This window comes from Agelaius tricolor, unplaced genomic scaffold (assembly GCF_023055355.1).
Source record: "Agelaius tricolor isolate 1412-34295 unplaced genomic scaffold, bAgeTri1.0.p SCAF_2, whole genome shotgun sequence".
Taxonomy (NCBI): Eukaryota; Metazoa; Chordata; class Aves; order Passeriformes; family Icteridae; genus Agelaius; species Agelaius tricolor.
The window spans coordinates 54245437-54317525 of NW_027269262.1; the positions used below are offsets into that span (position 1 = coordinate 54245437).

The 72089-nt window shown below is 39.3% G+C and overlaps 1 protein-coding gene across 1 annotated transcript; it reads right to left on the bottom strand.

Moving 5' to 3' along the window:
• Positions 1–47332: 47332 nt before the first annotated feature.
• On the bottom strand, positions 47333–50994 carry SNAI2 (snail family transcriptional repressor 2). Its single transcript, XM_071419230.1, has 3 exons — positions 50683–50994; positions 49571–50116; positions 47333–48611 (listed from the first exon to the last, which is right to left on the bottom strand). The coding sequence occupies exons 1-3, from the start codon at positions 50759–50761 to the stop codon at positions 48430–48432; spliced, it is 807 nt and encodes a 268-aa protein (XP_071275331.1). The 5' UTR covers positions 50762–50994; the 3' UTR covers positions 47333–48429.
• Between the last annotated feature and the right edge of the window lie 21095 nt (positions 50995–72089).

Below are 72089 nucleotides of genomic sequence, written 5' to 3' on the forward strand. Positions count from 1 at the left end.
TTCATTTCCTTGTTACAATTCTTTCCATAGTTGAACTACAGTGATATACTTTACTATTCACCATTATGTTTTGCTGTATCATCAATGTTTTTCTATCACAAGTGTCCCCTAGAACTGACAGTAGAGGTAAGTGAAATATTTTTTCTCTTGCAAGAAAAGTCTTGGTTTTGTAAGCGATCTTATACAGAGCCTATTCTTACATTTCTGATTACTTTCCAGAATTTCTGATTACTTTCTCTGTTTTATAAATAGATGAAAATGGTCAGGCCAAGTCTGCACAACACATTTGAAAAGGGTTGGCCAGTATCTGTTAGAATAAACAAAAGTGAAATTGTATTTAAACTCCTCAAAGGAAAAGATGTCTAATAAGCATGATATTTTTATTTGGGGAATAGAAATGGTGAAGATTTTAAAAATCAGTGAAGTTAGAGCCAAAATATATCCAGAAACAGCATCCTGAAAAATCTGAAATATCTGTTTGGAAAATGACATGCAATCTTGTGTTAGAACTTTGTTGCCAAAGTTGTCTGGCTGCTTCCTGGGGATTATTGACTGCAAATCTCCAGTGTCTCACAGTGACATGATTGCCACTTCTCTGTTTAGTTAATTGAAGATTTGAGTAATTCATGGTAAAGAGAGACAAACAGAAAGAGCAATAGTCTTGTGGTTGTTTTGTGGTGCAAACTTGAAGAGCCATACCCTTCCAATGAGTTAACACCTTGTCCCCAGAGTAAAGAAGGATAAAAATAAAGATCTGTACAGTATTGTTCCAGTTGAGTAAAATTAGAAGCCGTTTTTAACAGCCCTGGCTCTGCCATGCTATTGTTAGAACTTGTTCACTCGCTGAAGTGTTCTGCGTGACGCTACAGTGTGCGCTCCCTCCTCAGAGTGAGAGCTCTTCTCTGATCGCCTTCAGGAGCCAAGAATGTGCCGTATTAAATGGAGCAGCTATTAAAATGTGCATGAAAAAACAATTTGCTTTGTGCCTAGTTATACCTTCAAGGGTGATCGTTATCAATGTATTTAATCTGAGTCTCTGTGTATAATCAAGCACCAGAACACAAAATGATTGTAAGCACAATAAAACCACGGCAGTAGGAAAGACAGTGGAGACAATTCAGTGATTTGCTGAAAAGTGTGTGGAGATTGAAAGAGGGGAGGAGAAGGAGGAGGAAGGAGAAGAGGAACCCTATGAATGACAGGGTTATCCTGTCATTCATTCTGTTTGAGTGTGGCTTTTTGCACAATTTAAGCTAGCTGGTTGAGTGATCATCCTGAATGCTTTATAATGAGGAAGGATTTTTGTACAAAATTTACATGAACTGTAACCTGGACACTATATGGATAGCCAAAAAGACCCTAAATCAAAAGCACAACAAAGACCCTGCCTCTTTTAAATTATTGGAATAGATTCCTTCTTCCACTAATTTTTGTTGAAATCTTCATTTGCATGTCTTAATAAACTAGTCATGCCAGAATGACCCCAAAAGCATAAATTTCATAATAATATTCTTACTCTTCTGGGCCTCAGTTCAACAATTGCTAGCATATTTATGGCATTAGCAGACATGAATATTTTGTTAATAGAAGTGTATTATTATAAATACATGCTTTTGTTACCCTCTTCCTTGCAAAAGGGTATACCATGCCATGTGTTAGCAAGTGATGAAGTGTAAGGGAAAGAGTTAGGAAGGTAAAAGGGAACATGCACTCTTGGAAACACAGACAGACATTCTAGGTATGGAAAAAATGCACATCCTGCCAGGAATTCTTTCTCATTTCAGCATAAATGGAATTTTCATGTCAGTGATTCTATATTGCTGCATGTGCAGGGAAAAACCTGTGGATTTAAATAGGCCTCTAGAATCTTGAGACAAGAAAGAGTAAATATTTGGTGGGCGTCCATGGAGGTAAACTTCACAGTGACATCTGAAAGTAGAAGGAAAACATCCTTGCAACACCAACCCTTCCTTTCTCTGATCCTTTTTCTTTCTGTGAACACTCCAAGTAATAGTTTGTGGCAGTATGAGGAAGTACCAGCGACACAATCTACCTGCAAATTCCACAGAAACTCAAAACTGCAGACGTCTAAGATTCATTTGGATCTAAAAACATGCCTAAATGGCTTTAAATGTCCATTCTAGAGTCTGGCTTCAAGATCATGATCTGCCTTGTAGAAAACCCCCAACAAAAAAGTGGGATAAATGAGGCACTGATAAAATCATATTCCTCTGCAACCTAGCCTGAATGTAATCTTGACTTCAAGGATTGTGCAAGACTGGGGATCTGGAAGCCCTCATAGGTGTCCTGAATCACTCTTTGCTTTCTGACATCCAGGCGCAGGAGTCTGCTGAAGGGTGCACTATGTCACGGTGCTGCCTCAGAACTGAAGCCAGGCCTTGATCCTCTGGACTGTTGAAAAGTTAGTGGAAAAGATGCAGGTAGACAATCGTTCCCACATAGCTCATTGCTTCACACATTTCTAACTGAACAACCAGGATCTAATCATATGTGTTTCTTACGTGAATAATATATCTGTTTCCGCCCCGTAAGAGCCTTTATTTTACTTTGAACTTTCATTATATCAGATTTTTTTGCAAGTGATAATTAAAACAGTAAGTACCTTTGTCTGGATTCAACTTTAGTAGAATTCTTTTCAGAAAGATACAAATTACATTCCCCTTTTCTAAAAATAACATTGGTGCAGGGAGACCTGGTGAAGTCTCTGTCAAGTATTAGAAGGTCTATACAACAAGCTTTGATTTCCTCTACATAGAAGAATAACCTGGCAAAATTCAAGAGAACTGCAGACGTTGACTGGAAGAATTTCTAAGGCATTTGCCTCTCACTTACTGAAATGTGTTAGTCCTTGGACATGGTTCCTTCTTTGAATGTGGTAGTACTTAGAGCCTTGTGTTGCCTTTGATCACATGCTTTAATCATAGAAATTAGAGATGGAACAGACATATTCATTGATCTAGTCCATTTCCTGCTGCAGGATTGGTCTGCAGTTTATTTTTGAGGGCTTTCTAGTTCTTGCATTTCTCCCTGAGATCAATGGGAGTTCCTCACCCAAATCAAGGGCCGTGAATGGCTCATAACCTGTGAAACTCATACTGAATTGTATTTTTTACCATGTTGGGTGGCACAAATGGTGGAAATAATGGAGTGCTCTTCTCATACAGGTCAAAGCGAAGTATCTGATGGAGAAATGGTTCATTTGTGAAGGTATTAGCTGAGTAAAAGGAAAGGATATCTCAATTAGTTTTCAGTATATTCAGCTTTCTAAACAAGAGTACCTTCCTGTGCATATCCTCTATCTTGTCTGTGCAATGTTTTCAGTCAGCTCTTCATTCTTCCTCATTGCTTTTCTCTACATGGAAGTGGTCAAGATTTTTCTCACTGTGTTTTACAAATGCTAAATTAGTGTTTTGCTGAGTGAAAAAGGTATCAATTTGTAACTGACCAGATGTGGTATATTATACAAATATTCAACAATTTTCCTTGAAATGCAACATTTAGCATTTAAGAGAGGAGAGTCATAAAGTTTTTCATCTCTTATGGTGAATTTTTAAGTTTTGTTCTTTGGAGAAATTGCTAGCAATTTGTCTAATCATTTATACTATGGAAATTATGATAGAAATTTTGCCTCAGGATTTCTGGTAAAACAATATTGTCTAATGCAATGATCATGCAGTAGGGGCTGTTTACACTTTTTTTTTTATTACTGAATTTGTTATAATCCCTGACCCTTTCCTCCACCCAGCATTCCCCACATTAATTGTTGTTTCACCTCAGAAGGTTCTGATGCTTTGCAATATTCCCCTGGCTGCCATGATACAGTCTATCTGGCATTTCCTTTTCAGTACAGTATTCTTCAAAGTAATTAAAAAATAAGCCACAACATGAAAAAGCTTGAATTCAGCTGTCAGGCATGTCTGCATATCATGGCACTGGTCCGACAGTAAGCTTCTTAAACGATGCCCTGCCACAGCGTTCCACACAATGGAAGATTGCCAAACAGTTTTTAATTCATATAATTTAAGCTTGGTGGCATGAATGACTAAGTGTGAAATACAGAAAACTGTCAAAAGAAGTCCAAATGCTTGCTGAACTACAGAATCTGATGTGACTTTTCAGCTTTCTCTGTGGTTTGGAGTCAGTGCTCATTATCCTACAACAAAACATAGCATCTCTAGTACCTGCTGCTTATTTAATACAGATAGAAATTCAGCCCTTTCCCTGAACTACGGCAGTGGAAAAAAGCAGCAGAAGAAAATGCATCATACGTGGTAGCAAACATGGAACTGCCCTTGCCCTAAATATATTTTAAGTGGGCATCTAATGAGCAGGACCAAAGGAATTCTATGGAGGAGGAAGTCTTAAAATAGTATGGCTGTGAGCTGAGCTGTGCGAGGTTTTTGGCTGTCTCTCAACCCACAGAAGGCAAAGTGTCACACAACAGCCTAGTGTTGCTGGGTGCAGGTCATTGTTAGTCCCCGCAGGAAAGGGATTAACTAGACAATTGCCTTTCTGCAGAGCAGAAACAAACTTCCCCATTAATTGCTACCAGCCTCTTCCTGTTCCAGTAGGTTACTCTGGCTTCTTTCACTGCAAAGCCTTTGCTATCAGAGCAGACAGCATCTGTGGGCACAGGAGGCACTTCCCAATTAACTCTTTCTGTATTTGCTCTTCTGCATTGCAACCTGATGTGACAAAACTTGCCTTTTAGGGATAAAAAAAAATCTTAAAATTTACCAAGGAAAATTGATTATTACTATTATACACAGCCCGTAACTACAGCATAAACTCCTGTTCACTTTCAGTGTAATGAAAAACCCATGTTTTATCACTCCATTTTCAGAAGAAAAATTTATTTGTATGCTACTTGGTTTATATTTTTTTACCTTAGCTTGAATTGCAGTTGCATGAATTGTCATCCTGAAGCAGAGCAATAAACTAGCTGAAGTGTATTATCTTCCTTCCCTCCAGCTATAGTCCAGGCTAGATGCCTCTCAGAAAAGTGAGGCTGCATGGCTGCAGAAATGTGTATTTTCTACCTCTTAGCTCATTGACTACCTACAAACAGAGCCTTTGTTTTATGCATATACCAAGGTACAAGAATCTTGTACTTTAGGTAAATACTACATTACTGCTGCTGAAGGACTGGCATCTTGTTCCTGTGTTAAAAAAAACAAATAATGCTTCACTTTTATCTTTATCTGAGGTTTGGAGAGGGGCATAATACAGTCTGATCTTGTTTCTTTTTTTTGTTGTTTTATTGTGTGTTCACTTTCATGTGGCTGAATATGTCAGAAACCATTCATAGAATTGACATATTTTCTTTTGCTATCACTTCTAGAAAAACTTCTAGTTACTCATAGTGGTAAATGGACTCTTTGAATATTTACCTCTTCTGTCTACTCTCCTGCCTCCTTCATGTACATCTATAGCTATTTTTTTTTTTTTTTTGCAAATATTAAGATTCCTTCTAATGTAGATATATTAAAAAAACAAATTTCCCCACTATCCTGCTATTAAAATTTGCCTCTTTGTGGATCCTGGAATTTCCTGCATTTTCTGGATTTTTGCTGTCACTGAGCGGGGTTTTGCTGACAATGCCACTCTACTCTCTTGCAAGGCTACACTTCCTGCCTTCACATATTCTAATAGCTTTTTTCATCTTCCAGTTTTTTCACTGGTGCTTATGCTCTTTTACTAATGTTTATTCCCCTTCCTCAGCCTGCATCAGACTTCACTCCTTACTTTATACTGGTCTGTATGTCCTCTCTGCTCATACACAGCCGGGGGGAATATGCCTTCTTATTTCCAAGGGTTTAAATGTTGTAATCACAATTACACATTTGGGGAAACACTCCTTGTTTTATATGTCAAGCACCTTTCCTCCTTTCTCAGAGAAACATGCGACCCTGCCGGGCTCCCAACTTGCACTTCTCTTCCTACTGGGAAAGACAACAAAACTCAGGAAAAACTAAAAACCCATAGAAAGTTCCTCACTGAAACTCTTTGCATACCACACTCAGGCGCTGTAAAACATGAACTTTTTACCTGAAATACTATTATTAAGTTCAGTAAAGAGCACAAAAACTTGATTGTTTCCCAAAAGTGTTTTTCATGTGTTGCCTGAAATGTGTACGTTGAACCTGACACTTCAGAGGAAGAAAAGTATCCCATTTTGGTCATATGATCAGCTGTATGATGCTGAAAACATTAGGATATATTTCCTGTTACATTATTATTGATTATTACTTTGCAGTTCTCACTGGTAGCACTGTATATTCTGATTTTAAACTAGATAGCTTGAAAGTATATGCTAACCACTGTTTAGGAAATTGAATTAATGACTGAAAATGTAAATGACTACATATCTGATAAAGTTTGACTCTGCTATGATTTTTTTCCTCAGAAATGTAAGCCTTTTCTTTACCTACATAAAAAGGTAGCACTTTTAGTTCTTTGACTACTTGTGATCACATGATCTTCTGAATGCCCTATTTTCTAAGTGCAAAATTGATTTTCTGCATGTATGCTGCCATGAAGCCTTAGATCCTAGGCAGACAGGGTCTGAACCAGTGACTTGTGACACAATTAAAGACTTCAGTTTCTGTATCATAAGAGCTTGGTAAGTTTTGGAAACATTATTAATGGATGAGAGACCCATGCATGATTAGGGAACTGTGTTTCTGAATATTATAACTGCCATAACTTTATATTATCACATATAGAATAAAGAGCCCAAATATCTTTTTTCCAGATATTTTTTCTTGAAAGATGGAAGGGTTTCCAGGACTACCTCTGAGCAATGATGTTGTTGCTTAATAAAGTATATCTTTGTTTTCTACTTTGACTTCTCCTCCAGCCATGAATTAATTGATTCTACAATTTTAAACATTATAGAACATTTTATTATGAATACAGTGTTGCAGTTTCTTATAGGATCTTCAGTGCCAGACTCTACTGCAGCAGAAACACAATGGTGATGTAGATGTGTCAAGGGGCTGTCAATGGCCCCAAGCAGAGACTTTATTTCTTGCTTGTCCTGAGAAAACTTCCAATCTCATTCCTTTAACAATGGGCAAAATTCTGTGATATCCTTTTGTTTATTGAATAGGACAACCTGGTTTTGAAGTCTAATAGATATATATATGCATAGATGTACATACATATATGTATATATGTACATTCATATATGTGAATGTCTGTATATGGATATATTGCTCCTGCTGCTGGAGCAGTAGAAATGTGAAATAGCCTGTACTTCTGAAATGTTTCTTAGAAAATATCTTTGGATGAGCAATTGGGAAGAACCAAACACCTTGCACAGTTAAAGAAGGGCACAAAAAAGAGTACTTGGCAAAAGTGAATGCAGTAGGCCATTTTCCCCAGAATCCTGGCTGTCGTCTGTGGGACTGTGGGAGACAGAAGGACTATTTAAGTGAATGATTTGAAGGGCAGAACCAGTCTTCAGACACACATGCAGCTGTGAAGAAGTCACTATCTGCTACTCACCTTCCCATTCCAGATGCTATACAGTATAAGAATTATTTTCCCTTTGGATCTCAAGAAATCCCTGTGGTCAGGTCTCTAACCTCTAACTTGACCATGGCCACCAAATAAATACTTTCCACTGAAGGGAAGTCTGCAGCAGAAACCAGTTGCCTGGACCTTTCTTCTGAGTTTTTATAAGACAGAACTGGTCTGTCTTAAGCAAGGGAGAGATCCTAGGAGTTACAAGTGAACTTTTGCTAAGGCATTTGCTTCGCTAGGTCATGAGCTTTTTCTGTAAAGATTGATTCATATTAAGTTGTATAAGAAAATTATTGTGTGGATAACAAACCAACAGAAAGCAAAATATGGCAGAGTTTCTAATTCTGGTTCTGAACAGTTGAAAGTCTGGTTTTCATTTGCAGCTTCATTAACAGATCAGTAAAGAGGCCAAAGAGAAACCCAATAAATGAATATATTAGAGAGAACTTTGTGAATGCTATTGAGGACAAAGATGGAAAAACCTCATAAACAACCAATGTTAAAAAATTTCCTTGAAATGCAACTGATTGTTGGGCTACTTAAATTGACTGCTAAAATGAGGTTAGGAAGGGTTTTGCTTTTTTTTTATTGTTATGTATCAGACTAAGGAAAAGCTGTGGGTGAGAGCTCCTGGTTTGCTCTCCTCTGTACTGTGGGTGTGGTCTGTTAGCTCCTAAGACACCTGAATTCTCTATCAAATTCACAGCTTTTGAAGGGGCCCTGGGCAGTACAAAACATTATTTTTCATCTTTACAACTGTTTTGATGTTGTTAGAGGGCAATGGAGTAATTTTATGGCTTGAAGAATAAGGGGAATTGGCTGAAGGATCAACGCTCTGTGGAGCTTTCTAAAGGGAACACCTCAAACTACAAGGGCAGAATTCTTTGTGCCTCGTGAGCCTAATGAGTCTTGCATTCTCATTGCCAGCCAAGGGTTATCAGAAAGAAGGCCTATTTGCTGTGTGTTAAAATGAAAGGGAGAGATTTCTGCTGAAGAGATCCCTTCTGTTTTTCTAAAAAATTGATTCTTTGTTTTGTCAAACCTTGAAGCATGTCACAATCTCCTGATGATCTAAGGCACGAGTCTCAAAATGAAATAATAGACTTTTGTTCTAACCCAGTCTCATGGAGAACAGTGCATGAGCATCAGGCAGACGTGATGTTTCATATTGCAGATCTGAGAGCACTCAAAAACCCCAGAACTAAAACCTGCCACATTTTACCTCTGATGCTGGAGGGCTGAGAGGGGGAGGAGGAGGCAAGGAGCCAGCAGAAGGAGCGTGTGGGCACCAGCCACTCACTGCCCGGCTGTCTTGTTGCCTTGAGAGCTGGAAGGGAAAAATTATCATTTGAATCTGCCTTTTGTCCCAGACATATGGCACCAGGAAATCACTAACTTGAGAGAAGGTGCTCTCAGCTTCTACTTACATCTCTTACTTGGCCCAGAAGACTGCTAAGAAAAGCACACTGAGCTCAGCTGGATGGAATGAGACTCAGTAGACGCCTGGTACTTATTGCTAACCATCATTTGTACAACCATAGTGACCTGCTCCCTCCCAGTATCACATGCTTTTTGGTGTTATAATTTCTGAGGCCTTGTCTCAGTAGTAACCATTGGAATCAAAAATTCCACTTAGAACAAACTTCAGTTAAATCAAATGAGGTTGCAGTCTGTTAGATCTGGGTAAATATTACAAATCTTAAATAGAAACAAACCTTTACCTTTTTTTTTTTTTTGTTATGTTATTTCAGTTCAAAGTAACCAGCTCTAGATTATTTCTCTAGAAATTTCTCCATGTAGGTTGCATGTGTTACTACTTAATAATCTGATGCCAAAGCATTGGAAGCTGGAAAAAGATGACTGCTTTTTCTGTGGTCTTGACTGTTACAAAGCCTGTAACGGGCTCAGTCTTAGCCCATTTTGTGCTGAGGTACTGAATTTAAACACTTGACATCAAAATTTTATCTTTAAGTACACTTCAGCATTATGCTCAAGGCTACCTTTTGTTCTTTATAAGTCCTATACATATGCCTTTGTAAGGAGAAAATCTTTAAAAATAAAATTTAAAATACCTAGAGGAATTTAAAATTATAACCCTCCTTCCTCCTTATTTTATATATATATATATATATATATATATATATATATATATACACACACACATTATATATATGTATATAATGTAAATAATATATATGTAATACATATGTATATAGGTATTATATATATACACATATATATATTATTTTGTATTACATACATAATACAATACATATAGTATTTTGACATGACTGATCTTGTAAATAAAGAATAGAAAGTTTTGATAGAGTAATTTTAAATTATTGTTCCTGTGTGCTGAAATAAACTGCTTATGCTAAGATGCAATGATTATTTTATGTTCTTTTTTTCTAGATAAAAGTCTAGCTAGAGTTTTCTCCCAGTAAAATTTCCTACAATTCACCCTTCAGTATTTTCCTCTCAGAAGCCACAACAGATATTTTAAAGCCTATGTGAAAGGTTAGATTATGACTCATAAAGACTGACTGACCAGTTTTTATTTCCAGATTCTAGTCTGAATCTATGTCCTGTATGTGTATGAAGAAGGGAGTTATTAAGTACAAATTAGGATTTTCCTAAATGAATTGGGCTTTACGGTAAATATGCCGTAAAGCCCAATTCAAAAATGCCAATTCAAGTAATTGAAATTCTTCAGCTTGGAACACTTGCAGTTCCCATTGTAGTAAAAAATACAATAAATAGCAAGACACAGCAGCATGCAAGTAGCTGTTCCATACTTGAAAAGTAGCAAGCTTTGAGGCACCATGCCAAAAGATCAAGGATGAGTGGGTTTTCTGAGTGTGAATTATTGTTCTGTAATTCATGCTCTGCTATAGAACACAGAACTGGTAAGATCATTAGGTGAATGAGCCTTAAATATTGCCAAATCAAATATTAGGTTGGTAACCCAGAAAGGTAGACTGGGGTTTCTACTCCCTTTGAATTTACAGAAAAAACAGAGGACAAATTAGCTTTATCAACAGTGAAGCTCTTGTGTGATCTTTTTGTGTCTAGATTTGCATGTTTTAACAGGAGATGAGTTTAGGCTAAACTCTCAGGCTGTAGACATTGCTGGAGGACAGAAACTTTGGAAGTTGAATATATATTCAGTAGTTTTACATTGTTAAGACACAAATACTATAGTCGTTCAGCATTACTTGTAAAGAAAAAGCATTGACAATATACAGCTGTCACAGAAGCTTTTAAATTTAGTCAAATATTATGATATCTGACCTATCTTTAAATGTTCCATTTGGGTTTTGGCTCAAGAGTTTGGAAGCTGTCTGGATGCCTGAGTTTTGTGACTTATAAAATTGGAAACATAACCAAGTGGTACCAAGCCCATGACTAGAGTCACATCTTCTGTTTACTTTGATAAAGAAGATCCACACTGTTGTCCTGCAGGCTTTCAGCTGGAAAGGAGAAAGTTGGCAATAGTGTCCCACCTAAACAGAGAAAACCTCCACTTACTGCATATTTTCTGTTTAGATGGCATATTTTATCTGTGTTTGGACATAAAGGCCTAGTTCCTTAAAGGTGTTTATGAAACTCATTTCTGGACAGGTACCTAATTTCTCATGAAATTAAGCACTGGTATTTAAGAATTTATGGTGTTTATCTTTTAAGTGCTCAAAAATGAGAAAACGGTAGTGAAATAAAGCTGTCTTAACATTTTTCTCCACTATAATAGCTCTGAAACTTTTTAAATGCAGCCTTTCTATTGTGGAGATAATTTCTGAGGTATGTTATAGAAGAACTTTAAAATCATGGTTCTTAGAGAGGTGGGTAGAAGTAATTTTTGACTGAAAAGATCCCTTGTCCTCTAGCTGATCATGATTTTATCCACATTTTTTAATATTAATATTTTTCATGGAAGCATCCTGCTGGGGATCTCTCTCTTCCCAGTAGAATTGGCAGCAAATAGGCCACTGTGAAAGGCAGTGTGTAGGATCACTGATGAAGACTCGTTTCTCAGGTCTCATAGGCCCCTGCCCAACTGAATGACTTTGACTAGAGTTTTGCATGCTCACAGGGCTCTCAGACCTGAGGCACCTCTGTTTATTGAATTTAAACTTTTGCATGTGGAGAATAAATGGATAAATGAATGAACATCTTTCATTGTCTCATTCACCTTCCAATTATCTTTTTGCAGAGTTTAAGAGACTGGCAGTAGTATTCATCTCCTCTGCCTTTTCAGAGCATTTGTGTTTGCCAGAAAAAACAGAATTTGACATTTTACCAATGTAACTGAGAGAGAAAATGGCAAAATTAAAACAAGACTAGGTTCACTCAGGGGCTACACTGATACTCGAGGGCAAAGAAAGGAGGTATTCAACAAGAACTTGAAGTACATACAATAATAAGCCTGAGGTCCTTAACAAAGGCTTCTGGCACTTACAGAGTGCAAGTAGTGAAGATTAATAAATGTGATTAAATTGAACCAGTTTTTGCTATAGGATGCTGAAGAGTTCAGAAACTTTCCACTGTCCCCTTGTCCCCTACAAAATTAAATTGTAGGAACTAAAACAGCTATATTGCTTCATTAACTAGAATACTAATACAGTTAATATACCACTGATTAAGTCATTTTTAGGGAAGCCTAGAGACTGGATGTTTAGACGTCATAGTCCAATTGTTAGTCTGGAGAACGTGATAAAATTCATAGTTCTGAGAAAGATCTGTTGTCATATCTTAAAGAAACATTTTTTTCCTTGTTTCACTTGGTATTGTTGTTCATAAAAGGGATGAAATACCTATATTTTATTGGTTGAAAACATGATTCAAAACACCTTAATGTAATATCTCTTCCTTTTTTTCTCACTTAGAAGGAACAAGTAACAGAACAAGTAAAGCAGCCATTGTAACATTACTGAGTACCTTTTGGGGGTACTAATTAACAAATGATGCTCTGAAGAAGCAGAGGAGAAAGAAATATAGTGTCTGCCTTTTAAACAGAGAGAGAAAGAAGACTTGAAAAATTAAGTCCAGCTGGCCTCATATCAATACTGGGAAAGACACAGAAACAATTTACTAAGCAGTCAATTTATAATTACTTAGGGATGATAAGAAAAAACCAATAAGAATTTATCAGGGAAAAGAATGTCAAGGCATTCTAATTATTTTCTTTGACAAGGTAGCTCTCCTTGTAAATATAGGGATGGAGTACATACGATATATGGGTTAATCTTGCATTTTGACTCATCCTCATACAGTTTTCTGACAAGCAAATAAAGGGAAAATGGCCTAAATGAAAGTATTACAAAGAGGCTGAAAGTCAGTGTTTGGAAACTGGTGTGAGTAGTCACTATTAAAATGGGTAGTTGGTAAATGCATTCTGGTCAGTATTTTGGGTGAGTGTACAGACTGTCATAACAAAATCTACAATATTCTGAGAATGAGGGAGATTGTAGGTGCTGCTTTCTAAGGCATAACAGACATTGAAAGTTATTGTGAAAAATTGGAAGAACGATCTGAAAGGAGTGTCAATAAATATTACAGTGAAGCACTGTTTCCAGGGAGGGACAATCACACACAAACACAGGGCAGGGAGTAACTGGCTACAGAGCAGAGCTGCAGAGAAGGGGCTGGGTGTGATTATCGATTGCAGAGCAAGGATAACTCAAGAGCATGTATTTTTTTGAACGGCCACTTCATTCTGTGGTGAATTAAAAGAAAAGCTGTGTGTCAGGCAGAGGTAGGGGTTCCAGCCTACTTGGTGCTTTGGGTTCTGAGCTAGGAACTCGACCCAGCTTTGGGCACCACTTTTTCAGGGAGTTGCAGACAAATTGGCGAGTGTCCAGAGGAGAGGAACGGGAATGATAAGCGGCTTAGAGAACATGACCTGTGAGGAAAGATTGAAGGAATTGGATTTGTTTAGTCTACAACAGAAGAGCCTGAGAGGGACATGATAACAGTCTTCAAGTATGTAGAAGGTTGTTGTAAAGTAGACAGTGATCAATTATACTCCAAGTCCACTGACAGAAAAAAATGATTGCTTTCATTTGAAATGAAGGAGGTTTAGGTTAGATATTGGAAAAATCCCACAAAAATAAAAATCTTTTCACCACACTGATTATACATAGGCATTTGAACAAGGTACCAAGGAAGTTTCAAGAGTTTTTAATGAATTTATTGATAAAATAAGTAAGGGTCAGAGAAAATGCAGGTATTTTCAGTGCAGGGATTCACTAAGTAAAGTACTAGGGTTCCTTTTTTGTCCTATATTCTCTGATTTCTAAAAAATAATCTGCTCTGTAAAAGTTACCTAAGCTTCAGTATAGCGAGAACTAATGAGTTTCCTAATTTATGCTAGGGTAATTTACTTTATTTGCATGTCTGAATTTGTCTTCTGGTTTTGTTTCTGAACAACAGGGGTACAGTTGTTCAAAAGAATTTCATGTAGTTACTTAAAAAAATCCAACAAAACACAAAAAATCAACTCTGTGTGTAGCAAGCCATTACTGCCGTTTTTATCTGAAGTTTTTGTAAAGCTAAGCAAATGAGGCATTTAAAGTTTTAAGTTTATCTCTTACAGCACAAAGGCCATCAGTGACCTAGTGGGTGCATTTATTTCCCAGACAGCATTAACTTATTTTTGTGTTTCTGATATACTTGTAACTATGGAATTTTCCCTATAGAACTGCAAATATGAAAACATCATTATCACCATCTGACCTTCCCAGCACATTAGCAATGAAGATATCAGGGAAGGTGAGGTAAACCTAGACTGTGTATTGCAGAGACTGATAGGCAGACATTCCCTTCTGCTGAATCTGCTTTGAGAGTGTTAAGTTCCAACAAAGGAATAACAAGACAGGTGAGAAAAGACAGCATCTAAAACCACCAGAGGAAGATCTGCCAGAGCCAAGTGCTTATGACTAAGCTCTTGCCCTGTGTTCAGAAGGCATAAAAACAAGGCATCTAACTCTCTTTTGTTGCTGTTTTTTGCCGTTCAGTGCAGTTATTTGTGATTTATTTGCAACACAGGTTACGGAAAGGAGATATTTGCTTGTTACAGGTTAATACCTACAGATGGAACCCAAAAGGACTTCCTGTGTCACAGAACCCAGACTGTTACTGCAAATTTTCAATCCATCTGTCCTAAAACTAACGATGAACAGCAGTAAGAAGCTCAGCCAAGTGCATGTCTAGCATTTCCCAGCTGGGACTGCAAGTCAAAAGCAGGGAAGGAATTGGTACATGAATTTTTCTCATTTCTAGGTTGTTGCATTAAACTGATTAATCTATTGGAAGGAGGCAAGTTAAAGGGATTAGGAATGCATTTCAATAAACAACAAATAAGAGGTGTGAGGAGAAAAGTTCTGTTTAAAGCTTAGAGTTGGCTGTCATCATTTGGTATCGATCCATTTATATGCTTAATTACATGTTTATGGATGAAATTGCAGATAAGACCAGGTAAATTTTTTGTTAAAAGTTCTTTTCAAATATGTTGGTATTAACTTTTCATCTGATCTGGATAGACTCCTCAATTATTTACCTTCTTTCACATTTTACCTACTTAAAATATTGTATCCTTTCCCCCTGAGCATTATGGAACCCTCAGGAAATATAGCCCCTATATAGCATATCAAAAGAGTCAGTAATCAAAAGGGGTTTCCAAGTTTGAACTAGCATAAGGCCTTCCTCCTTTCCATTTCCTTCAAATGGTCTACTTTTGTCATATGAGAAATCAGCCATTTATAAATGATAAGCAGGACAAAATTACAGTTTATGCAGAGCAAAGGAGCACAAAAATATTGCATCCTCAATTCAGCCTTAAACTTTGCCTTTTTTAACCTACAAGCTCCACAAAAGCTGCTCTTTTACCTAGTTTATTAGCAATATTTAAAAAATGCTAGACACAACACTGCTGGAGACTTGTCTTTTCAGTGATACCTAAATCATTGCACATACCCACCATAATCCTGAAAGAATCCCTAAGATACCTCACTGGAGTCCATGCCCAGGTGGATTTTCAGCTCTCACCTTTCTGACCCTGCTTGAAACTCCTCATTGACTCACATATTTCAACTCCTTTCATTGTCTTTTTCTTGGTCACTCTCTTAGGGCCACCTTTCTCTACATGTCTTAATCTATATTTTTTTTGTTCTTGATGTTCCTAGAGTGTACTTCACTCCCAGTTTAGCTGGCTATTCCTTCCCTCCACATGGACTACAAACTACTTATTTTTGTAAAGAGACAGCACCACATCCCACAGCAGGATCTGCTAGAGTTCATTAAACGACATTATTTTTTTTGTTTAGGCATCAGGGTTATTCATTACATTTTCCTTTCACATACTGTTCGACATAATCCCCTTCTCTCCAAATAGAGATGCCCAAAAGGTCTTCAAGAATCCAAGATATCATAGCTGTGTTTATGCTGATAAACCTCCATGGGCAGGGACTGTTCTCTTGTCCCTGTCACAGAGCATGTGGTGCTGTGTCTCCTCTGAGCATATGGTTTCTGGGTGGATCTAAGGTATAACTTTAAGTGGTTTTCTTCAGGTGTGCTCAGTAAGGTGAGGACTCTCGTTCTGCCAGTAAGAGCCAAGGTTTCATAGGTTATGTTGCATGCCTTGGTGCAAAGTTGTGGAGAGATCTTTGAATGCAGAAAGCCTGTTCAGGTAGTATCAGAGGACAGCACAGGCTCTAAATTGTTGTAGTCTCACCCATATTACTTGCTGGGAAGTGCTCCCTACCATGTGTGCTGTCCCATCAGTCATGTCTGGACATTATTACTGAAAAGTGGTAGTTGGCACAGGCAGCTCAGTGATCGAGTTCACTCTCTGGCCTTGATTTATTTAGTGATATAGATATAGTCTATGTTTTGGACATGCTGTACAGACCATTATCTGTTTTATTTTTGCTCTTATGTACTAAGGCAATGTGTAACATATCAGACACTAACAACTAACGTTTTTTAGGATATTTTCAACCACAAGATTTTTTTTATGACAATAATAGCAATAATTAAGAAATGAGTGCCAAAACGTAGCTCATGTTTTGCATGTTACAGCTATTCTCCAAATCAGAGAAATGTCCTGTGCTAGGAAATAAGAAGCAAAGGGTGGCAAAGTTCATGGACAGTAACTTTTTTTGAGCTGGAGACCTTTCTAGACATGTTTATTATCATTTTGTTCTGATTCAAATGCAGGTTTAACAGCAAAATAAAAAGATGTCTTGTTTAAAGGAAGATGTAACTCATTTTATGAACAAGAACAGCAAACAGCTGCTTCCATATGTTGCTAGTATCAGGAAAAATTCTTTTTTAAATGGCATCTTTAAGATTAAACTCTGTGCTGAAAATAAACACAACAAAAGCGTGAGATGATTGAGGAGAACAGTGACCCACTCCAGGAGAAAATACACTTTGTTTCAGCTGGTGATGAATCTGCATGACCCAGACAGAGAGTTCCAACATGGACTATCACTGTATTCTGCAGTATTTTGACATGTAATATAAATGTCTGTGATAAGGGATAAAAGGCACATTGGACCATCTGTGCTAGTTTTAAACCTGTTTGTCCAACTTTGGGATGTTGTAACCTTTTTTTATTTGTTGAAAGTGAATTTTTAACATAGTTTGGACCTAATTCTGCTTTCTGTAGTATGTCTATTAGAAAATGTTTTAAGTGCAGCCCTCTGTTAGCCAGATTGAAACACAGTTCACGAAGGTGTCATCATGCTCTCTTTGAAGTTGAAGGGAGACACATCTGCCTTGAATGAGAGCAGGATCAAATCACCTAAGCAAATGGTTGATTAATCAGATAGTGCCAAGGAAGCCAAGTATGGTTTGAGACCTTCTGTAAAGGAGACAAGGCTCTGGCTTCAGTTTAATGATGAAGTCTTTTCCTTCATAATGGCTAGAGTGTGAATCTCCTGCTGTCATTCTCATGCCTCCAGATTTGCGTTTAGTCTTATGGGTCTTTCTTCTCTAATAAATCCAAAGAGAGCAGTGAGATTTGCAAGCACAATTAGGACCGTCTAGTTCTTGTAGCCTGCTCCTGTAACCTCTGATCACCTGCTCCTTGCTATGCTTTCATACAATCACCTCTTTATGAGTTTTTTTGCATTACTTCAAAGGGTTTTGTAACACAATCTAAGGAACCATATATATTTGGTAACATGCTATCACTTTTTGATTGCAAAATAACTTTTAAGAGCTCATCTTTTACATGGGGGAAACTTTGCTTCAAAACTGCTGCTTGAAGATTAGTTGAAGAATGTGTGGAAGGCTTGTGTGGGTATGCTTGTCCAGAAACATACACACGCCAGTTAGATAAGCTTCATGATTTTTTTTCCAGACATCTTCAAAAGGGAATGAAATCTGCTTTTGCATTACTGGTTTGCAATATTTTCATTATATAAAGAATGATTTTGGGGTTTTGTTTTTTTTTTTTTTTACTTTGGTAGCCATATATTTACTTTTTATTATGGATGGATGGATGGATGGAAAATCTTGAAAAGATGAGCCACCTACTGACAGTGTAGAGAGCCTGAAATAGTAGCTCCGAGGCATTTGAGTTCTCATTTCAGCATCTCACTGACTCTGACTGCAGCACCCATCTCAGTACATCAAGCTGGATGGTTTATCCTGGTCCCTCCCACCCCTGTATTTCTATTGATCTGGGATTTCAGAAATTACTACAGTCCCAGGATTACAGAAAACCTCTTCCTGGGTGTGTGAAAGGCACCACTCTGCAGCCATTTAGCCTTCACTACAGTATTCTGTCGTTTTTAAGATGATCACAGCCAATGTATATTGCTGTGGGTTATATCATCTGCCTTCTCTGTTTTGCCAGAGTTTTGTTTTTAATCATGTCACTCTTGCTGTGTTTCATATCTCTGCAATCAGATGCATGTCCTTTACAGTGCTGCGGTCTGGACTGAGAACATGCATTTCAGGCTTGTACATATCCAGGCAAAGTGAGTGAAGGAGAACCCAAATAGCTAGCGACTATTGCTTTCTGTGTCTGCTGTGGAAGATTTATCTGGATATACAGTTGTATACTGGTTTAAACAGGGAAGTGACATTTAGAAAAAATCCACTTTGGGGGATGTTATTGAAAGAACTTAAATGCATGTTATGATTAACTTGCCAAAGCTACTAGGAGTAAACACATCCTTAACGTAGCCTAAGACGTCTTCACATAAAACTCTTTCCCACATCCCACTCCCTCCCCTTCACCTCCCAAGTTTCATCCTAGCCTAAGGCAGTAAAATCCGTAGGGTGGGGGTTTCCTTAAGCACATTGTATATGAGAGTATGTGACTTATCATCTCTGTGCCTCATTTACAGTGAGACTTAGCAGCTGCTTCGCAACCATGTGATACATTGAGCTTTGTATAATAGTTCACTTGAAGGTCTTTGCACAGTTCAGGCATGTCAGCTGAGTACCTTCAAGCAGTGCAGGGACTTGTAATTAGAGTGGCCCGAGGCTGCTTTCCTTTCTGAGGGGCTTTGTCTTCCCCGTGGATGCCAGTGGCATTCTGTATCCAGAGGCTTGCCATCGGAGTGCACCAGCGTGGGCTCAGCGGGCGGTAGGGGGGTTCCGAGGTATGTCAGGAACTGAAAACAGGTATGAGAGTTCAAGCCTAGACAAAGGTCTTGTTAGTCATCTGAGCACAAAGCATGCAGCACCTTGCCTCTCTGCTGGATCCCGCAGCAGGTAAAGAAAGAATCGCCCTGTGCTTCACTTCAGAGGAGTTATGCCCCAGTCCCTTTCCAAAATAAACAATCCACTGTGTTTATCTGTAATGACTTTTGCCACTTTAAGCAAGCTGGCTGATGCAGACATTCTTGGGAGGATGTCAAAGGAAGAAACACAGTTTTCTAAGCTGGCCTTTTAAATGACTGCATTGCTTCTGCAACACTCTGAAAGCTTTATATCCTGCCTGCAAGTTCCCATTCATTTTCCCTGAGCATTTTTGGAAGCACAGACTGAGCAATTTGGAAGGGATAGACCTGAACTTCCTATTTCTGTCATTCCATTTCTGTTATCTACTAAGTCAGAGGATGGAAAAAAATGAAGGAAAATAATGAAACATTTTTACATGGAAGACAAACTTTTGGCCACTCAAATTTGCAAAGGCATGTTAAATACCTTAACAAAGGAGAATATCAAACAGCAAATCGGCAAAGCATTGCTAAACCAGCTGCTCTAGGAAATGGAAGATATTTTTTTACCTCATGAAAGGGTTATTTTGAGGATTGGGTTAGGAGGAATGGTTCCTCACAACTATCAGCTGGCACACTCTTTTCATCTGTTGCTCTCCTGCATTGGTTCTGTAGAAACTATAAATCAGTATAAGAAATGTCAGGTCTGACTGAGTGTAAGAAAGCATGTTTACCTGCTCTTGTACCTCTGTCTCATAGCTCACTGAGCAAGAAATATTTCTTGCAGCCCACACTCGCTGCTACATGAGAATTTTCTTTTTCCCTGCAGAGCTGCAGAGAATCACCATTAATCTGGGGACAGCAGTTCTCCCTCCCTACCACCTCCCATGCCCACTTCCTGCTGCACCTGGCTGTGACATTCCATCACCTTTAGAAGGGCAAATTGTGGTGCCAAAGTGGATGAGGTGGCACACAGGTGACCCCCTATTCAAATAAATATTAACTGTTACTTTTATGAATGAAGACATGGATTCCCTGTCAGTACTGCTGGGAGGCACACGTCTCTGCTTCCTTGGAAAAGCAGGGCTTAAGGCAGCACATGCCCAAACCCACACAGCATGTAGCCCTTATGGCTATATTTATCCCTCTAAAAACAAAAGATGGCCATGGATTGTGCTCTGGCCCCCAGCCTGCTCAGGGCCAGCTGTCCTCAGGGCAGGAGGGTCTGGTGAACTATAGCTTTACTAGAAAATGAGATGTTTGGATTAAAAATAGTGGATTGGCGGCACTACTGCATTATGAGGCTGGTCCCTGCCTCTGAGCAATGCCCACCAGAACTGTCAGACATTTGCCAGAGATGGTCCAGAGGTCATCATGGTCCTGACACCATTCCCAGTTGGCCAGCTGGGCACAGCTTCCCTCTTCGAGTGGGACAGGGGTGCTCTTCCTTGCCAGTTGGCCTCAGAGCCAGAGGCCAGTCCCAGGCATGCTTAATTACCAGTATGAGTAGCTGGGCTTTGCACCTCTGCAACTCAGAGAGAAACCTTGGGTTTCCTCTGGGCTGTGGGGTATCTCTGTGACCCCAAGACATAATTACCATGTCAGCCTTGGTTATTCAGTTCAAAGTATTGGAAATAGCTGAGGGCTATGTTGCAAGAAGTGTTTCTATAGCAGAGATTGAATGTGCTGAATACACAGAGGTGTGCCAGGAGGACACAGAAGCTGTTTGAAGAGCAGTGTCTTCTGGGATAGTAGAAGATGGAGGGAGAAAAATGTGATACCATCTTAACCACAGTGCCCTTTGGAAGTGGTCCCTGGGGGGAACTAACCCATTACTTCCTCCAGCATGTTCACTACCATGTGCTGACACCTTTGCTGCACCAGTCTGCTGCTCTCTTTGCTTTTTCTGATGCTGCTTCTGCCCCCCCTGCCCTGCCTCTGCCACCCCCTCCAGTGAGCCAGGCAGCAGCAGACACACAGACACACTCCAGACATGCAGGGCTCCCCTCAGCTCTCTGTTGTGCAAGCTCGGGCCATGGGCTTGCTGGGCAATACAAACCTGACACCAAGGTTGTGTTGTTGGCACTCCGAGTAACAGCTGGGCTTGCTTCCAGCCCTGAGCTCCTTGCAGTTGTGGGTGAACTGCATGCTAGAATAAAGCTGGATAATTTAGCACTGATTTTTGAGTGTCTATGCTGTGTTTTTGTCATGGCAGTCTAAACAGACATGAGAAAAATTCAGCAAGATTGCTTGGGCTTTTCTTCTGTCTCTAGAAAGAGTAGACTAGAAACAGCTCAAACCACTGGGACTGTTTATCTAGATTTGGGGTTTGGATACTGTAGGTCACTCTTGCTAACATTATTATTTATACCCTCCAAAACTCCAAGAATACTTGATAATGTTGAATAGATTTTGGCCTGGTAGATTCCTTGTATATCCAAAAATAGGGTCCTGATGAAGGGAAGCCTGATGAAATGATTTCTGTGCTTGTCCTGGGTTTGTAACAAAAAGTTTTGACTTCAGGCCTTGGATTCTCTCTAGTATTTTGAAATCAGTATCTCCTTTTATTAACTTGAATGTTCTGAAGCTTACCTAATTAGCTATGACATAAGAATATTGTCACTTGGCCAGTTTTCCTCTAAGAGATAATTTTTTATGAAATTCTACATATGCATTGCTGAATTGCTTCTTGTTTTTAACTACTCTTGGAAATAATAATTTTATCAAACTCATCACAGAATTAAACTTGCAGATTCCCAGGCACAGGGCTCATCCAGCAAGCTTGTATTGAGCTCATGTTCTTTTAACACTGAACATGTTTGTGATGGTGTCAGTGACAAAATTCCATTGATTTAAAGGAAGTAGGATGGACCCCAAAATGCTAATTCTGTTGACTTTCTTGTTGGACTTCAGTTTAACCCTACAGCACTGAAGACTGTTTCATTTCCTATGGCTCAACTTTATCTGTTCATCTCAATACCCCAAGTTTACATGACTCCCTTTTTTCATCCCATCAACAAAGAATTATGCTGAATTACGTCTTTGTTACTAAAGGAGAATTGTGTGTTTGAGGGTATATTTTTCACGAGGCATTTTGGCCAAGTGGATGAGGTATTAATATGAGAAACTATAAACAAATCTTGGTTTTCTAAACTGCGGATAGAGTGATTGGCTTAATTTGTTTCTATACACTGCCATCTTGAAAACTAAACTGAAGCATCCAAATTAAACAGGAGATGTAAATATTAGCCAGATGTTCCCTGGTGTCAGAACTCTTTTTTGTTTCTTTTTTTTTTTTTTTCTGTTAAATGGGTATGCTTTTTTACATCTAACATAATGACCTATGTTTTAGATTTTGGTCCTGGCCTAATGGCTTTTTATCATATGATTATGATATCATCTAATCATGTAAGCGTCATGAGATGCTGTTCAGCTTTGCTGAAGCACATGAGTGTCAAACTGCTTAGTTTAGGCTGAACCATTTGTCTGACTGTCTTAATGTGGGGAGTGAATGTGCTGTTAATTTAGGAAATGCCAGCTGAGGCTGAGAGTTTAGTGAGCCAAGCAAAACAGAGCAGTGACCACAGATTGAAACATTACAGAGTTCCTTAATGGTTCTGTCAAAAAGAAATATAACCTTTTTTTCCCCTACAGAAGTTGCAATAGTCTTCTGGTGCAAGTAGCAACCAGTAGGGTTTTAGCATTGATAAACACGGATGGAAAAGACAGGCACTTGACTTAGCTTTTGGTTAATGCTTTTTCCTGAAGACATTTGTTTGAATTTGATGGTAGTGAAGCTTTTGGTTCCATTCCTCACTTTTAATATTACAAGGCAAATGACTGTAGCTACTAGTAAATCAGGATTTAGCAGATACAAAAGGAAGATTTTCAATTAATAATAATTGAAATCGTAAAGCTGACTTCATGAATTTAATGCAAATGAGGAAAGCAAAATGGCAAGTCTTTGTTGTTTTTCTTTTCCCTCGATAGTCTTGCTGAGAAGTATGGTCTTTTTAAGTTTCCTTTAATGCAGGTCTAGATTTGTGAGATACTGAGAAGCCTCAAGAGTCTTGAATCTTCTCCTAAGCACTGACAAAGCTCCATGAATTTGGCCATAGAGCTTGGACAGTTTGGGGTTCTTTTGAGGGGGTTTTCTGCAACAATCCTTACTATGAGACCCCTTTAATGGCATGTCTGAAAGGGCTCTTTTGCTTTAGTGTTGTTTTTCATTTACTGATCTCTTCAAAACTTTGCTGAGTTTGGTTGGGACAATAAATAATTTTGAGGTGTCTGCTTTGCACCCCAAGGACTTTGCTGGGTGAAAGAGAGAAAGATTAATAAATAGAAATACTATCATCATTCTTTATCTATCCAAAGCTTTGTTAGAGAAAAGAGGCTTGCCTGTGAACTCTCCTCTGCAGAAATTCTCATCACTTAGGCCATTTAAAAATAGACTGGACAAAGCACTAGGGAGCACGCTGCAGAGGGCAAGCCTGCACTGTCAGCAAGAGGGACTAGATGACTTTCCCATATCTGTGCTATTTTATTGTAGTGAGGTAATATGTTACCACTGTGTCCTCTAAGGCAACAAAAAGGAATAAATTAATCTCAAATGCACATCTGCCCTGAGAATTCCACCACAGTCAAGCATCTGGAAATGACCAACTAAGAATATTGCTATTAGTGAATTGCAAGATATCCTTCACAGTAAGGAACATCAGTGCCTCAAAGCAAGGCTTTGAAGGTCCTTCCAGCTTATGGGAAAGCATTTTCCAAACCATCCTTGTGAAAATGATGTAAATGGTCTCTTTTCGCCTTCTCTGACAAAAGGTGTGAATTGCCTCCAGTGACACTGCCTCCATCCATCTTGCGATATATGAAGTACGCAGCTGTGTGAAACAAAGGAGGTGGGTGCCACATCCACTCCCGGAAGGTTCTCATTGCATTGCAGTATCAGGCTTTATTTTGGTTTATTCCTTTATTGCATGGAGCATGTGAAAGAAATTAGGCTGTATTTCTTGTAGAGGAAAGTGGAAATGTATCTGTGGAAACAAGTGCACCAGAAGGAATGGATCAAAATCTAAAGAAACCTTTAATTTCAGTTGCTAAAGGCACTTTATATTCTGTAAAGCATGTTTTATAGCACTTAAAATAAGCAGAGTGAGCCTTTAAAATCATTGTGTTTGTTTGGCCTCATACATTAGGCAAAAGGTCATCACTGGGTTTGAATTTTGAGAGGCCCCCTATACAGCTGACTGAAAAGATAGGAATTCATAGTGGTAAATTAAACATTCTGAGCAATCCCAAACATGCAAACCACCACAGATTAATTAGCAAGATGTGCAGGTGCCACAGATGAGTAACTTGTTATACTTCCCACCACCTCCCTCTCTCCTTTCTCAGAATTTCTTTGTTTCATGCATAAAATGATGTTTTAAAAATCCCAGCAACCGGGCCCGTCTCTTTATATGCCCAGCAAGGTTGGTACTCCATTATCAGGGATTGTTAATTCATGGCTCCCAGTTCCTCAGTAGTCTTAAGGAAAAGCACCACCACTTACTAACAGATCAGAAATGTGTTCAATTCATATTTAATCTCTTTTTATGTTGCCTACCTAATGTTTTCTGAGACAATATATTTCAAATTCTACACCTGGAGTCCCCAAAACCCCAAAATATCACCTCCAGTCAAACTGTTTTTGCCCTGGTCTTTTTAAAAAATTACACTCTGAAGAAAATACTTAATTTCACCCTCCATATAGAGACAGAATGTTTGTTTTCCATTTAATATTTCGCAATGTCTATTCAATATAATTATTGTCATTAAATACTTTGGTTTTTTAGTAATTTGAACTGTAGTGATAGGTCAAGGAGTAATGGGTTCAAAGTGAAAGGGGCAATTTTAGATTAGATGCACAGAAGAAATTCTTTATTGTGAGGGTGGTGAGGCAGGCTGTCCAGAGAGGTTGTGGACACCCCATTTCTGGCAGTGTTCAAGGAAAAGTTGGATGGAGCTTTGAGCAACCTGGTGTAGTGGGAGATGTCTCTGCCAGTGACAGGAGGGTTCAAAATAGATGATCTTTAGGACTCCTTCCAACACAAACCATTCTATGATTCCATGATTCTATAATTCTATAGAAATACTTCAATAAGCTCCTTGTGATTAAAGTGTGATGAGACTGTCCCTTTAATTGCCTCTCAAATCTATCATTATTTATGCAATATTAATTTTTAAAATGATAGCACTTCTATTCTCCCAGGTTTGCAGTCACAGCAGCTGTATTATCAGTTTCACTTAGGTGTTATTAGTCACGAAATGCTGGTATCACCAAAGCCCTGTGATAAATGAAACTCTCTTACAGTATCACTAGTTTTACATTGGAGCATTTACAAATCAAAGATAAAACACTGCGTAAAAAAAAAAACCAAACCAAACAAAAACCAACAACAAACCAACCAAACTCTCCTCCTCCCTCCAAAATACAAAAATCTACTCTCAAAGGCCCAATAAACACCTAAATATATGAGGAATGAAGATCCTGCAAGAAGAATTGCATAGCTGCAAGATGGAACTAAGACTGACCTTCATCACAATGACATAACACTTGTGCCTATCACCTTGTGTGACTTCACAACTGCCCAGAGTGGAAGATGTAAAACAGTCTCTCTTGCATATCTCCCCAGAGTGCACTGCAGCTGAACTAAGTAATGTCTCAACTATTTTCAACCTACCCAAGATAGGAGTTGAAATCCATCCAGGTCCAAAAGGCTGTAGCCACTTCAATCAAGGTTTTTGTGTTCTCTTAGCAGCACCTTTCCCATGGACTCAGGGCAGTTCTGGGCATAAATTCTGCAAAGGAGACAAAGGCCATTATCTTACCTACATCTTCTGTTTTTAATATGCTGAACAAACAGTGTGAATTGCCTACAGGCCTTATTCTAGCTGTAAATCTGCATTGCTGCCCAATGCTGCAGCCAGGGCTTGGGGACTGGATTTCAGAGGTTCCTAAGTATTTTGGGGGAAATATCCTGGAAAGACCTTTCAAATGGGTAGTGAACAGAAAAGACTACAACATTGCTAAAAGAAGAGTTTTTCATGTTTACAAAAAATCCAAGGATTTAAAAGTGGAAGTTTGTAAGCGGTATTCCCAAGGGGATGTGTGATTTCTGTTTGTTGTGTGATTGTTTTATACCATATTTACATTGGCTGGGAAGGAATTCCCATTTCCTTTTCTCCCTTGATGTATATCTTGGCCTCTAAATTGTTTATTTATTTTCATTCCTTTGAAGCATTTAGTCACTGGCCATGGCTAGAGACAGGTGAATGGATGCACTAATAGCAGGTTCCAGGTGCTTGCATGGCTTGTGGTCCTCACACAGCATCAAACCCATATGCCATTTTGGCATCAAAATCCATTGCCCTCTTTCCCGTGGTTGCACTGGCAGAGATTTTTCAATGTTTATATTTTGCCCCCTTCTGCAGTGTATTTAACCCCACAAATCACCTGTTGTGACAAACACCATGGATGATGGCAATGCCTTTAGTTGACCTCTTCACTTTCTTGTCACATTAATCATCATGACTCAGTCTTTCTCTGTTGGCCCTAAGTTTACTGCGGAGTTATAAGGACTATTCAGAGTGGATCGAAATACAGAATGGCCTTTTGTTTGCCTGCAGTTTCTGAAACCACATCATGTTTTGACACCACAAAATCTGTACAAGAAACCCTTATAATTACACAACATTACTCCTAGAATCTAATTCACGGTATCCTCATGGAAAGTATAAAACTATTCTATTTTTAATAAAGGTGACTTAACTGTGTTTGAAAAACAAAAAAACTCTGAAAATATGGACTAGTCAAGTAAGGCAGAATTAATGTATTTGTTATTAATACTGTTTTGGCTGTCTTACAAAAATATAACAAACACCACTTAACAAAGACAACAGGACTTCAGTATGAGATACAGAAAATGATGAAAACCAGAAAATATTTTGTCACATTTTGCAAGGTAAAATATCATTAGACTCTTGTCCCTGCTATACGATATTAACTGTGGGCTCCTAATGTGCTCTAGCTGGAGCTGCAATAAACTCTGCTTATCTTTGTGACTGGAGGCTGCACAGTCCCCTTTAGAAACTGTGGGTAGAGTACATGTAATTGTCTCACAGAAGGGGATACATAGGCTCAGAAAGCTTACATTTACATTTGCCAAATTCACAAAGACTCCTGTAGCAAGGTTTCAAAAAGGTTCTCAGAGCTTCCAGATGCTATTTGACTACTGCAGACACAAAGCTACACTTCCTATGATTTAAGCCAATAATTACATCAAGGATATGTTTATCAGCAAGAATTAGTCAAGGTTTTTGTGAGTTTATGTCTCAGTAGATGCTAACTGACATTTAGAGACTTACTAGGGTAATTTGCCATTAGGATTTTACCGAAAAATACAACAAAGACTATAAAAAGCATGTACAAATAGGCACAAGTATGTACACTACAGTAAAAATTTCATGTTACAAGACAGAAGTGGGCAGATTTAATTTATGATAACTGAAGGAATCTGAGATTACTACTCACAGGATTTCCTTCTTTCATAAGATCACAGTAGTATAAATAGAGGTGACATATTGCTTCACTGAGAACTATAAAGTGCAGGTCTATCTTATTCAGTGGTTTGCAGATGGGAAAATGTAGGAATTAAGGCGAGGAGCTGCAGACAAATCTTAATGTCTGCACAAGGTTCCAGGCCTTAAGGTTTCGGAAGTCTATTTTTAAACTTGGTTTCTTTGAAAAATCGAGATCTGCGACTAATGCTTGTCGTTATGGTATAATGATCTATCTTCTTGCCAGAGTATTTGGGGATTACATTTCACAGAGAAGCAGAGCTATCTGCCAGAGATTGCTCTTCATGTTTATATCTGTTTTCTCTCTTTCCTAGTAAAGTCTATAGCCTTCCATAGTTCCTAGGGCATTAAAACCAACTGTGCAAATGTTTCCTCTTCCAGATTTCAACATATCTGTCTCTGCCCAAGCTGACTGTTCTGGCAGACTGCTCAGGGAGCTTGGACTGTCAGGAGCCAGCATCCTTCTGACACTGGCGTTCAAGCAGCTCCTTGCTGGGCAGCTTGCTTAAGTCTGCCCAAATGGTCTGGGTATCAGCAAAGATCACTGAAAGACTGAGCTAATGCAACCAACTTAAAAAAAAACTATAGGAAAAACAAGGAAAAATGCCCCCTGTTCAAGGATATTTGACCAGACATCATTCCACAGACAATGCCATCACCAAAGACCTCTGAACAAAGGAAATGAATTTTCACTGCCCTGATTTAATGATAAGCTTCCAATTTCATGTAGTTCTAGATAGGGAGGAGGTATTAGTGCATTAGTATTCAATATGTTCTTATAGACAATTTTATGCTCTGCAATTGTTTGGAGAGCATAAAATTGTGTGGCTTCTGAGACAGATGACAGCCCTCCAAACCCTCTGGAGTAGAGAGCCAAAGAGCTCTGTGAATGACAAAAGACCTCTGTGGGTAGCATATGATCCACATATTGTGTGTGTGATATGGCAAATGCATGAGCTGCCTACTGGCTATGAAAATACTTGGAAAATTTTTCACATATGGGGGCTTAGGCATATGATTGCACCATAACATGATAAGTTACACATGTCTGGGCACTGAACAATTTTGATTGTGATACTCAGGTGCATATTAGCCCTGAGGTCTCAAATCCTTTCCATGAGGTGATGCATTCCTCCAATCCCAAAGAGCTCTCCACTGTGAATCAAATACCTCACTGTGATGAGGACTATTTTTCCATGGGTTTATTTATAGAAAGGAATTCTTGTATCACATGTTTTATCTATCTGTTATACAGTCTGACTGAGAATGATGGTTCATGTATAAGACAAGTAGATGCACCAGTCGATGCTTGTTATTCCCTTTCAGAAGAGATGTAGACAAATGTGCTTCATAACTGTGACTATAAACCACTTGAAAGTAGGATTTGAAACAGCCAGGAGGAGTAATGTAACAGAATATAAATGAGAGAAGAAGAGATTGGTGAAAAGCACAACCAATATGTCCTTCCCATCTTGGCAGTTTTAGGGTCCCAAATACAAGTTTCTCTGGGTTTATTCTCTTCCTTGCTTGACACACAAAGGTTTGCAGCAGTAAAAGTAGAGCTAGGGAGAAAGAAACTGTATGCAGATAAGAAGACTTCTGTATGATAGAAGCATTGCAGACTTGATCTACTGCTTATCTGCTGGGAAATAAAATGAACAGGAGGATGTATGCTAAATTTGAAACAGGGTTCAGACTCCTTCAAATTTAAAAGAACTTTCCATATTAAATGGTCTGTTCAGACTTGGAGATTACTTTGTATGGAAAGAACTAGATAAGCACTCTTGCTATTTTTTAAAATACTCTTACTGCATTGGTTTCAAAACTCGGAAAGAAAACTGAAACTGTGTGTAAAATATCTTAACAAGCTAAGTGAGGTGGATTTAGCAGTGGCATAAAGTGATCAAAAATAGCAATTAAAAAACTGCAGGGAAGAGAAAGCATTAGTTTTTCTTCGTTTTTCAATACCTTGTTTTAACAATGTGATTAATAGTCTGCCTACATTTAGGCACGTAATTTAAGTAAATTGGGTCTAAATGAAATAGCTGGCAACAAACAGCAAAGTGTGTTTTCAGAAATACATCAACAGTTTTTTAAGATGGTTATTGTTAGTCACGGCAGAGTAGCTTACTGTACTTCTCAGTCTCCTCAGTTTATTCTGTATCACGATTTGATTCTGCAAAAGTCTTTGGGCTCCTCTACCTGCTTGCCTAAAGAAGAAATTCACATATATCTTCATGTTCCAAGTTTTGCTCTTGTTCAATGGAAGGCTGAAAACTCAAAATAACTACAATTTCACACAGTGTTAGTACAAAACTTTATGGTACTGGGACTAAATCTGCACTTCTGCAGTCAATTGTGTCCACATTAGGGCCATTATCAGCTCAGGCAGTCACTGAAAACACTAAAATAAAGTTTCACACTGCTTGCTCTGCTGATGTGTTTACCAGGCCATATTATCTCCTCCTCATGAATCCAGATATTGGGGATGCTGTTACATGGTCATAAAGAAGGAAAACCAAGAGAACAAGAACTACCTCCTTCCCCACTATCCCGCCCTCCCCCTAGCTCTCCCCCTCTGATCTTTAGTGAGCTGCTTTTAGACAGGGGTGTAAAACCAAATTTAGTTCTTGGTTACGCTGGTGTGTATCTGATTAAACCCACTGCCATCATGAGAGATATTCTGGTTTTACACTGTTATAGGAGATAGTAAGTTTTGGCAACAACCTTTATGTAGCACAGTGTAAACAGCTTGCTTTCGTGCAAACAAATTACAAAATTGTGTACAGAGTAAGAGAATCCCTGCTTTTAAGCTGTCGTTCTCAGGAAGAGGAATTAAGTCATCCAGCTTGGATGTGTGTAATCCTCTTGAATTCTTCAAATTTACAACTTTCTATTGCTGTGTAAACTTGCCTTGTAGAGATGCTGTTCTCTAATTGTTTGCTTTTTGAGGATATAATTTTAAAAGATCATACCGTATCTAGTCATCTTCACCATCTGATGCAATTTAAGGAAAAGAAAAAAGACCATTAAATATAGTTAACACAGCTTGGCTCTGTCTTCTTGTTACTCCCCTACAGGCAATGGAAAAGGAGCCCAGAAAACAATTTGTTTATTATAAGCAGGTCAGTCCTCGGGGGGATTCATGGAATCACGCAGTGGGAGAGGACAATCATGGCACTGAAATGGTGGGTAATTTTATTTGTTCCACTTGATGGTCACAGTGGCATCATGCTGGCCAATTACTCTTGAGTCAGCAGGTTTCAGAGGTTAAGACCCCCTTGTGGGTTGCAGCACTGCAGGCAAAGTATTCAGGCCAGATTGAAACCGTTTCAACAGCAGAGACGCCAGCCGCCTTCTCCCTTGGAGTTCTCCTTTTTCAACTGTGTACGAGACATACATGTGATAAAATAGGCATGTCTCTAGCATCGAGACAGCTTAATTATTGAGAGTGGAAAAAATGCCAACTTCAGATAAAGAAAGGAAGAAAATCAGCCAGAGAGACAGGCTATGCCGAGGAGGCATGAAGTGAACAAATATTGCAAACTTCGACACCAGGTTCCAAAGGAAAGATCATGTCTGGGAATAATCCTCATGCCAATAGTCTACTAGTGTTTCAAGGCTGCTGAACCTTTAACAATTTCATCACATTTTTCTCCAGTGGAAATGTTTCAAGCTACCTCTTCAGTGATCTGTAATTCTGAGGGGAAAAACAGCAGCAAAGCATTTGCTTTACCAGTAGAACCTGCCACAAGTGATTGGGCAGAGGCGGATATGAAAACCAAGAGAGCAGAAATAATGTGTGCGAGGGGATTGGGCAGGAGAGTTGTCCAGGACAGCCTGAAATTGTTCCATTAGGTTTAGATGAAATTCATTAAGTGACTCACATTTCATTTGGATTGGGGTATGGGAAGCAAGGAAGTGGCATTTTCTCCTCTTAATGATAATACTACTGTTATGATCTCAGAAACAGGGGAGGCTTCTCAGGCTTAAGCTCTGTTGTGTATGTGACATTTCAGGCTTAAAACATCTCAAGTGTATATTTCCTGTCAGAAATATTATGCTGTGAGAGCTATTTAATTTCTGAAGGATTCACTGGAGAATTAAGACCCATGCTTTAATGTTTTTTTGGCTAACATCATGCCAGTTTGCAGTTTCTGGAAAACATCTCAAGAATATCAGAACCAAGACATAGATGTATTATTATGATTAATAGTGGCGTTAATTTATCCAGAGCCTACTCTTGAGAGACAGAAATGATCAGTGGGCCTCTGATGTCTTGCTCCACAGAACTGGATCAATGACTTTTTGAGTTTAATGTAAATGTCAGGCTATTTGAATTTGCAGAAAACATTGGCATGTAGTGGAATGAGACCAAATGTATATAATCAGGGTTTTATTTTTTAATAATTTTATTATTAGGCTTCTTCAGCAATAGAAGGTTATGAGAAAACTTTGATTATGAAAAATCTTGCAATTAACTTTTTCAGAACAAAATACATTTTGATCTGTAAAATGCTGGTGCATTGCTTTTATTTGGAAGAGATTTCCCAGTGAAAGGAGGAATCCAAAGCGGGAAGTATTTCTAATCCTCTTTATTCCTCCAGCACCACTTTATACGACACAAACACTGGAAAAGTCTCACAATGGAAAGTCCTCACACTATGGCTGTAGAAAGCCATGTGTCTGGGCATCAAAAGTGAAGCAAAGCCCAGCTCAAACTCTTGTGAATCAGGTACTTTTTACACTGCAGTGATTTCAACAGTGGCAGAAAGTTAAACACATACTTGCTTAAGCTGCTTTCTAAGCTCTAGTGGCTCTGAGTGTTCAGTCATTGTTACAGATGTCTAATGAACAAAGGGCATGTGAGACTTCATTAAAAAAAATTAAGATAATAACTTTAACATCTTAATAATGATCTATTTAGCAGCCCAGTAATCTTTCTATTTGAAAGTTCAGAATGTGAAACAGAACCTATGAAAACGATCAGAACCAGTCTTTTCCAGTTGTGTTTAGCTGCTTGAGCTACACATTCACTTCTCCTGCCCAAACTGTTGTCAATTAACCCCTGCATGACACACGCAGGGGCAGAGTCTGTACAGTTCAGAGTTAGTCTTAATCTGAGCTGCATCTAAAACACTACTTCCAGATTTTGCTGCTGCCTATTTTACAACCTTGGATTCCAAACCAAAGAAGATGTTAGACAAAGAACAAATTGGCCCGAAGAAAGAGCTCTGGGAGGAGGGAAACTAGAGGAAATATATAGTTTCTCTTTCCACTGCCATTAAAAAAATACCAAATAGGATATATTCTTTTTACTCTTTACACTACTGGAACAAGTGGTATTCCTAAGAACAGTATAATTTCTTTGGTTTAATTGAATACACTGTTTTATTAAATGTGCATGGTTAGAATATAATGTTTTAGAGATAATTGTCAGTGAAGGTATAGAGCTTGTTGTGCTTTGGATACCCGGGAGAAAATAAGGTATAATTAATTGTAAATACTCAAGTTCATTTTAATGGCCAATATTTGACACTTTGGTTGAGGAAGCTCTGTTTATGAGACAAAAGACCTGAAGGAATAACTGATACATGCAGCAAATTTGTAAATTGATAAAAGGAGGAATGGGGATGTCTTGCTGCTCTACTGAAATAGGCTTAAATAGATTGTGTACCAAATGATAATAAAAGATGAGTAGTGAATTTGCCTAATTTACCCAAATCAGGATAAGAAACTTAATTAATCTCTTTTAATGGTTTTTACCATAAATAAATCATAATCAGAAAGAAGACAAAAGAATATATTTTTAATGATAGGAACCTGTATTTCAACATCCAGCTGGCTGTATATTTCCAATGCTTATTTAGTAATCTTGCCTAATACTATGATTTTTTCTGGGGCCTGAAGGATGGGATGACAAGAAGTATGTCATGAACCATAGAAGGAAAAAAAAAAGTTTGTGGGATTTCTAATCTTCTCATGCATTTCTCTTGAAAGATTCTGTAAGATTTTATCATTTACTTCATGAAAATAAAATAGTATCTGTTGTAATTAAATACACTAAGAACATTCCAGGCAACCATGAAATAAATGTCTGTACAAAAGTAATTTTTTAAAAATGATATACTGTACAAATTATTGGGGTAAAATATGTCACACAGAAAAGATATTTTAGCCCTTAGGTGTATTCATGAATATGCAGAAACAACCTCAGATGTGGAGAGTCTCAGCAATTTGTTGTAAACATGTGTCCTTGTGTATGGATTTTCATGTATGTACAGGTATAGATTGATAAAGATCTACTGAACTAAATGCTTCAGGGGAAAACAATTCAGGACATTAATAAATTTCCCTTGGAAGACTTATTTCTGAGACTTCTTGAAGTCAGGTTGATGGGCATATGGGATAGCCCATCTCCTACACATCTCAGACAAATCCACACCTAGTCCCCTCTGTAAATGTCACTTATTAGGGACTTCACTACTGTGACAATAAAAAGAATAAGAAATCTTTCCTTGCAAATTAAAACCTCCGTGAATAGCTGGCAAAGGAGAAAATACATGATTAGTCATTGCTGAAATGCCTCTTCATGTGAGGGGAAAGCACATGATTTCACATCCAGTCACACTGCTGCCACACACACCCATCAACTCTGTTGTACCTCAGTAGAGTGAAAACAAGGCTAGAATTTATAAAGGTTCAGTAACTTGAATTAAGACCATAACTGAATTTGAAATTCCATGGCTGGAACAATAAATACATTTCATAAATCTGATCCAAAGGAATTTAATTTTTCCCTAGGGCTTTTTTGTTCACATGAAAGTATAATGCCCCCCTCCCTCAACTTTCCTTTTTGTTACTTTTTTTTTAACCACAGAATTGCAGACTTCTTGGTGATGGAAGGCATATCTGGAGATTGTTTCACTGAGGCCCCCTGTTCAAGCATGGTCACCTACAGGTTTCCCAGGACTCTATCCAGACAGGATTTTAATGTCTCCAAGGATGAACACTCCACAGACTCTCTGAGCAACCTGTTCCAGTGCCAGTGTTGGATAAATTATATCTTTACAGCTGCCTGCAATAAAAGGTAAGGAGGTATAAGACAATATTTACAGGTGTCTAGAAAGAAGTCATCCTCTTGCACCAATTCATGCCCTGCTGTGAGCATTTGTATCTGGTTAGTCCTGGGAACTTCCTGGATTAGACATCACCCATCTGGTCAAATCTGAATCAGTTTTTCCCCTTCAAGTGGTCCAACCACTTCTGCAAGTTATCCAGGTGCAAAAAGGAAAAAAAAGGAGGTTGGACTCTGACTCATATGCATCAAACCAGGCACAGTCCAGGGAGATGGATTTAAACCTTTATTATACCTGATAGGAGGGTTTAAATTTGAACTTACAGATTGACCTCCTTGATGGCACTTTCCAAATTTGCTATTCAAGCCAGCATACACAAGGCTAGGTTTTAGGAGGACCAGCAGTTAAGTGTGGTTTTCTTCCTGAAAGCTTCTGAAACCCTTTTAAAAATAGCAGTAGAGAGGTGGAAAGGTTTTGCTGGTAAGTCACTGCCTGCAATTCTCTTCAGGGTCTTTTCTCCTGTGAGTTTTCCACATAAAACTTGCAGAATGACAGCTACCTGTGGAATGGAGTGGCCTGAAGGACAGGCCATAGGGACAGATGCAGATCTCCTACTCTCCTTTCTCTGAAACATGTAACACGTTGCAAACCACACCGTTTCCAGACTGCCTTTGGAAAATGCTTTCCTGACAGAAATGTTTTTGACCTTTGGCCTATAGAAAGTAGCTATAAAATAAAATTTGGGATACAATGGCTCCAACTAGACTCTGAAGCAAATTCCCACGTTACAGTGGTTGTTGTCCACTACTGCAGGAGAGGAAAGCTACTGAAATGCACTTTGTTTTATATGCCCAAGGTTTCCTCTGTAGCAAAGTGAGATGGCTCACTAACATTTTGCCCTGACGCGCAGCGCGAGTGTAACCAGATGTGCACCTAGAGACTGGGACACTGGGGTACACAGGGAATGCATCCACCCTGTCCTGTGGCTAGAGCCTTTAGAATTGGCTTTCCTGTTAGCCATTACCCTCTGACCTTTCCAGCATTTTTCTGGCATGTTCTGCAGGCGCTGCTTAGTGGGGAGCCAGAAAAGAGAAGACTGTGGCTATTCACTGGAACCTGGTGCTTTGAAAACTCCAGCATAAAACTAGCTCGGCACTTGGCAGCTGAATACTGATTGTGTGCCTTATGGGGTGAGAGGTTATAATTCACAGCTCCTGGGCTGAGGTGTGGATGAAGGAGGATTGAATTTGTGATGATTATCCTTTGTATGTGTAAGAAGAGTTTTATCTCACAGAGTTATCTCTCTGAAAAGGTGGACAGGAGAGCTGCATGGCTCAGATTCCCCTTTTTCAGAGCATCTGTAGAGAGGTAGAATTTTAATATTGATCTTGATTTTCCAGAGAGTTTCATAGTGTTTAGAAAATGTAAAACTTCATAGTTTCATGTGAATTCTTGCTTCAGTGTAGATTGGGAATAGGTCTGATGTGATGTTGTGAGTGCTCTGCACAGCTGTATTGCTCACACCTGGTGAGACCAGTGTTTCCTGAATGCATCAGATTTCCTGAGCACACATGATATATTAATGTACACAGGAAGATACCTGGCTCTTTACTTTGCTCTGCTGAGGCTTGCTGAACATATAGGAGAAATCCAACACCAAAACCTTAGCTGTGTCCCAACTTAATTTCATCTAGAAAAAGAGGATAATGCAGGTGCATGGTAAACCTACACAGGGACATTGTAGTCATGTGCTGCCATTAAAGAGTCAGGGAAAAGTCTGAGTAAAAACAAAAACTGCCAGTATTCCATAAGCATAAGGAAGATTTCTTGACTAATATGGCAACTATGTGCCAGCTACTGGTTTTGGCAGCCAGTCCACAGGCTGGTTCATCGAGCCATGCATTTTATGTGGCTCAGAAGCAGGAACTGAATGGAGGGGGGAAGTGGAAACAACATTTTTTTCAGTGTTGAGAATCTCAGAAACCTTCCAAGGAAATGCTACTCCCAGTGAAAGTTTTCTGTTTTTACAAATGTAATCCAATAGGCTGTTGCCTGCAACACTAAGATAAAAGATCACATTGAATGGTGAAGATCTTCACTATGGTATTCTCCCATGCTTTCATTCCTTGCTTTGGTCAGGCAGAGAACAGGTTCCTCTGGTAATATTTGTCATGTCCTTGGGGACTGTCCCCATTGAAGCCTTTCTGAAGGAAGCAGTGCCAATATTTCTCTTTGAGAATTGTCTGCCATTGCAGTCTATTTTTCAGCTGCTTGAAGGTGACTACAAGTCTACTGGTTACACTTGATTGCTGTCAAAAGTCTTTTTTTTTCTGGGTAACTATGGGAATAAGAGATGCTTTGTAGGTTTATTTTCAATGAAAAGTAAGGTTTTGGAATAGAGAGAATGGAAATGTGCCTCATATTAGTAATACTGCTCAAAAAATCAAGCATCATTTACAGTGTCATTTTAATTCTATCTCTGCTTATGTACAGAAAAAGTTTCCATGTATATGTCTGTATATATGTACTCACATTTGTATGTATGCATGCACATATATGTCTAAAAGGACTTGTTTAACTTGAAAGAAATGGGAAATGTTACATAGCTGGAAAAGATTAAAACAGATGAGTCTAGGTGGACGAGACAACATATTGCACTGATAAGGATTTTTTGTTTTTAATTCAATCCTACCATAAAGTAATTTATTACCCATCTCTTGTTTTTCTAGAAAGGCCAGTGCAGCACCATTTGCTGTCTGATTGACAATGTAACTCTCTTTTTACAACTTGTAATTTAAAACAGGAGGGCTGCCATTCACATCAGTTAAGAAGTCTAAATTTTAGATTACCTTGAAAGGTTCATCTTTGGCATAATTTACTGGGAGGTTCAAATAGCTAAAACCAAAATGCAGCATTCCTAGCTCAGCATGGTCCATGCAAATGTAGTGACATGCAAAATCTAAATCAGGAGTAATTAAAGAAAAGCATTTCACTTCAACTCTACACTTCCAAAACCATATTAGTTTTCCCTTCAAAGAGCAGAAGAAATTGTCATTTTATATTCCTCAACTGCAACAGTTCAGACTTTGCAAGCCTGGCTTGTCACCTGATCACACATTGAAATCTGCAGCTAATCAGTACTGGTCCAACCAGGAAAGGTCACAGCAATCCTGCTGAACTATTACCGAGGTGTTACAAGACATGGACATTATTCATCCTCACTAAAACCAGGCAAGGAATAAATAAAATGAAAGCAAAAGGATTAACTCTTGTATATTTGCTGTAATATTACCATGAGTCGATCTGTTTCCAGCCCTTCTTCTGCCATTAAATGAACATTTTCTGACCCTAATTCCTATCACAAGCCGCTCCTACCACTTAAGCATTAATGTCTGGGCTATACTTTAGGCCAAATCCTGGGAGAAAGTTGTGTCAGCTGTACTGTCCTTAGGTTCAGATCAGATCTGTGTCAGAAACTTTTTCCAAGACTGTAGCACTGATGTTTTCATGCTTTCTTCTCTCTCTTTTTCCTTTTTTTCTCCAACACTTCTGTACTGACAAAAGCTGAAGTCTAGTGGTGTGATATTAGCTTGCAAGTTGCTCTTGTGCTTGGGCAACCAGGAGAAGCACTGCTGAGCACTTTGTCATTTTGAGTTGTGGATATGCTGGTGGAGTTTGCTGCACAGTTACATCAGCAAAATCTCCTGGAGAGAAGGATTGTTTTTGGATACTTCACTGAAATACTGGCCTGCTTTTTTTCCCAGCTGCACCAGATCAGACCGTGATGGCTCCTGGAAATGTGTTAGGCACCACTACGAGAGATTTAAAGGGCATGAGAATAAGGCTAAAGGACAAGAGTGGCTCTGTTTCAAGGGAGGAGAGAGTCCTGCTCCTAGAGAGTTTGACTTGGTCATAACCTGACAGTGAAGGAGCAATACAAATGCATGGTTTGACTTTACATGGTACCCATTCAAAATATGTCTTCCTTCTTTCAAAATGAGGGACTGCATGGATAATGTACTTAGGTGTTCATCTCTGTAGGTAATATACATTGCAATTTTAGTTCTGGGCTCCTAAAAAATGTACAATGCCAGATTCTAAGATCTTTCTCAGACAAAAAAATCTCTTATGTTTAGGAACAAAGCAATGTGAGTAAGAGAAGATTATCCGAACTGGAAGTCCTTAAAACTGTTTCCTGTTTAAAGGGGGGGACAAAATTGACTCATATGATGGCAACATATTTTTTACAAATGCTGAAGAACAGATCCTTCCTCTCCATCCGTGACCTAAGAAGCAAGCAGGCATTTACTTTAAGAACTATAACACTCCTTCTCACAGTGTCAAAGCAGCAAGCATTGTACATGCAGCAGTTCCCTTCTTAAACATATCAGCTTAAAGGGCAAAGAGAAGAGCCATTATTTCAGGTTGTCTTCCAGAGGTCTCTTGTGAAATTTTTACTTTTTATTTTAAACAGGGAGATAGAAACAAGGTGGAAAGGCATTTACCAAAGTGTCATGATCTAATCCCAGGCAGCAACTAAGTACCACACCAACTGTTTTCTCATTTCCCTGCAAGCCTGGTGGGACGGGGAAGAGAATCAGAAAAAGGTAGTACTCATGGTGGGGCAAGAACAGTTTGATAATTCAAACAGAGTAAAAACATGGTAAAAAGTTAAGAGAGAAAGATAGAGAGAGGAATGAAACACAAGAGAAATGAGTGACACAAGATAAAATTGTTCACCACCTGCTGACCAATGTCCAGCCAGTTCCTGAGCTGTGATTGTCACTTTCCAGCCAATGCCCCCAATTATATACTGGGAATGCTGTTCTGTGGTAAGGAATATTCCTTTGGCTAGCACAGGTAAGTTGTCCTGGCTGTGCTCCCTCCTGTCTTTTTGTGCAGCTGCTTGCTGGCAGAGCATGGGAGGCTGAAAAATCCTTGATATAAAGTAAGCACTACTTAGCAACAACAACAGTGTGTTATCAACATTATTCTCATAACAGATCCAAAACAGAGCACTTTAACAACTACTAAGAAGGAAATTAATTATCTCCCAGCTGAAACCAGGACACAAAGATGAATAGAAAAAAAGTTTCTCAAACATGCAGGAACTCTGATTTAATATCATGTCTGCCAGTTATCTGAAAAATGGTGAGCAATTATACTTTCAAAAATCACTTATACTTGGCCTAAATAATAAGCCCATATTGTGCATTCTTTCTATTAGTATGTAACACCAAGACCAAGGAGAAAGATGTTAAAAAGGCTGTAAATTTACCACAGAAATTTACAAATTGCAGCCTCATCATTGTTAGCACAGTGACATAAAAACTGTAGCATTGCAGGAAAAGGCAAGAATTCATCACAGAAAATTCTAATTCTTCTTTAGCCTGGGCAACTGTAGAGGAAGAAAAAAGGGATTTACCTGAAGAAAGTATCCATAGGGCTCTATGGATAGATAGGTCAGTTTATTAGAAAGAACAAGATACCTAGGCTTGCAAACTTCTGGCTATGCTCCCCTCTTAGCACTATATAGCGAAACCAATACATGTGATGCAGTACATGGGATTAAACTGCAGCAGGGGATTATTCCATTTCTGTCAGCAAATGTCCAGGTAGATTCAAAACCTTTTGACATGGTCAAATGCAAAGTTCAAGGTGAGAAAACCCCTGTATGGGACAATCCCAAGATGTCTTGTGCATAGAGTTGCTTCCACCAGAATGGCACACATAGACATAAAAATTGAACGACCTTTCTATCATGATTGTCAAAATAACTCAGTTTCCTTCAGGGATCTATGCCATTTTGGTAAAAAGGAAGTATACTCATTTTTTTTTTAAACTGGAAAAGAATCATATACTTGAGACACCTGCTTCTAAAAGCTGAAAAACAATGGAATTTTTGTTTTTGGTTAAAAGTTTTAGGCTAACTTGAAAACTAACCAGCATTTTAGCAGAACTGTTTCATAAAATATTTCCCCAACTTTAATTTCACATATTTAATTTTACTTGCTTTTATATAGATACAAAAATATATATAGTATATCAAGATTTTGGTTGTTCCTGTTCTCAGTAATTTCCACATGTGCAATTAAAAAAAAAAAAAATCTACTACAGCCTTAGTTCTGACTATATTTTGTGGCAATAAGAGCAATGATGAGATATACCTGACTTATCAGATGAGTCTTGAGTCAAAATTTCTTCTCAAAGCTAAGCCACGCTGAATTTTTGAGTTTTTCCTGCTACAGAAGACTGACCTGGAAGATTATTTGTAATTGATATTTAATGCTTTTAAATATCTACTAACTACCACATTCTCCTATTAATTGAAGGCTGACACCCCAACAGTCCCTGGGACCTTTTTTGTCTTATCTTTATTCCCAGAACTCCTGTTGCCCTGCCAGTGTGACAAGCTGGAGTATTTGTCTGTGGAACGACAAAGCATTTGGTTCAAATATTCAGGGCCAGCTCTCAGTCATCTCCTGTGACCACCAGACTACACCCATGACTTTCAAACCTCTTAGAAAAGGTCCCTGGAAAATGAAATTATTGCAACTATTTTTTTTTCTGCCAATAGTCGGAAAAGTGGGGACAGAAAAGAGGGGTGGAGCAATTTCTTGAGACTACGTAGAAGCAGAAAGCCATTTTCAAAATAAAAAAAGATTTTTCTGTCATTAAGTGAGAGCTGTCAAAAAATCCTGACAGTTTTTGAGTGTTGGCCTTGCCCAGTCAGAACTAGTTAAGATCTGGGCTGAGATGCCAAGCTGTTTTAAAAACACCACGAAATGTCCATCACGAGTCACAGGATTATTTTTTCAATTTCCTTAGGACATAGCAACCTGGCCTGGTTTCATGTATTACAGATGAATAGTGAATACTTTGCTATAAATCTTGGTGAACTGTCTTGCAAAATATCTTTTTATAATGCTTAAAAATGTAAAAAATTAATGACTTAATGCCAAATACAATGAAGCTTTAACTGAGATGGGGGGATTTTTATTAGTCTTTTATGCATAATATTATTACTTTGAGTTGCTGATTGTTTTTCATTCAATTTTTACTGAAGTTACTTAATAACTGTCACTTTTCATTCTTCTAACTCTTTATTCATTGTCAGCTCTGGATGATCTGCCAGCCCACATGAGAGGGCAGGTTACATTCAAAAGAATTTTCTTTGGTTTAGGGACATGTGCAAAATCTGAGCTAATTGCAGTGCAACTTTATACTTTAAATGCTTTTTATTAGCGACTTAGCAGATGTCTGATGGTACTCAGATGTTCAGAGCTTGCACTGGGAGCCCACTGGACTAAGTGAGATGTGGGCACTTCTCTGAGAGGGATCTGTGAGACTAAGCTGCTGCATTCCCAGGTCATGCTTTTGGAAAGGTGTGGAGAGGTGATGGTCAGGGGCTGCTGCCGTTTGATGGCCCAGCACGGAACATTTGTTGTTCATTCCCATGCCTAGGGCTGTGCAGAAGCCACAGCAATGCCCACATCTCCCTAGCATTAAAAGATCCATGATCCCCTGACTCTGACTCCCTGTTTGATGCATCTGGAAAGGAGATGATTCCTTTGCAAGGCAGGGAAAGCAGTTATGGAACGGGCTAAAACATGAGAGGTAAGGAGAATGCAGGGGCTTTGCAAAGGGAAGACTGGCTTTCTGTAGTCGCCCTTGGTTTGGCAAAAGGCTTTGTTTTATAGGATAGGTAAAATAAACTTCTAGGAAGCTATTCTGATCCAGAACATGTGGCATTCTCAGTCATTCCTATGCCAAGTGGAGGGACAAACAGCTTGAAGAATTTCTTTGACTTTGTCCTGCCAGACAACACCCTTATGTTTGCATTTAAATCCACTTTTTCAATGGAGGGGTACTCTAGCAACAAAATGAGGCACCTCTCTGAGGGATTTTCTGAAGTAGATTCCCCAAGCCAGGGCTGAAGGGAAAGGATTCGTGTGTTTGAATGTGCAGCTCTATGTCTATTTGTGTGAAAAAAGGTGCGAATATCAGCCTGTACCTCCACTGCTTTTCCAAGTTTACAGAGTGAAGGCTAATAAAAATATTGGAAATGTGAATTTGAGCTGGTATTCATGTGATTCCTGTTTTCCATGTCTTTGTTTGAAAAAAAAAATTAAAAATTTGATTGTATAACTGAAAGATATAAAAGGTCTTTTATTCCTTCTTAGCAAGGGCTGCCTGTGACCTTTATCCTTGCAGTTACTTAGTGTATGCACTGGACGGTAGAAGAAAGAGGTACACAAACAAGGGATGGGAATATTTGATACCCAGGTAAAAGGGATAGAGGTGACAGATATAACAGAAGCCAACCGTTGCATAACTTTTGTCTTGCAGAGATGTGGGGAGAACAAAAGAAGGAGGACCATGAATGAACACTTATTTATGTTTTTGTACCCAAAATGATGAGCGCATCAGAAAAAGAAAAAAAAACCATTGCTTTGAATGACATTCTTGAAGTATTGGAAAGGTAAGTGAAGAGGATCAAGGTGACCAAACTGACAAACATGTAAGAACAGCACCATTATGCACTTGTTAATTATTATTTTTTTTTAATCTCTAGTCCGGTTTGGCTGAGGCACCCTTATGCTGTCGTCTGCAATTCTTGCTGTCCCTGGAAAACACAGCCCCACACTCCACAACCTTCAAGGTTCCTGAGGACTTTGTATATATTTAAAATGAATGAAAGATTTTGGGAAAAAGCAACAGAGAACGCAAGCATCGTATTTGTTTCTTTTCTACTGCTTTGGCTATTCCCACAAGTTTTATGCATCCTGTCAGCCTCCCATGAGAAACTGAATGGTATTTCCACCTCCACTCAGCACCGGTGCAGCCCATCTGCAGCACTAGGTCCAGTTCTGGGCTCACCAGTGCAAGGCTGACATGAGAATACCAGAGTCCAGGGAAGGATGACAGAGGGAATTAAGAGATTGGAGCACTTCTCATATTGGAGTCACTGAGACAGCTTGAAAAGAAAAAAGCTCAAGTAGGATCTTATTAATGTGTATAAATTCCTCATGTGAGGGAGTGAAGACTACAGTCAGACTCTTAATGCTGCTCAGTGACAGGACAAGAGGCAGTGCACACCATCTGTAGTACAGAAAATTCCATTTAAATGAAAGAAAAATCCCTCTGGTACTGTAAGTGTGACTGAACACTGGCACAGGTTGCCTGGAGAGGTCATGGAGTCTCCATTCTTTGAGATATCAAAGCCCCATCTGAACACAGTCCTGGGTAATCTGCTCTCCTGACCCTGCTTTGAACAGGGGGCTGGGGCTAGTCAATATGCAAAGGTGATTTCCCACCTCAATCATTCCATGATCCACGATTCACTTGAAAAATCTGTTTTTATTTCTTGCAGTTATCATTTGGTACTACAATATATTCAGGTTGGAGTGCACTTCTCACCTTCTACTCCTCATATTTCTGTGAACCAGAGTTATAATTCATATAATCAAACTTTTAGACCACCTACTTTAAAGAGACAAATCCCAACACTTGGAACAGCTAGTAAAACCCATTATTTCCAAAGCAACAATACTCATAAGTGAAAATGTCTTATTCAAAAATAAAAATAAGTTTTCAAATTAAATATTGATTTATTTTGTGACAGGGGAAATCAGCTGTGGCAGAAGACATCAGAATTAAATTACCAGGTTTCCCATTGTTTTCTTTTTACTTGAAATTATGGAATCTTTACAGTGTTTCATTTTTATATGGAATCTTTACAGTGTTTCATTTTTATATGATTTTATGGGGCTTACAGTAATAGGCCCTGAGTTTGCTCAATGACAACAGGAACCATAATAATCCAAATAATAGAGAGAAATATAGAAGAAAGATTTCATGGTGCCTTAATCTGAGAGGCACTTCTTTTAACCCTTTGGTGAGTGTATAACATGCTTTTCCTAACTCTGCATTACATGGGAGGATAATTGCAGTGCTTTGAGCCTAAAAGTGTACTTTGTTCTTCTTCATTTAATGCACATCTCCCTTCATTCTGCAGCCTCTGAAGTGAAAAGCATGCCCAAACAGAAGCAAGGGAAGAAACACATGGAAACCAAAGTGAATCAATTATTGCCTTCAGCCTTGAGAAATTAATATATTTAACTTGTAACTTCACAAGTGCTGAGGTAGTTTCACTTTTCTCTGAACACTGAAAGAACATTGAAAGCAGGTTGATAGAACATTGTAAAGGAAGGACCTGGAGCACATATTGTTCAAAAAATAAAAAAAAGTGACAAATTTCAGAAAAGAGGCAGTCAAGATATTCTGAGTACAGGGACCATGTTTTCCTAAGAAAGATTTAAAAAATTTAAAAGATTATTTGGATATAGAACAAGAGATGTGTTGTGAAAAGTGTTGCAATGGCCAAAGAGATTCAATTTGCAGGTTGACCTTGGAGGGAGCTTCTCCATTGTGTGTTGAGAAAGTCATAGGAGTCATCAACCAGAAGCTCAGAACAGAATTCAATTTACACTGATAAATAGCTTGTGCAGGTGCAGAAGGGCATTTCTAAGGTAATGAGGTAAAACTATTAATGGAATATGTTTTAGAGAAAGTCTTGACAGGGAATAGAAAGCAGTCACACAGGAAAAGCAGAGAAATTTAGCTGCTTGGGAAGTTTATGCTGCAACTGGACAGAGAGCTGGGATCTGTGATAGTGTTCTGTTTCAATTACAAAGATGAGCCAAAAGAGCTTCTAGCCTTTCCCATCTTTGTGTTTTATGACTACAGGTGTTACAGGCATGCAAAGTAGCATATCTTAATTGTCATCTCCAAATCAGACCAGTTCCACTTGTGTTTGGTTTAGCATACTGTATTTTGATGAAGTTTTCATCTGATTTCCCTTGAGGACAGCAGTAGCATTTACACTCACTCCAGAAGTCAAGCTCTTATACTGTTTAATTTACTATGGGCGTAGAGAATTTAAAGTGTGAATTAAAACAATGGAAACATCTTTGTGGCACAGCACAGGAGAGCAAACCTAGAACAGTACAAATAGCTGTTGACTGCCAGGGCTTTACTCATACTTCAGTAAACTTTGCTCTGGGAAGAAGGAGCTGCACAAAGAGCTGCTGGAGCCTACAAACTTCAAAGCGAATGACATGGAAGTGCAAATCAATAGAGAAACCACATGAAACTTTTCAAGGGTATTTGATGCCTTCATGCGTTCATTTTGAAATGTTACCTCACAAATTCCCACTAACCCTATCTTTCTTGAACTCACCAGCTATTTCCTGAGGAAAAAAAAAAAAAACCAAAAAAACCCTAGCAGCTCCTAGGGAATCATTATTTTAATGCTTGGAGAATATGAAAGCTTCACTTGAGCTTCATTTTTCAGTATCATGCTTTCTGTGGAGAAAAGGTGCAAAACTTCCCCCTATTGCCTGCATTATTCCAGTGCAGTCCTGCTGAATCCCTCCTCCAGAACTGGCCTGGAGGAGACAGGAGGCATATATGATCTATTAAATTATTTTGCTGAAACATACATTTTTTTCAAGAAATGTTCACCTTGCGTTTACACATCAGTAACATTCTTGGTAAATTGTTGGAATTTTATTTTTGCTATTACTTGTTCTGGTTGGTACCCTAGTGTAGACATGACCGTCTTCAGACTGGATGCCAGCTGGTGCTTGTCTGTTCTCTAGTTTTGTACTTTGCTAAAAGTTGAAAATGGGGTTGTTTCACACCAGTCAGCAATGATGAGATGTGATTTGTTGGAGTTGTAATACTTTCATGTAGTTCAGATCTTGGAGTACTTAGTCAAATCACCTGAAGGAAAAAGATTTCTACTTATTACGGAATAATTTCTTTCCTCTGATATATTAGCTGATATAAACTTGTGATGCATTCTCTTGACAGTTCTGATATGTAATACATTTTAATAAAATCTCTTTAATCATCTTGAAATTGCCAAATAAAGTATATTATACTGTCACTTGACTACTACTTTAAAAGAGCATCATGCAAAGAGTGTTGAACTCCTGTAAGGCTCCACTGACTTTAATGAATTTTGGATCAGGCCTGTATTCCCTGATGTGAAAGTCTCAGGGAAAGTACTACAAGGCCTCTCTAATAGCACCCTTTCCCCTGTTGAAATGCAAGAAAAATGCATTGCTCTTAAATGTTTTTGATAAAATATATTTCACAATGTTGTCAAGTGTAAGTAGAAGAAAAGTGTTTTAGAGCATTGAATAGAGAAATGCACTGTAAGGTTTAAAGTATTTTAAATGCGATGTATATATTCCTTTCTAATGTTTAGAACTTGTGGAGTCAGTCTTCACATGTGAAATTCACTTCAATCTTCATTTGATCATGTAGAGACATTCACATTTTTCTGTCTCCAAAGTGTGTACACAGTTGTTTAATCAGAACAAACAACAGAAATCTTACTTAAAAATGTTTATTGTAAAAAAGTGGCTAGAAAACAACATCAATTTCACTTCACACTTTCTTCAAGTTATCTATAGATGCTGCTATGGGCAACAATTTGCTTTCATTCATAACACATTCAATCATATAAAAATAAAAATATTTACATTATGTCGACATATTTTACAAAATCATCAATAAAAAGGCACTTGGAGGGGTAATGCTGAAAATATTGCATTTCCTTTGTGCATTAAAAAAAATAATTGTAAAACTCCCGTGGATCCCCTCTCTTGCACTTATTCCCGTTTTTAAAAAACAAAAATGAAGTTTAGAGGAACTATTCCATATTAAAGTATGGTCAAGCATGCACCAGGAATGTTTGAAGCTACAGTATTACCTTTTTTAATTTATTTATTTTTAAGGCACATGCAGTTAATTTGTGGCTTTAATTTTTTCGTACATTCTCTTATACTTTCTTCCCTCTTTTAGTTATGCAGTTTTAAAGCATTTCAGGTCATTAATGAAGGCCTTGGCTCCTAATAAAATAAAAAAACACAGCAATGAATAATATTAAACATTTACTAAGTAAACTTGGAATACTTTTTAAGGCACCTGAGATAAATGGTGTCTAGCGAAATTCACTTGGGTAGTATTTTCATTAAAATTTCCACTTAAAATACTGTTTCTTTGGTTGAAATGGCTTGGCAGGAATGTAATGTTAACTTTGAAGCCTTTTCTAAGCAAGAAAAGACGACCTACATTTGGCTTCATCTATAAAGAAAGCTGATAATGCTTCTTCCTTTAGATCTACTTGAAATGTCATGCATGGCGTCTTTCCCCCTATTTCAGAATTCACACTTAAGAATGCAAATGTATGGCAGAACAGAAACTACTTAAAGCTCATTTCTACTGACATTCTAAGTTCTTCCACTTGTTTATTTGTTTGCTTGTTTGGTGGTGTGTTGGTTTGTTGGTTTGGTTTCTTTGTTTTTTGGTTTGCTTTTTTATTTTTGGCTGAAAAGTAGACGAGAAAACGCCTTTGGATTTCCACTTATCATTTAGAACAGAAGTTGAGAAATGCATCAAGTCCAGGTAAACATTGACTGCATGACTCAGTGTGCTACACAGCAGCCAGATTCCTCATGTTTGTGCAGAAGAGACATTCTGGAGAAAGTTTTGGAGCAATTTTTGCACTGGTATTTCTTCACATCTGAGTGGGTCTGCAGATGAGCCCTCAGATTGGATCTGTCTGCAAAAGCCCTGTTGCAGTGAGGACAGGAAAATGGCTTCTCTCCTACAAAGGAAACATCAAGAGAAAATAGGATAAATCTTAAAAATATAGAAAAAAAAGGTATATGTTTGGGACATATAAAACCAGCTTTTATGCTAAGAAAAAAAAGAACAAACATAAATGACTTGTTATAAGAAAAAAATGTCTAGTAATAAGTTAATCAGGCCACAGATACAGCAGCTTTCAGCACTGCTGGCTCTTTTGCAGAACTCCAGTCTATTGAGAATATGTTGCAAAGTGCAGCCTCTGAAAACAAGCTGCTGACACTGTCTGCATCTACAGGTGCATGCAATACCTTTACACTGGGCTCAATCCAAAATTTTCAAACATTTTCATAGAACATTTTCTGCTTAGACTCTGTGAATTACTGGGGAACAAGGGCTTTGTCTGAAAAGCAGCAAACAGCTGTAGAGACATTACATTGTACCCAGTGTTATACTCAAAACCCATTTTTGCCTCAATAGAAAAAACCCAACCGCATTGCTGATGATGGGTTTCCAACTTGAGGTAGTGCATGCAAAACTTGCCACCTGCTTAAGGAGTCAGAAAGCAGCCCCTCATGCATTGCCTGTTTTTTGCTGCCTGATTTCAGAGTCAGCTGGAGCCTTCTCAAAGTTAGCAATTTCCAAAGCCTGAAAGTTAACATAAAATCTTTAAAGCAAAAGCTTCAGCTAGTGGAAATTGTCTAAACCATCCTAAAATTATCAAGGAAGCAATGCTGATTTATGCCAGTATCTGGCCTGCAGTTATGGCACCATGCTAAACCCCCCCCACTCCCACCTTCCCCCTCTCCCTGCAAGAAGGAGAATTTAGCCTTTTTATGATTCATTTGAAATTCTGGGGATGCATTTCAAGATTAGTTGAGAAACCATGCTGGTTTTTCCACCTGTGGAGAAAAATATCAAAAAAGGCATCCCGATGTTATAGCAACAAGAAACTGCAAATGTAACGCTTGCTCTTACCAGTGTGAGTTCTAATGTGTCCTTGAAGTAGCCAGGGTCTAGAGAAAGCCTTGCCGCAGATCTTGCAGACACAAGGTAGCGTGTGGGTCCTGATGTGCATCTTAAGCGCTCCCAGGCTGACATACTCCTTGTCACAGTACTTGCAGCTGAAGGATTTCCTAGACTGGGCATCACAGTGCAGCTGCTTGTGTTTGGCCAGCCCAGAGAAAGTCGAATAGGTCTTGTTGCACAAACTGCACTGGAACTTTTCGGCTTCGATTGCATGAGGGTCTGAAAGCTTTGACTGGATTCTCTCCTCTTCATCGCTGATGGGGCTTTCTGAACCGCTGTGATCTTTGGAGGAGGTGTCAGAAGGTGGAGGTGGGCTGACTCTTCCCAAAGATGAGGGGTATCCAGAGAGCGGAGAGAGGTCATTGGGTAGTGGAGACGGTAGCAGCCCAGTTGTAGTCCACACAGTAATGGGGTTGTAAGCTACTGAGCTCAGGATCTCTGGCTGTGGGATGATAGGGACTGGATAGCTTTCGTACAGGTATGGGGATATAATCACTGGAGAGAGAAGAACATTTTAAGGTAAGAGAACCAAAGCGTATTTCAAAAAGCAGGAAAATTAACACTTGAAGGATTAAAAGCTTCACAAATGAAACACTCAGAAGGGTAATCTGAATATAAGGGGGATTCAGGAAATACTGTTTCATACATATATTCTGACGGGTAGAGACAGTGCCCTTGAACAGGCAAGTTGCAGCTGGAGAGTCCCTCCAAGGCAGCATGCTGCTTCTAAATCTGTGCAGCCTGACACAATGAAGCAGTGAAACTTCCTGAAGTATTTGAATAAAAGTTTCAATTCCACCACCAACAGAGAGAGAACAGGAAAACTCCAAATGCTTTCTAAGCAACTTGAGTTCAAGTGGACGAGCAAACTTTCACGATTCATTTTGGTCAGCACTGACATATCTCTCAAAACTCCCTCCTTGTAAGCGGGAGAAAATAGAGCAAGCAATGAGCTAACCCGTCCCCTGCAGCCTGCAGAGCAATCCCACCCTCCTCAGCACTGCCACGCCACGACCGCAGCCTCAGAAGCGACGCGGCGGCACCCGATTCCGCTCTGTTACCTGTGTGAGTGTCCAGCTCGCTGTAGTTCGGCTTCTTGGATGAATTGAAATGCTTCTTGACCAGGAAGGAACGTGGCATTTTGGATGCAGGCTTTGTGCTTCTCGCAGACTCCGTGTCCTTGCGGGGGCTGTGGCGGTCCCGGGCGGCGCAGCGCAGGCACACGCGGGGTCACTGCGGGCGCATCGGTCCCGCTCCTGCTCCTGGTCCCGCTCCTGGTCCCTACGGCGCTGCCGGCCCCGCGCAGCCCATCCACTCCCGCTTGTGCAGCGGCACTGCCGAGGCGCCTTGAAAAGTGCTGTAAATACCCACGAGTCAGGTGCAGGGGGGAAGGGTTTTCCGCTCCTCCAATCGCTTCGGGATGTTCTCAAGCACTTTTCCAAAGAGGCTGTTTTTCTGGGAGGGCTCTGGGGCTGCTGGCTCAGGGATCCAATCCCACTCGGAGGGCTTGGTTCAGGTTTCAGCTCCTCCCGCTGGAGACAGCTGTGAACGGGGGAGAGAGCTCTAGCAGAGCGCGTTACCCTGCTCCGAAGTGGGGGGATGTGGCTCTGTAGAACTGCAGTCTACAAAACTGTATTGCTCAAAATTCTTGAAAATAAAGGTCAGTTTACTGATTCAGCTGAAATATATATATATTTTTTCCTTTCTGACAGAGACCTGGATAACTAATAGGCACTGAAACTTCTTTTCCTTCTTCCTCCCACCCTTTTTTGCCCCTTCCCCCCCCTTTCCCCCCATTTTTCTTTTTCCCCTCCTCCTTTTTCCCCCCTTTTTCTTCTTTTTTATTCTTCTTTCTCTTTTTGTTTCTCTTTTAAACGAATCTGGTTTCCAGATGTTTGATAGGAGAATTACAGTGGGACAAGCTGTTCACTAAGAGCAGAAGGGGTAAACACACACACACACACACACACACACACACACACACACACGACACTACAAGATACCAAGTTGGCCGGCAGACCTAATGGGAGGCTTTGAACTGAATGTGTGCCTGCTCCATTTGGGAGCTGCCTTTGAATTGTGCTCAGGAGAGGCTGGAGACGAGCAGCCTGCCTCCCTGACCTCCACCCTTTCAGACAGAAGGACCAGACAGATTCTGCAAGAGAATTCAAGGAGATGGAGAAGCCTTGGGAGCATTATATTTCAGAGGAGGGTGATAGTCTTTATACAATATGCATACTGCTTCAGACTGCTCATATGAAGAATATTTTCTCTTTTGTTTTAAAAATCTGCAGAATGCAAAACCTCGACCTTTCCTTCCTGGGGAGTAGTTATGTCACTCTTTTGCCTATCCTCTTAGGACACTGCCAAGGAAATTTTCCTAATTATCCAAAGCAGTTAAAAGATGCATAGATAAGCAAACCCCCCAAAATTATAGACTGTGTAATCTAAATGTCTCTTAAATGCCCTTCTCCATTAGTATATTTTAGGACCTCTTGATTTCCTATGAAGGTTTAATCTATGTTATGTATTTCATTTAAGATGAAAGTCTCTTAAATGTGCCACAGAGTGTTCTGGTTATCTAGATTGATTTACAGGAGATATTTAGTCACAGATAGGTTTTTTAATTTTAAAATATTTGCATTTTGGAAATATGGACAGCTGAGCGCTGTTAAATTTCTAGCACAAATTACACTCTGATTGACTCTTGGTCTGCCCACCCCACCCCTTCCCCCCCTGGTTGTGTGTTACCTCCACCTGCCTGGGCACATACCGGCATGCCGTGCTGGTGTGATGCTGGAGCTCTCTCTCCTCTTGGCAGGAGGCGTGGAGAGTGTTTTACAGAGACCACCCCAGCCCGTTTTTGCAGCAGGTGTTGGAATAGATGTGAAGGAAAAGAAAAAAAAAAAAAAAAAAAGCCCAATGGGTATGTTAAGACATGCAAGAGCAAAGTGCTTTGTCAAGCTGCATGACTTCTTAATCTTGGGGAATACCAAAACAAGTGCAGGGAAAAGTTAGCCATTTTCAAGAACTGAATAAAAAGATTCATCTGTTCATCATCTGACTCTTGTGTCTGTTAGTGAAAGGTGCCATATGAATTTCCAAGTGGCAGGGAACATACGCAGGCTATGGGAGGAAAGGGAAAATGGCAAAGAAAGTGACTTTGCAGGTTACTTGCTTTGCAGCTGGGGCAAAAGGAACAGAGGTGGTTTTTCCAGAAGAGAGAGCAATGCTTGCAGAGGCACAATCTGTTACTTTCCTCATCTCCACAGAAATGAAGAAATCCACATAGCATTTTTTAAAGGTTTCATTTGCGGTCCTGCTTCCCTCTCAGCTCTGTTCCATCTGACAAGTCCCTGTCCCCTGCCAGCTCTGGGAAAGCATTGCATTTCAGGATGTGAGGCATTAGTCTGTATCTAAATAGTCTGTTACATGAGCTGTGATTCAGACCTTGAGCTGGTTTAAGTTTGTGTGTTGAAATGAATGGAGCCATGCAGATTTTCACTGGCTCGGGATCTGTTCTTTTGTGTGTTTGTTAAAAGTAAAGGCTCTGATTCACCAGTGAGGTTCTCCCTCTCGGGGCATTTTCACCAGCATAGCACCGGGGTGATGCAGTTTAAATTAATTGCACTTATATAAATCACAGGAGCGTAAGCAGTTAGCCCACTGGCTGAGCTGATTGAAGGATGTTAGGAATTGGATAGAAGGCATGTTATTACATGGTCCTGAAAGGATATTAGCAGCACATACTACCTGAGTGAGGTCTGCTGTCAAAAAAAGGGAGAGTCTGCGTGAGGAGTGGGTGAGTCAGAGCAAACAGGTGTTCTGGGTGTTTACGGCAAATGTGGATGAGAGGGCACTTGGAGCCGTGTGGCATCCATCCCCATGCAGGAAAGGCAACACAAAGGTCGAGTGCAGAATACAGGAGGTTTCCCCTCCTTGGAGGAGCCAGGGAGGTGTGGAGGGTGGCGGGTGACTCTGATTGATGGTCACGCTGCCTGCGGGCAAAGCCTTGCACCCACCTTGGAAAAATCAGGCCTACAGCTTCCCTCTCACATTTTACAAGTAGCTGGTCTTTTAGGGATTCTTTATGTTTTCACTTTGAAAGCTCACGTAAAGCTGTCTTGTTAATGCCACTGTGCTGCTAATTGCCACTCTGCAAAGTGTGTAGGAAATGATCCAAGCAATTCTGCTGCCTGAAATCTTGGCATGTGCTTTGCAGCAACTAAATGATTAGGACCAGAGCTGCTTCAACCCTACAGCAGAAATGGCTTTTTTTTTTTTTTTTTTTTAACATCAGGTCACTTGTTCCTGTGCACAGATAACAAACTGTGAGCTTTACTTTAGTCTCCCCATTTCAGGCAGCTCTATCCCTTTCCCTGTCAGGCTTTCTGAGAAGGGCTGTAACTTTGTTACTTGGAAATGGAAGGATGCCAAAAATATGTTTATTATCAAAGAGGGAAGAAGAGCCCAAACTAAGCCATCAATAGCTTAGATCTTCTTATGACAGCATTAGTGTCCCTACCAAGCATCAATACTAGCAAAAGTGTGGATCAGAAAATGCTAAATATCTGGATAAACCACAGCAGAATCAAGAAAAATAGTTTCAGAATATTAAATGAGTTATGTTGGATCACTGTTCCCATATTTCTCAGGCAGTGTTTTTAATCATTTTGACTGCCACGGGGTCCATGGAAGGCAGCACAGCAAGGTTTGGAAGAACCCCCAGGAGGCACTGAGCCCACTGGAGCTCACCAAAAATAGCTTTGGAGGTTTATTGATGCAGGTGACGACTTCATCCTGCAAGAGGTAGAAGCTCAAGTAACTCACACCTACAGAATAGCTCTTGTAATTCATAAGCCTCCTACATTTCAAAGGAAAGCGTGAAATGGTTAATATGGGAAAAAGAAAGGTGGGTTTTCAATAGTCAGTTGAATGTGGAACATATCAACTCAGCTTCAGTGTTACCCTATGCTTTCATATTTCCCTCTTGGTGCCAGCTGATATATCCTGGAAAGTAAAGACATGGTGTGACTTTCAGAAGCAGGAAAACTTTAGTAGTGCTAGAAACTAAGCAGTACTTCAAATGTGATTAGATTGGATGCCAGAGGGAAATAAACCCAAAATTGACAGAGTAGAGGGAAAATAATTAGGCAAGGGTGTTCTCTTCCATCACCCCAGTGTATATGCCTTAATAAATTTTGAAACAAATGTTAAGAATACCTTTTCTTTCACATTTTGATCTTCTTTCCAAACCTGAACTATCAGCAGAAATGGTAACAAATTTAATGAAGGATTGTTATGATGTCATGTCAAGCTCCACTCTTTTAGGCCCTAAGTTCAATAAGGTGACAATAAATCTGTGCATTTTGGAAGATTTTTCCCAGTCAAGTAAAAAATCTCCACATTTTGAATATTTTGCACGACTAAATACATTTTTTTTCTAAAATCAGTAACTTTGCCAGAGTTTAGGCATGTTTAAGAGATGGTGATTGAACAGCAAAAGTCTGATTCAGTCTGAACTTTCCAATATGTCAAGGCCCTTTGAAGAGTGTCTCTTAAAGATCTAAGCCTGCCTATATTTTATATGTATCTATATGAAAATAACTTTCCTTAAATATAAACTTGAATTTTGTAATGGATGCAGATTGGATCAAGTAGGTCAAACAGTCCTGGCTTCTGTGTGCCACTCTCCTTCACACCTGTGTAGCATCACCGACTTAAGAGGGGTCATTTTGGAGTCAAATTAGCCCATAATGAAGGAACCTGGTCATAGTTCAATTTTCCTACATTGTTTCTACATGAAGATATTCTAACAATGGGCCAAATTCCCCTGTCATTCCCATCTGTAATACCTCCACTGGCTGCAGCTGACCTATTTCAGATTTACTCAAGCAGAACTGAGATGCAATTCTGGTCCAACGAACACAACCCTGTTTATGTGTGCGGTGCTGTAACAAGTATTGGTTACCCAAAAGTGTGTTACATCCCAGGACATCGCACTCTGGAAAGCAACGCCGACCTTCCCGTACGCCTCTGCGTTATCCATGCGAGGAACAAAAGGATTGGGAGCGCTGCCCTCGGGATGCAGGGAGCGAAGCGAGGCTCGCACGGCGTTGTGTGGTTGGAAGGAGCCACCTGCTGGGCACCGGAGCGGCTGCCGGGACAGGGATGCTCCCGAGCCAGCGCCGGGCCGGCCGCCCCACCGTGCGGCCAGTCCGGGAAATGGGGATGCTGCCCGCGCCGGGATGGATCGAGGGATGGATGGATGGATGGAGGGAGGGATGGATGGATGGATGGATGGATGGATGGATGGATGGATGGATGGATGGATGCATGGATGGATGGATGGATCACTGCCCTCCTCGCTGCTGGTGGGGGCTCTGGGAAGACAAGGACAGGGCGCCAGCAGCAGCAACCAGACGGTTAAATCACGTCCCCACTTTTATTATACGACCATCTATGACTTGTGTAGCTTTTCATGGTTATTGTTCACTGCCTACAGCAAAGTGAGACACGAAGGCGTCATATGAGATTGGCTGCTCTGGAAAATGCATGTCTCTGTGTGTGTGTGAGCAGCCAAGAGATATCATAGAATGGTTTGTGTTGGAAGGGATCTTAAAAATCATCTCGTTCCAACCCTCCTGTCATGAACACAATTCACTAGACCAGGTTGCTCAGATCCCCATCCAGCCTGCTCTTGAATACTTCCAGGGAAGGGGTATCCACAACCTCTTTAGGCAACCTCTTCTGGTTATATTAAAAATTTCTTCCTAATAGCTAATTTGAACCTACCTTCTTGTAGTTTGAGGCCATTTTCTCCCTTGTCCTATCACTATAAAACCCTCTAAAAATCCAACTCTTTTTGCAGTCTCCCTTTAGGCACTGCAAGGCTGCTCCAAGGTCTGCACAGGGCCCTCTGTAAACCCTTATTTATCATGTGTTGTACATACCACATTACAGTCTACAGCATGATCTCTTCTCTGTGGTGACCTGTGACAGGACCTGAGGGTCTGAATGGCCTGAAGTCACATCAGGGGAGGTTTAGGTTAGATATTATTAAAATGTTCTTCACTTGGAGGGTGGTTGGGCACTGGAACATGTTCCCCAGGGAAGTGCTCTCTTCACCAAGCCTGACAGAATTCAAGAAGTGTTTGGACAATGCCCTCAAGCACATGATGTGATTTTTCGGGCTGTCCTCTGCAGCATAGTTAGTATTTCTGTTTCAGTAGAAAGTCATCCTTTTGCTAAGTAAACAGAAGATGAGAGCTGCTAAATTTGCTGCAGTGACACTCTTCTGCTTCATCCTGAGGCCTAAGCACCTTCTTCAATCCCTGCTGCTTAAAACAGCAGTAGTGCTAGAAGGCTGGTTCACCACCTGTATTGCCTGTTCTTCATTCCCTCTCTAATTCATCTATTGCTTATACAGTGGATTGCAGGCAGATGCTGCACTTGGCTATTCTTATACCTTCTTACATTGACTTTAAGAATTTCATCTTTCTCAAGGACCATTTGGAAGTTGCCAGGGCCCCAGAGATTTCTGGCAGTGCAGCTCTCTCTTCTCCTGAGAAGCAGCTTCTTTGCATTTAGAGTAGTACTCTGCTCCTGGCTCTGTGAAGCTCGATAAAGACATCCTCTGCTATCTTCTTAGACAATAATTGTTGCCAGCTGCAGGCCTGGTGTCTGAAAGCCCTGTTTTGTCTTTATCTGTTATCGCTGCACTAGCTTTGAGGGCAGGCTGATGTCTGGAGCCTTTTTCTCTTTTTCTTTCCTTCAGCAGTACCTGGCAAAGGACGTAGTGCAGATTGCAAGGGACGGGGTGGTTCAGCATGCCAGAACCTATTTTCGACATTGCAACCAGAGACTTTTTTAGTTCCAGACAAATCAAGCAGTATATCTTAAGGATAACACACAGTGACTTCTTTGCAGGGCTGTGTTCCCTGATGGGAGGTTTCCCAAATATCCAAGGCATTTTTGAGAGCTTTCCACCATCATAAAAAATGCTAAAGACAGCAAAAATGAAAAAAACACAGCTGCCAACTCTGTTTTCCATGAGTTTGAGGGTGTCTGGGCTTCCTGTTCTTCCCACTTCCTTCCTCAGCAGCTCCACCAGACCTGAGGGATGTCTGTAGTTTGAGTTTCTTACTAGCTCTTGTGAGAGCCTTCATCTGACTACAGTATGGGCTGGAGGAGTTGATCTCCTTACAGTACATCTCTGTTAGGCTGATAGAGAGGGCACCAAAGGACTTTTATCTTTTCCTTTCATGGTGTGGACAGTCAGACACAGCATTTCAGCTGAACTGCTGGTTGGCTTTACTAATGTTTTGTGGCAATGGTACTGCCTTTGCATGAGCTATTGTACATTTCAAGTAATAGTAGCTTAGTTTGTTAGTTTGTTTAATTTCTGTGTAAACAACTGGCTTCAAAAGTGTTTTATAGCATATTACCAGCACTTGGCCACACTTCTTCCCCCTCATGTTTGTCTTCCTCTTGGTTGTGGTGGGAGTAAGCTACAGCTGTCTCGGCACATTGCTGAGAACTGGATATATCATTGATCTCAAAGTTCAATTAAAACTGTGTTGGTATAGCCAAATACTCAGCTGAATTTCTGATGATATGTCTCTCTAGCATAATTTTCCATGGTCCTGAATATTTCTTCTGCAATAGGTCAGTGCTCATGTACTTTTCCTGTTCTTCCTGTTTAGAAACATGCTGGATTAGTGTGTCATCAGTATTCAGCTCTGCAAGGTGGTATGAAGTGCACAATGAATGACTGTCTCTAGAGAGATCATTTCTATGCCTCTAATACTGCATGAAAATTGCAGCAATCTCAAACTTGTGATGAAAGTTTTGTTTTTTTTTTTTTTTCTATTTGGGGATATGAAACCATTGTTTCTCTGCAGTCCTGTTCTGTTTAATCCTGCTCATTCTTCCCCAGAGTTGTGACTTGGTGATGAGATCTCACCAGCATCTCAGCAGTCTTCCCCACAGAGGCTGCTGAGGATTTGCATTTTGACTTGTGGAGTGTCTGTGTTATGGGTAGTGCCTTTTCCTCCAATTCTTCTTCATATTTTATTTCTTAGTGAATTGTATCTTTTAGCTGTACTGCTGTAAAAGACAGAGTGGCAGATCTTTCCTGAACTCACCACTGCTGGTACGGTTTGTGAATAAGATAGATCAGAGCACTGAGAAACCGCATTGCCAGGGATGAATTGTGTATGTACAGGTACTGATATATGTGTTTCTACATGGAAGAGATTGGAGACTGCCTTGAGGCTTAGGCTCACAGCTGACTCATGTCTTCATGTGTAAACTGGCCTAAAGTAGGGTGGCTACAGCTAAACTATCTATTAGAAACAGTCTTATGAAATGCTGAAGGATGTCTAGACCATAGCTGAGAGGATGCTAATGCCTACTCTCCACAGCCATGCTAGGAAAATGCTAAAAATGAAGCTGTTTAGACATTTGCAATCCTGTGCTTTGCCTCTCTTTTATCTGCTAATCCAGACATAACTCATATTACTGAAATCAGGCTGATTCTACACTGAAGGAAATATTTTCCAAGATGTTGAATGCAGGTATATTGAACAGGGCAAATTTCTCTCTAGTGTCTCATACACACATTTCTTTATAACTTTTTTTATTCCTAACAAGTTATATGCATTGTACTGTGTATTATGTCCTGACATGTATCTGTTCAGGAGAAAAAAATAAGAAAAAAGATTGATTTATGTATTTTAGTCAAATTATGCTGTAATTTTCTTAGATTAATTTCAGAACTTCTAAATCAGCCAGTAAATTTCTAAAATTCAGGTTATAGATTTTTCCACTGCTATCCCTTTACTTTAAAACCTTGTTGCTGCTTTGTCCACAATTATGAACCATCTGTTTCAGTTTATTTTGTATCAGTTTAGTCCTAGCCTCTTACCCATTGCTATCCTCCTAGCCTCTTATCCTCACAGCTACAGAGAAACTCTAGGTACTTGGTAAATGACTTAAAGAAGATATAGATGTTCATGACATCTGGGTAACAACTACTATTGATCCCAGATGTCTCACTGCTCTTCATGGTGGATGTGATAGAGGCAGGTGATAAGAGGAAAAATGATGAGTCCCATGTTATAAGCAACACCAGGAAGCAGAATGAGTAACCAGTATGACCAGCTTACATCTTTTGAAGTGGAAGTAATAAAGACTTGCAAGAGGAGGTGGCCTGTTGTAAAATCACTACTAGCAGTCATTCTGTGGCTGATATACTTCACTAAAGAAAGCAAACATTTTGTAGGAACACTCTATATGTGATAGCCTGCATTTCAAATGGAGAGGTCTTTGAACCTTGGAAGAGTCACATCCTTCAAACTTTAAAGATTACCTTACATCTTTTTCACTCATGATAGAACAGGAGTCCAAACAGCAGGTTTTCAAGATGAAAGGTAATTCTACTGTTAAGGCTTGATTCACTTCATCTTGAGAAAAGTTTCATGTTTGATCAACCTGAGAGACAGGTTCCTGTTCTGCAGCAGATTCCTGCTGCTTGTGTATCAGCTGATGTTTCTCATTTCTAAAATGGGGCTTATGACATTCCCCTATCTTCCACAAAGTTCTCAGGACTACTGCTTTAAAGCACAGGCAGCATTAATAAGGATTAGTGCCTTGGAGTGGAAGGAATTCCAGAAGAAAATTCAGATGTGGATGAGGAGGGAACAGAGGGAGGAGGAGAGAGATGTAACTTGAATGTGCAGCCTGAAATTCCTTCAAGGCTGTGTCAATTCCCTCCTGCCCCCAGAAGCAAGAGGTGGTGCTGTGTTATTTTGTGCTCCTCCCTTCTGCCATTCTGCTCCTGTACCTTTTGTGCACGTGTTCTTATCCCTTGGCAGAGTAAGTGTGAAGTGCACAATTAATGATTTTTCGTGCTCCTCCTCTGGACTTGTTCCAACAGGTCAACATCTTTCTTGTGTCTCTGAGGTACCATTTTAAGAGATTGTACATTGGACAAAAAAAACCAACAACCCAAAAATACCCCCTCTCAAACTAAAGCTGAGGTTTTAGTTCCTCTGCCTCCTGAGATATGAATTAATTGCTCCTGTCATGTCCTATTGCATAATGCATGACTTGAAATAACTACAAAATGCTTTGTTGAAATTTTGCAGATCAACAAAGAAAATGTGCATTGCAGAATTCAGTTTAGAGCATTGAAAAACACAAAACATAGAAAAGAGAGGGCCTTCAGGGCCTCTAAGAGAATTGCTTTTCACTTTTTCTTTCCTTTCTTGCAGTTTTGTTTTCTCATTAATTACTCTTAATACATGAGTCAATATTTATGTGGGTAATAACACTGGCTCTACCAGCTGCTAGAAATTGCTCATTTCAGGCAATTATCCCCATGCAGAATAGATTGATTTGAAAGGAGGTTTATGCTTTTTTAGTGACTTGAACAGGTTGTCGAGGCTGATCCTTGAGGAGGTGAAAAGCAATTTTGCCTTAAATTTTACTTGATCTGTGTCTCCATCAGCAGTTACTGTCAAATTACCTACATTCCAGAAGGTGATTTTACTTACTCAATCATTTTTTTCTTATGGAATGAAATGATGTACCCAAAAATAACTTTATGGTCAAAGGCAGCTTAAAAAACAACAACCAAAAAAATCAAAACAGAAACAAAACCCTAACAAAATGAACTAGTACTGAGACAGCTTTAAAGTCCACTGAAAGTCAGACTGAGTGGTATAGCATGTAAAAGCAAATATCTGCTGTTCTAGGCATCTCCCAGCTACCATATGAGTTTGATGTGCAGATGAGATATTACTGTACAGTTTATTGTTTGTGGACTGCTCTTGCAGAATTTTTGTTGGGATTCTTTGTGAAATGTACAATGATAAGAAAGTTTCATGCAGTAGAATCAGATAAAAAAGGAGAAGCATACCCATGAGAAAAAAGAATGAGCAAACCAAATAAATGTCAGGCTATTGATCTCTCAGATCATACAATGCCTTTGAAAAATACCAAGTCTCTTTCAGGTGGCAGAGAAGTCCTTTTAATTCTACTTTACTGACCTCTAAGTGTCAGCATAATACTGTGGACAGAAATTTTGCCACCTGAATTGCTTTAGGAGCAGTATTTCAGTTCCTCCAGATTCCTCAGATGTTCCTCAAATGTTCCGGAGTGAACATCTCACTTTTAAAAAAATTCCTTTTTCTTTCAGCATCACTGTTTGGAACTTTCCGTAGCTTCTCTATCCTAAATGGTCATACATCTTTTTTATACATTTCCTTGGTTCTTTACATTTTGTTCTTCTGTAAATGGTTACAAATTTTCACATATGAAAAGATGAAAAATGAATGTGCAGTTCTGTGTAACTGTAAAACCTGCCTTAACAATTTAGGTGACCTTCCTTTGACACAGTAGCCAGGTATATCTGCAATGTGATGGGAGAGGGTTGCAGCAGGACACCTTAGGGCTATTTTGCATATGACTGGCAATGGTATCAAACATGTGCAGTAAATTACTAAATCTGGCCTTTCTGAGGAGTATGGTGTATTGTTATAGCCAAGCTGATCTGCACGTGCACTGCAGAAGCCCCCAGGACTGGCAGCTGCATGGAGCAACTTGTCCTTCATCAGACTAGAGGTCACTAAAAAAAGTGTAGAGTCCTCACATTCACTCAGACACACCTGCCTTTTGAGAAAAGGGGATGCATCTGAGAAAAGCCTGTGACCTCTGGTAGGCAGGGATGGAAAGTCAGCTAACTCCATTTTAGTGATGGAGTACTGAGGCCATTAAAAAAACACAGAGCCAGCAAAAAACACCAAAAACAACCATGTAGGAGTGGAGCAGGTCTATTAAAAACAAGAGTAACTACGGAATAATATTTCTTTTACTCAGCATTATTTTAAAGCCATCCTTGAAAGAAAGTGGTTCCATGAGCAGGCCTTTGGTCTGCATGCACTTGGGAAAGTCCCCAAGTGCAAAGACAGCTGCGACGGACAGCTACTGAATAGCACATTTTGCTATGATTCATGTAATCAAGTTACTTCTCCAGTTACATGCAGTGTCAACTCATGTGATACTTCATGTCTCAATAAAATCTAGAGAATTAAGCTACCTGCAGAATTTGAGTAGCATTTGAGAAGACATAATAGCACAAAAGATCAAGGGGATTCACTCTCAAGCACTGTCAGGGATGTTAACAAAATTACCAGTGAAGAAGAAAAAATGAGTCAATGATGAATAATCATGTACTATATCAGGTAAGTCAAGCCTTTGTCTCTGCAGTAATTAACTGTTCCAATGATATGGGCTGGCAATGTAATGAGGAAGCATCAGTGAACATGCACTAATTACATTTGCTTTCAAATTCAACAGAAGCTGAACAGCTGTTTGGTGCAGTAGGCAAATTAAGTGCACTAGTCAGATCCAATTTTGAAGTGAATCCTTGATGTCACTCAATGATTAATGTGTAGGCTGAATGTTTAAGGGCATGATTCAGCTAAAAAATACTTTCACTCCATGTCTTATTATCTTTTGCTCTCTTGATCACACCTTCCCTGTACAAAAACCCACTTTGGGGTGTGTGAGTGGAGAGGGTAGGAAAGAAGCAGCTGAAGAAAGTGACTTCTGGTGCTCTCCTTGCAGACATTTTTGTCAATCATTTGTGGAGAGCAGAAGAAGAACAGAATTTATCCTCTCCTGCTGAGAAAGCAGCTGTGGAGATAGCTTGTAAGACTTGTAGTTATAGCCTGTACCTGGAGTCTGTTGGACCAGAGGTAAGCTAGGGCATCCATCAGAGGGAAGAACTGTTCCAGTTCATTGGATCACATTAAAAGGCATTTTAAGTAGGGAAGGAAAATTTTAACAATGTTATGTTTACATATGAACTCCCAGGAATTGATTGAGTGGCTCCATGGCCCTCACCACTGCACCTTCCTAGCTTTTCTATTACAGCCCCAACTCCTACTCTAGAGACTAGGACTCTGGGCTGGAGTAATAAATTGTAATAACATGATATTTTCTTGCTATGTCCTGCTATGTCTGACAAATATATTCCGTATTCTCATTTTCCTGGTTTCAGCTGGGACAGAGTCGATTTCTTCTCAGCAGCTGTTGCAGTGCTGCAGTTTGGAATCAGGATGAGAATAATGTTGATAACACACTGATGTTTTAGCTGTTCCTAAGTAGTGCTTACCCTAAGCCAAGGACTTTTCAATGTTTCATTTTCTCATGCTCTGCCAGCGAGCAGGTGCACAAGAAGTCAGGAGGGAGCGCAGCCAGAACAGCTGACCTGAACCAAAGGGATGTTCTGTGCTGCAGAATGTTACACTCAGTGTATAAACTGGGAGGGAGGGGGCTGGCTGTGGGTGGCTCATCTCTGCTTGTGGACAGGAGGGGCGTTGCTTAGTGAGTGGTGAGCAATTGTATCAAACTGTTCTTATCTCAGCCCACAGGTTTTAACATTTTCTGATTCTCCTCCCTGTCCCACAGGGGAGAGGGGCAGGGAGAGGTGGAGGAGGGAGCGTGAGGAGTGAGACTGCCTTTTTGGACTGCTGTGGTGTAACCCCAGCCAGCAACTGAGTCCCACACAGCTGCTTACTCACTTTACTTGAAGTGAAATAGAAAACTAATACAAATAATGAAAAGAAGAAAGAGAGGAATAAAACACGAGAGACACAAGTGATGCACCGTAGAATTTCTTGGGAAGAACATGGGAAAGTGAAAAGTCCTTGGCTTAGGGTAAGCACTCCTTAGCAACAGCTAAAGCAACATGATTCTCAAATTAAACCCAAAACACAGCACTATAGCAGATAATAAACATAATATTAACTCTATCCCAGCCAGAATCAGGACACTGATATAGTGCACTATTTCTACCTAGCTTGTAATGAATCTGGAGGGAAGGGATGCCACCCATCTACAGAATTGAGAGTTGGGCCTATATGAACCTCATGAAGTTCAAAAAAGCCGAGTGCAAAGTCCTGCACCTGGGCCAGGACAATCCTAAGCACAAATATGGGCTGGGTGAGAATGGATTTAGAGCAGACCAGAGGAGAAGGACTGGGGAGTGTTTTTGGGTGAGAGGCTGGACATAACCTGTTGACATGTGCTTACAGCCCGGAAAGCCACCCGCGCCTCGGCTGCATCAAAAGAAAGGTGCCCAGTGGGACAAGGGAGGTGGTCCTGCCCTTCTACTTGGCCTTTGTGAGATCCCATCTGTAATTCTGTGTCCAGCTTTGAAGCCCTGAACACAAGAAAGATGTTGACATTCTGGAGGAAGTCCAGAGGATAAGCAAGTCCAAGCCTTGAAGAGGCCTGGAACAGCTCTCCTGTGAAGACAAGCCAGGGGAGTTGGGGCTGTTCAGCCTGGAGAGAAGACTTTGGGAAGATCTTACAGCAGCACCTAAAGGGGGCCTGGAATAGAGGTGGAGGGGAACTTTTCATAAGGCCATGTAGTGATAGGGGAAGGGGGAATGGCCTTAAGGTGAAGTAGGGTAGGTTTAGGATTAGTTATTTGGAAGAAATTCTTTACTGTAAGGGTGTTGAGGCACTGGAGCAGGTTGCTCAGAAAGGCTGGAGCTGTTCAAGACAGATTGGATGGGGTTCTGAGTAACGGAGTAGTGGAATGCTCCTTACTCATGGCAGTGCTGTTGGAATTAGATGTTCTTTAAGGTTCCTTCCAGCCCAAACCTTTCTAAAATTACATAGTTCTATAATTCTATGATTGATAGTGTTTAATTTCTGGGGTTTTTTTCCATGCTTCACAAAAAATCCCAATCTTGCATTTGATTTGGAATGGATTGGCACTGGTCAAATAGAGCTGAAGAATCACCACAGCTGTTTCTGGTCTATGTGAAGGTTCATAAGAAAGTCAGAAAGCAACAGGTGGACACTCAACCATGTGGATTGTTAGAGAGAAACACCTAGGATTTACTTATTTTTCTTATTTGCATCAGCTTCTCATAATGTATGAGGGTAAATCCATAGAAAAACACTAGGTGTAATGAATGGGATAATTTAGTATCCTTGTATTATCAAAGGGACTTTCTTGGAGAATGACATGTGACAAGTCATTGCCTTTTGTCATCTGAAACTTAGGTTTTGGTCTTTCTCCATGCCTTGACTGGCAAATGCATTTCCTTTATCACTTCAGCCCTTTTGTGTCTGTCACAGTGATAGCCTCTTTTTGATAATTTAAAATATTACTTTCAAAAGAAAAAAAAGTATCTGTCTGATAGGTCAATGCTGGCTTTGAAAATTAATTACTCATGGTCAGATATTCTTGTTTCAGGGCACTACAGAAAATATAATATATGGCATTACATTCAACAATCTCATCTGGATACTACTTCCCTCAGAGCTCATCAGCAGTCCTGCTCTAAAGCATGACTTTGATGTAGGTGCATTTTTTAGCTGCATACAGATGAGAATTAGTTTTAAGATTATTAATGAGTCTACAAAGACAGAATCATGTCAGGGAAAGACAGAAAGCAGCCTGTCATCCTCCTTTCAATTGCGTGGTTTCCAGAAACGAAGTAACTTGAGTGAATCATTATCAGTATTCACAGTGTCAGATGCAAATTTATGGTCCTGCAGTTCTCTCTAAATGCAAATACTGGGGCTAGAATCAGTACTTTGCTAAAGAATCAGATACTGGCAATGTCAGCATGTACTGAAATAGGCTTAGTTAAAACAGTTTTAGTGGAATCAAGCTACATCTTTAAAAGTGATCTCCTTTGTCATAGAACTTTAGTTTCTCTGTCTAATTTCATAGCAGCAAAGAAATCCAGGAATAAAGAAGTCACTACACTGCCTAGATGTCCTTTCTGCACGCACAACATGGGTACAGAAGAAGAAAAGTTTTTACAGACTTGCTTAACAAACACAATGTTGTAGTCAAGGTATGAAAATATGGTCTGCTAGAACCTAACACTGAACCAAATCACATCCACCTCTGATAATAAATTACTGATGCTTTCCAGAGCTCCTTGAAAGTTAAGCTGAAGGTCTATGGAATTGATCACCAAACTTAATCAGACACAGCAAAATCCAGCAGCCCACTCTGCTGAAATACAAATATGTTGTGGCAAACTGCCTCTCAGAGGGGCTCATGTGTAGATATCTGATTGAGTGATCAGAGAGAACTGACCTTGAATTCAGGGGACTCTCTCAACCTACAGTTTATGATACTGAGTTTGGGATTTCCTCCTGAAAGCCACTCCTTCAGTGAAGAAGATGAGAAAACTACCTCCAGCCCTGCATGGCCTGGCCAAATGACACTATTTCTGTCTCTTATAGACTGTGGCATAGACACACAGGGGACAATACTGGAAAAACAGAGAGCCTAAAGCTAAAGAAGATTGTATAGGGAAGGTTTGGAGAGAGACCATGAGGGAAAAACATCTTTTACTTCTTTTACAGTTATATAATTCACTCCATTTTTTTTTTATTGAATTATCTTTGGAACTGTTACCTTTTGAGTCTGCCTTAAAAATATTTGTGTGATGTGGCTTCTTATTCTTCATCCATTATTGTGTCTCAAGGTTTCATGAGGAAGGCTTTCACCTAAATTAGTATGCAGCATATATATCTTATCATATGTTACTTATTATGCCATTAAAGAGTGAGAAAGAATAACTCCTCTATGCCAAAAGAAAAGGCTTTATAGACATCTCAAAAATTCTTCCTATAACCTTGCCACGTCAACAATGTTTGAAAAGAGGAAACAATTAAATGGTAATTAGGATGTAACACCTACAGCTTTGCATTGATCTGCACAGAAATGATGTAGGCCAAGAAGAGACAAGCAGAATACAAGGAGAAGGATGTAGCATCTCTAAGCCAGCAGAAATCCCTATGCTTAACTTCCTTCTCAAGGGCTGCTTTTTTCCTTAAGGATGCTAATACACAGTTTGTGAAGAGAAAAGGGCTTTATCATAATGGCAAATGAACAGCTATGTAATAAACTCTCTTTGCATATACAGACATATGCTACCCATCTCTCTTTTGTTAAAAAGTAGTGACCTGTTTTTATCCAATCCTGTAAAGTGTACCTTTTGCTAAGACTACTACTAACCCCAGAAATTTCAATGGTATGCTGTAGATTGTATTAGGTTTGAAATTTACATGAGAGTGTTGATATTTTGTCTTAAAAACCAAGGAAAAGATTAGCTTAATGGCAAAAAATACACTTTGAAATAGGTATTCTCTCTCCTCACCAAAATGGTTATATAATGAAACTGAAATACATGAAAATCTGAAGGGAAGAGAAAACAGACTCTGAAAAAGATAGGGTGACACAGCAATACAAACTGACGTGGGAAATATCACATTGGAGAGAATACAAATGAAATTAAAAGAAAAGATAGTACAACAAGATAGGGGACACAATGACAAATAAAAAAAGTAGACAAAACCATTAAGAAGATGGGGCGATGGGGGGAGATAGTGATTGAAAAATGCATCAATGTAGAAGGATGTAAAAGGGAATAATGACAAATTGTAAATGAAAAGGAAGAGTAGGTAAAGGAATTTAAAGAGGCTTATGTCCAATGACATTAAAGGGAATAATTTAAATTACAATGTTAAAAGAATCTATAGGTATGCACTACTTAAAAAAGTAGGAAATGAATGTTGCAATGAAATAACTGTGTTCAGAAAGATTGCCTTCTAATTTGTGTCTTCAGAAAGAGATAAAATGACAAAGGTAAAGAAATTAGGCACATCTGGAAGTTTCTCTTCCACGAGTATAGCTAAACTAAGAAAACCTTATGTTTATTTTAGAAATAAGACTTTTCTTACCAGCCCTTATATGTGAAATTCTCTAAGGAAAAAAAAGGGATGCATATCATGTTGTTAATAGTTTGACTTCAGAGAAACTGTGCTTCCCAGCTTTTACATTACATGAAATGAATTTTGCAGTCCCAGAGTACTCAGGAATGGATGAATTCCAAATCATGTAATGTCTGTGGGACTGTGATAACTCATCACACTTGGGAAATCCACTCTTTTTTAAACCTAGGAGTGTAATAAAAGAAGGGAAGGAGACTATATCTAAGCTGCTGTAGCAGAGGGGTGTACTGGATGAATTTTGTAAAATATAGCCACTCTGCCTGTGACTGGCAGTTCTTTTGGATTTATTTTAAATTCTAAGCTCAGAGAAAAACCAAAATTGCTCCCTAAATGTTCCAACAAAGACTCATGTGTGTCTCTCTGTTATATCTAAGAAGAAAAAAAAGCCGAAGAAGAATATTTTTTTTCTGAAAACAGTATCTCATAAGCAGTAAGACCATGAAACAAAGAGCATGTTGTTGCAACTGATCTTTCCCCTGTGTGGAATCCTTTAATGTTATGAAAGCAAGATATGACTGTATCTGCCAGCATATGACTATCTTGTGATTCTGATATAGAGCAACTTCTGCCTAAACTTTGGAAAATCAGTTAATCTTTAGTATGGTTTGATATGTCTGAAGAGAATTATGACTCATAAAATATATAATCCATTAGCATTGATATACAGAAGTGATGCATTTTGCTTTTTCATTCACACTGTCAACATTTCCATGTGTTCTCTACAGAAAAGTAATATTCTGTTTGGAAGCCTCTAATTCTAGAGTGAAACCTCAAAGAGATCCATAACAAATGTTCAAATTTTTAAGAGTGTAGTATTTTCATCTCTGCCTGTCCCATTGGCCACCTTGAATTTTTGTTTATTGAGATAAATTTTTTACATTTTAAACTTCCTTTCAATAAGAGAGACAAACCAATCACATTTACCAGTCACATATTTATGTACAAAATTTAGAACAAATATTCTGCTATAAAACCAGTGAAAGAATAGTGAAAAAATAAAGCTTTTTAAGATACTCAACAATACCTATATGATTTAAATCCATAATTCGCTCATAAAATTCTCCAATTGTTTACAATGCAGAGAGATTACTAAAACTTAGATTTACTCACTATCTTCCTATGTGACTTTCTGCTTTGAGAAAAAAACAAGTGTAAATCCTACTAATATAAAAGACCAATACATACAAAAATGGAAATGTTCATCAGTTTATGTTATTGCTGCAACATTTTCCAATATTCTGAAGAAAAAAAAAAAAAAGCTGTATAGGAAAAAAAAGCTATACCTATACCTGTACATATGCTATAGCTGTAATGCAGTGAAACTGTGGCTTCTCTACCTTAAGCTGCCAGAAACTGTAATTTAAAGCTCAATATATTTTCTTAACTATTATTTAGTACTCCTCCAAATTTTGTTCTAAACTTCCATTGTGATACACAGAAATTTAGGTTTTAGAAATTTAGGTTGCCAGCCTTTGGTGAGGTTTATCAATACATTTCTGGATAAGACTGAGGAAATGCCATATAACTCTCAAATTTTTTTTCTGTTTTAAGAGTGATCCTCTTCTTCCACAAGATAGAAGTATGTACAATTCACAGGAAGAGGCCTTGCCCATTTGTGCTTTTTGAGAATAGATGCAGTTTGTTTTTGAGGCTCCAATACTTTGGTAATAGTGGAAGTGAATCAGCATTTGCTGTCTGTTCCCACTCATAGTTTCTGCCAGGAGCTCTAGGGAGGGTCTTATCAAAGGGTGAGTTAGACTGGCTTAAAGCACATCTTGTGACCACACGATGTGGAGCTTAAGACTTTCCTTCCCTGTTCATTAGAGTAGTGTATGAATTTTGTACTATTTTATAGAATTTTTCCAATGAAGTCTTCAGGTTGTGTGTGGTGGCATCACAGCTGTGCACTGTTCTATCAGCATAGCAGTGTACTCAACACACTGCATCCACCCACAGGCTCTGATACCTTAGGATTTCTTGCACTGCAATTTAATGTATTTCTTTCTGGCTGCCTTGCTTTCAAAAAAACCCCAAAAACAAAACCAAAACCCAAACAAACAGACCCCCCAACACAAAACAAAACCAAAACACCCCCAATGAAACAAAACTAAAAAAACCCAACCAAAACTAACCAACCAACCAACCAACCATCAAAAAAACCTCACCACAAAACTAAAGCCAAAACCCCCATATATTTTATCGGTCTTCTAGCCCAGAGAGCAAAACTGCATATTTCTGAATTTTTCTTGTTCGAAATGCTAAGGAGACACCTTCCTGCTATCTCATATTAATACCAGTGTTGATATGTTCCTGCCCTGCCTTTCATAAAGTATTCTTTGAAAGCTATCAACCAATTTTGTTTTTAACAATGAGCTAAATGAATACCAAAGAATAAAACCAAGAGGAACTAAAAGAAATGTAGCAATATGGGTGCATCTCTAAAGTCAGCTACATCAAAAAAGAAACCTGAACAGGCCCTCTGCAAAGCCAGAGGCAAAAAGATGATTCACTGTATTAAAGCTCACATCTGCTTCAGCATGTGACAGGAGCAGCTGCTCAGCCACACCAAAACACTATGTCACACAGCACTGTATTGGAAGACCTGAGCATAAACGTTCACAGAAGAGCTTTTTCTGTGGCTCATCTGATGTAATATTGACATTTCAACATGCTTATACAATAAAACAAGTTTTGGCAAGACCTACCTTAAAAATACCTCATAATCTTAATTGATTCACTGCTGTTTTCCATGAATTGGTGTATGAATGGCAGAGACGTGGCAATAGTTTACAAATATGATGCCTCCAGGGAAAAACAACCAGCATCATGGAAAGCAGAAGAAATGGTGAAGTCTGGTTTTTAGAATTACTTCCTTTTCTCCTGCTTGTGTCAAACAAGCAGTGAGTTCCAAGTACAACATTTCCATGGTTGCATTTCCATTCTTCTTGGCAGTAGATTTCTGGATGCATTTTTGAGAGATCAAACTGCATGGTCTCAGTGAAGGTACTAAGAAAGCCATTCTCATCCAACTGGCTGACTTTTTTCTATTTAAATTTGAGAAACTGACCACATTATAACTTGTTCTATCTGTCAAATTCACTTGTGTATACTATAAGCAAAAATCACAGGATATGCAAACTCACATATATATATGTATATGTATGTATGTATATATATATATATATATATATATACACATAAAAAGTGATTGCATAATTCTTGTGTCTTTGTGATAAAAATGAATTATGGTTTGCCAAAAGCTTGAAAAATAAGGAGATTAAGAGGAAAAAAACTCCAACTGCTTCATCCATCCGCTTTCTGGTGTTTATGTGCATAATTCTCTGTAGTGAACTAAGAATTATATCTTCAGATTTCAAGATGTTTGAAGTTATCTAGTACATGTGAACGTATTTAGCATGTAACATAGGAAGAAATATTTTAATGGTGCTATGAAATGCTGACCAATAAATTATTAAATAAAATCGTTTTATGTTCTTCACTTAACACTCTGTACCATGTTTTTTAATCATGCAACTGATAGAAGGTTAAAGTGCCTTTGAAACAAGCATATCTGCTCTTTAAAAGTGGAAGTTTGGTACTCCAAAGGCATAATCATCTCAAGGAAGAA

Bases quoted from the DNA above. Each gene is read 5' to 3' on its own strand.
- SNAI2 (XM_071419230.1), bottom strand. From the start codon at position 50,761: ATGCCACGTTCCTTCCTGGTCAAGAAGCATTTCAATTCATCCAAGAAG. The intron at 50,117-50,682 runs GTAACAGAGCGG...TTCTCTCTCCAG, and splicing joins CGAGCTGGACACTCACACAG to TGATTATATCCCCATACCTG. The intron at 48,612-49,570 runs GTAAGAGCAAGC...TTTCCTTTGTAG, and splicing joins ACACATTAGAACTCACACTG to GAGAGAAGCCATTTTCCTGT.